At 45.2% G+C, this 71,856-nt stretch overlaps 4 protein-coding genes across 4 annotated transcripts in view; 2 read left to right on the top strand and 2 right to left on the bottom strand.

Moving 5' to 3' along the window:
* Positions 1–11,853: 11,853 nt before the first annotated feature.
* On the bottom strand, positions 11,854–22,202 carry rab18a (RAB18A, member RAS oncogene family). The gene is made up of 7 exons (XM_079754520.1): positions 22,025–22,202; positions 20,051–20,106; positions 17,472–17,533; positions 16,970–17,042; positions 15,872–15,990; positions 14,986–15,052; positions 11,854–13,999 (listed from the first exon to the last, which is right to left on the bottom strand). Exons 1-7 carry the CDS (start codon positions 22,090–22,092, stop codon positions 13,833–13,835), a joined length of 612 nt encoding a protein of 203 aa, XP_079610646.1. The 5' UTR covers positions 22,093–22,202; the 3' UTR covers positions 11,854–13,832.
* Positions 22,203–22,778: 576 nt separating this feature from the next.
* Positions 22,779–46,664, bottom strand: LOC307089096 (integrin beta-1-like). Its single transcript, XM_079755204.1, has 16 exons — positions 46,359–46,664; positions 34,936–35,008; positions 34,213–34,298; positions 33,259–33,478; positions 32,656–32,826; positions 31,840–32,078; positions 30,810–30,968; positions 30,508–30,603; positions 29,808–29,897; positions 29,426–29,566; positions 28,151–28,353; positions 27,661–27,899; positions 27,028–27,250; positions 26,576–26,808; positions 26,097–26,263; positions 22,779–24,129 (listed from the first exon to the last, which is right to left on the bottom strand). Exons 2-16 carry the CDS (start codon positions 35,006–35,008, stop codon positions 24,064–24,066), a joined length of 2,406 nt encoding a protein of 801 aa, XP_079611330.1. The 5' UTR covers positions 46,359–46,664; the 3' UTR covers positions 22,779–24,063.
* A 2,528-nt stretch (positions 46,665–49,192) lies between these two features.
* anks6 (ankyrin repeat and sterile alpha motif domain containing 6) lies at positions 49,193–59,330 on the top strand. The gene is made up of 18 exons (XM_079755029.1): positions 49,193–49,659; positions 49,999–50,238; positions 50,608–50,848; positions 51,204–51,354; positions 52,470–52,514; positions 52,837–53,041; positions 53,315–53,421; positions 53,711–53,862; positions 54,873–55,113; positions 55,197–55,246; positions 55,814–55,999; positions 56,453–56,615; positions 56,842–57,074; positions 57,188–57,380; positions 57,525–57,592; positions 57,764–57,880; positions 58,287–58,386; positions 58,625–59,330. Exons 1-18 carry the CDS (start codon positions 49,325–49,327, stop codon positions 58,672–58,674), a joined length of 2,877 nt encoding a protein of 958 aa, XP_079611155.1. The 5' UTR covers positions 49,193–49,324; the 3' UTR covers positions 58,675–59,330.
* Positions 59,331–66,649: 7,319 nt separating this feature from the next.
* The window catches only part of LOC307088418 (aryl hydrocarbon receptor repressor-like), a 46,302-nt gene continuing 41,095 nt past the window's right edge, over positions 66,650–71,856 (top strand). The window contains exons 1-3 of the mRNA XM_079754310.1: positions 66,650–66,905; positions 67,201–67,293; positions 69,020–69,201. Of these exons, the coding sequence (XP_079610436.1) occupies positions 67,232–67,293; positions 69,020–69,201 (244 nt within the window). The 5' untranslated portion in view covers positions 66,650–66,905; positions 67,201–67,231. The remainder of the gene's footprint in view (positions 66,906–67,200; positions 67,294–69,019; positions 69,202–71,856) is intronic.

Genomic DNA, 71,856 nt, shown 5'->3' on the forward strand with positions numbered 1-71,856 from the left:
AGAACGCAGATGCACTGAAAATCATTTCCCATTTGATGAGGAAATATGACTCCCGGGGCATGCTGAAGTAATTAGTTACCTTGCTGTGAAGGATGCTCAGAAGAGCCCGGTTCATTAGAAACAGGACTTTGTTCGGCTCTTTCTTTTTCTCCGCTCTTTCCTGCCATTGGAATAATAAAAAAATAAAAGGGAAAAAAGAAAACGACCAACCAGAAACCTAATTGTTAAATTCCTGGAACAATTGACTGATTAGTACTCAGTGCAGCTTTCGCGACGCTCTCGCTGTATACCTGGGGGGATGTTTTCAATCAGACCGAACCCTCAGGAGTGTTCTCCGTGGCCGGGAGAGTGACCCTCTTACGTCGCCCACACTGCCACGGAGCACGGCTAATCACATGGGGGTCAAGGAACGAGAGCCCAGGACAAATTATCCCTCCGTGCAAAATGAACGTATTGGTCCAACAATCACGTTCGCAGAGACAGCGCTGTATACAGTAAAAAGGATCACTAAACCTTGGCTCATACCGGGAGAAGGGGAAAATCAGGCCACACAAAACCAGAGTCCTCGTTTCGTCTTCCACGAGTGATTCTTACCAAATCGTTATGTCATGTGTAACAGGAGTTTCTCTCCGACTTATTATTTAACAGCCGAACGCGCTTTTGAGTTATCTGACCTGGGAGTGTTTAAAGAGAAGAGTGAACTTGACGAACACAAGTTTCCGTCCAAATGAGGTTTTAATTTAGCCTTATCATCCTGGACAATGTATCGCTGCTGGGAGTCCGTCGCAGCACATTTTATGTCTCATTTCTTTCCGAAAGGGATTCTAACCTCACCATGAGAGAGTCATTCTGGAATCGTTAGCCTTGTTGAATGATGATGAACGGCTAATTAACTGTCTTTTTGCATGTGTCTGAGGACATGTTGCGGGACTATCCAGAGACGGGTGAAAATTAGGTCATCCGCTTCATTTTTCCTGATAAAGACCGTAAAAAAACAGACTGCTGCTGGTGCGAGGTTCCCTGCTCGCAGGAAAATGTTTCCCCTGAAGCACGAATAGGATGAAGATGACGTTAATGAAGATTATGTTGGTATTAGTGCGGAATGACACGTTCTCCATTACATTTTAGGGTTAGGTTCTGTCTGAACACAGCTGGGATGTCTGACCTGTGCTAACATCTAACACAAAAGGTCAGTTCACATTGTCCTTGCTCGATAGAAGTGGGAAACGGAGACATCCGGATGATTCAGGGACAGCCGACACGCCGCCCGGACAGGTTGCCAGAGTAAACTCTCAATTTCCATGTTACAAAACGAGAGAGGACGTGCGTGGGGAGGGGGGGAGAATATGCAGAAAATTGAAATCTGTGCTTAGATACTTGGTTTATAAAAATCCATTGTGTAGAGTGGATGTGGATGACGGCTGGTTTAAGCGGCCTCACCTGGCCTGAGTCACACTGGTTGGACTCTGGGGCTGGCTGAGGCTGCACACCTGTTGCACATTGAGCAATCACCGCACACACTCAGGAAGAGTTCTCCTACATGGAGCACCAGGCCATGTATCAGTATCAGCAAACCTCCCAATTAACCGGATTTCCAACACCACCACCCTGCGTCCCTGTCTGGAGGAGGCCAGTTCAAGGTGGAGTGTGGCAGTCACCTCATGAGCATTGCAACATCCATCAACCACTTTCACTAGTCGACACACAGGAGAGAACTCGCATATCAAGATGTCTGTTGTTATTTGGGTTACAGTCATTTTCTCTGTTTTCATCTAAATGTACCGTTTCTGGTGGCTCTTCTCCCACACCTCGCATCCCGACACCCACCATCAGTCCGATCCACACTGTCTCTTGCACGTCACACAAATAAAAAATAGTTGAAAAAAAGTATGCTTTCCCCTGGGGCCTAGTCTATGTTCAGCCTGTTTGGCTCACCACCAGCACAGACGGGACAGAAGGGATTGTACAAACTACAAGACTAAACTCCAGCAGGCGTGTGTCCCCGGGCCACCTCAGGTCAATCCACAGGGGAACGGAGACCGTCGTAGTCACCAGAACCAAGGGAAAGTTTGAGACAAGCCTCTCATTTGAAACGGCCTTCAGTTCTATCTATACTAGAATGAATCAACGTAGCAGGGGGTGGCAAGCGGCTTAAATGGCGAAATTCAAAAATAACAGTCATGAGAGATCCACAAGCCTTGATTCCATAATTGTTGTTTTTCAGATTCTGCGGCATCCCCAGCACAACCACGATGCTCTCTTCCCAAACTGATAGAACACTTCATTCTATGTTGGGTCCATGGTGCCCTTAATCAAGCACTTAACATTGGCTTCAGCCGGGGAGGCGTGGCTTTGCAAAGTGCCATGTGACGCTCTAAGGTTTGCAATTCCCACGTCTTACACGGCACAACACATTTTCCCATCTTCGACAGCGAGACGTTACCTTAAGGGTACCCTTGTCTGTGCTTTTAAACAACACAGTTTCCACAACAGAGTTGTGACAACTGTGTTGCTGGAGTCATCCAAACCACTAGTATGATAATCAGGCCTTTTATTAACCCAGTCCGCGGGGCAATCCTGCCTCATTTTCCTTTGCAACGATTTAAGTTGTCGTGACAAGTTCTCAAAGATAATTTTATTCAACATACTATGGTATGAATCCTGCCGATCATGTGTTCAGACCTTCGAGACCTTTGAGATCTCCTTGAGTTTTTCTGGACAAAAGATATTGTTTGATGGACCAGTGTCAGGGAGGACAAAAAATAGACAAGCGATACACAGTTTTTTTAGATTTACGTTGGGGAATATCAAGGTAACGTGTCCTTTGCTTTCTAATGTTGTTAAGGAATCTAAACAATGTCGCGTGACTCAAAAATAACCTCCGACCACATCAAATAGGGCGTCTCTGTGGCGCAGCGGAGAGAGCTGCTGGCTGTCAACCCCAGAGTTTGAGTTCCTCAGCGAGCAGTCCCCAGGATAAACCTAATGTAATTTTGGAAACTTAACGATGTCGTGTCCATTATAACGTCAAACATAACCTCCGACCAGACCACGGTGAGTGTCTCGGTGGCGCTGCGGAGAGACATCAACAACATGTCTCGTCAAACAATTTACTTCAGTGACGTTAGCCATTGCAATCGGAGGCTGATGTAAAGTTAGTTGATGTCAACTCCCAATGTTAACTAGCTTAAGTTGCTGGCGCACAAAGATTTTTTGGCAAGAATGTGAAATCAAATGATATGTAGTGCATCACAAGCAAGAAATACAATTGTATCTTTGAATGGAGCAAAGCACATGGAGCGTGAATCTTGGATGATCTTTTTTTGCTCACTTCAAATATGATTGAAAACTATTGAATCAACATTTTGCTTCTGTCCCGAGAAACCATGTGCGTGGGCCCTACACACATGTGTAAAATACTAACTTAAATATGAGTGTAATCAAAAAAATTCCTTTGGCTTTTGCATCTGGTTATGCCGCCCCTGCACTATAATAAAGAGCCTCACACTGATGAGGCGTCCCTCTTTCCCTCATCCACTCTTGCGCCCACTACAACCTGTAGTCTGTTTCCTACATCGGACACTGTACAAAAACATCTAAGAAATTATACGGCACTCGGACGGGCCGGAATGACCACCTCTGGTCACACGTGACTTTACATTGCATTTAGAAACAATGCCTTTGAGTGTGTTTCCGCTCGGAGAGTTGCGGTGGTGGAGGGCTGGAGGCGTACGGCGGTGGCCGGACATCGCGGTGCGTGCGGCAAGAGCTGAACAGAAGCAACATCCGCCCGTAACGCGATCAGGGTCGAGGGAGTGGGGGTGTTCAATGGCCAAATATGACGCATCGAGGAGAGAGCGAAGGGCTCAGCGGGCCTCTGTGTGATATTTAATCATTGAAAAACTAAATAAATTCCACACTACAGACAAGGGAAACCGCGTCAACGCAACAGATGTCAGAAATGGCAGCTGCTAGAGGAATGTGGTTTGGCAGAGGATTTGGGTGGGGGGGGGGGGGGCGGGCTGGAGTGTATGGTGAGGGCCCCTTTCACGTTAACACTTTGAGTTTGGCACACACCGAACGATACATTGTTGACCGACAGGGGCGGTGCTTCAATCCCAAGGTCCGTCCTTATGTTTGGGCAGGGGGCCGGGGGGGCTATATCTGGGGGGGGGGGGAGAAGTCTCCTGGACGGCCGCGTGGAAGAATCCTGCCCAAAGCGTTGCTCTCGTGTGTCAACATGTACCCAAACACACCAGCGAGCCCATACTGTAAACAGCTTGTGTTGAAGAGCTGTAGCAGTGGTGTTAAAATATACCTCTTCACAGATGTGTGTCAACACACACACACACACACACACACTTCCCCCTCCATTAAAAAGATGGATGCTATAAACAAAGGGTAGTGATGTCTGCAGAGTTGGGAGAGAGAGCGAGTGAAGGAGAAATAGAGCGAAGGAGACAGACAGAGAGATGAGACAGAAAAACAGAGAGTGAAAGTGACAGAGACGGACGGTGAAAGAGAAAGCGGGAGACAAACACACACAGAGAGCTAGAGAAACAGAGCGATAGAGAAACAGCCTGAGCGATACAGCAACAGAGTGAATAAGCGAGACAGACAGAGAGAGAGAAACACAAAGATATGGAGAAATAGCTAAAGAGTGAGCAACAGAGAAACAGAGAGAGATAGAGAGAAGTAGAGAAAGCGAGACAGGCCATTTAGTCCTGGCAGGCGGCATGGCACCACTATGGCAGCCAGTTTTTCGTGGCCGGCAGATAAATACACCACACATTCGCCGTAGGGCAGTAGGCTTGGCCAACGCTGTAACGTTACCATAAATCTGGAATCAGGCGGGCACCGGCCAGCACCAGCAAGAAACAGAGCCCATTTCTCCAGATGTTACTTATGGAACTTTTATTGATTATATTTTCCCCCTCTCATCTCTCTGATAAATACATACACATGCTCAATGTCAAGAATAAAAGCCAATATCCTAGCGGAGACGTCTTGCGTCATGAGCTCCCCGCAGGAGATTCACATGTTGATGAAGTGGGTTTAGGACGGCGATAAGCAGTCACAGGTGTGTTGTTGGTTTGATTATGAACATGCCGCTACAACACACGGTGATCACTGCATTTGATCCAAATATTTACAGACGGATGAACAAAGTATTGCTCCGCACACAAGCATGGAGTGGGCAGACTCCATGCTTCCAGTGCGTTTGGATCTGCACTGATTTGTTGCGGATGCCTCATCGTTAGGCGTTTTTAAATTGGTTATTAGAATACTCCAAACATATTTCAACCTCTGGGTCTGGTTCAGTCATTCCCTGAGAGCATGGTGTCTGTCCATATCACATTGAAAGACTGTGACATATGAATACACGCCAATGTGCCATTATTCTCCTTGTTCAGATGCAAGAGTGGTTGGTGCTGGTGTTTAATGGAGACAAAGTAGTCACTTAAACATGAGCTGTATCGAGTTGGTAAGACCTCAGACCGATAACATTAGGAGCACTATACATTCATAATAACATTATCTATGTGGCCTCTAAAGACAATATTGGTATGTGACATAGTGTAACCGCAGAGCTTCATGGTTTACATGTTATGCATGTGGTATACAATTCCGACAACACAAGATGAAAGCGAGTGTGTGAAAATAAAATGCGTACATTTTGTCCATGATTTTTGTTAATATAATTTGTGTTGAATTGTAAATAATTATACTTGAAGAAAATATTGTTATTTTGAGAATTATTTTCCTATTTTATTTTTCTTGGATGATGGCTGGTCTAAGCAGCCTCACCTGGCCCGAGTCAGACTGATTAGGCTCTGGGGCTGGGTGAGGCTGCACACCTGTGGTGCATTGGCCAATCAACTCACACAGGGTAAACAAGCATCGCCGTATGCTTACACACAAGGATATCTCTGCCAGGGTAGCATGGATCACCTGCTCTGCATCTAACAAACTCTGAGATATACTTGTTTTTAACAACTGGTCAGAGGGGTCCAGTGAAGCAACCTAGGGGGTGGGTGGCAAGGGAAAACTGCTAGTCACATATTGAAAATATAAATGTATTGGTTGCATAGGTGTGGTGTTTTGTTTGTCGGACACATGTAAGTCAAAGTGACAAGAGTTACCATGAAAACATTTTCTGGAGAGTATGGGGGCGAATAGATGGCTGTTTAATGTGAGCGAGGTCCCTGTTCCTCCTACTGTTTTCACCTCTGTTTGGGAAAAAACAGATTTCCCATGGTAAAGGGACAACGGTACGATTGTCTCGTGACATGGCAGAGTGAAACGCTGTATGGGCGGCCAGCATGCAACGTTTTGTTGTAAAACAGCCATCTATTCGCCCCATACTCTCCAGAAAATGTTTTCAAAACTTGGTCCAGAAGTCAGGACAAAAAATTACATTTGCCAACATCTCTGGTGCCTGGTGTTGTGTCATAATGTAGCTTAAATGAGGACGTTTTACTCAAACGTTAAACCATGTGACAATTTGTCTGGTGGACTATAAGCTTCAGGTTAGAAGTCAACCTGTCAGAAATAGACAGCAAGCTACTACAACTGCAGAGGGAACTTCCCAGAAATAAAAACAATTACGCAAATTAAATGAATACATATACAAAAATGAACCTTGTACGATAGCACACAGCCGTTTCTGTTATTCCGTCCCGCCAGAGACAAACACTGAATCAGTCACTTCTCCTGGGCAGAGCATGATGTCATCCCGCTCCATAAGAGCTGCTGCCTACCGCTGGAATCTGGAAGAACGTAAATGTTTGACAGCAGCGAGGTTGCCCGCTGCTCAGACGAGCCAGGCTATATCCACTGCCATAAATTCATTTTTTGGTAGCTGCCCCGGGGGCCCTCAAGAGGTGAGGAGCCAAGATCAGGGGCCCCTCAGAGTAAGCTGACCCCCGCACTACACCCCCGCACCGCAGTCACCGTATCTCCCGACCTCCCCCCCAGGAGGACGGCCCTAGGGGGGGCTCTGGCGTTCAGTGTGAAGCCTCTCGAGGTTGCTGTGTTTGTAGAGGCTGATGTGAAGTCGGCGAGAGCACGAGGAGCTCTCCAGCGCCGGTGCCACTTTGCATTAAGCAGCGGCGGGGAGCCAGCAGGGCAGTAACGTGTGCCCCCCCCCCCCACCCCTCAGCCCAGTCCGCGTCAAGGTGGCGAAGTTTAGACAAAACAGGGGCGCCTCAAAGCCGTTGCGCCCCATCGCCTTAAGCAGTGTGACCCTATCATTATATTACACACGCGCTGCAGAACCGATAGGAGCGCTCCCACGCAGAACCCGGCAACAATACTCTCGTCACACGTACATCTGGTTCTGTGAGTCAAGCCCGCTGGGTACAGGGTTTAACATCGGGAGAGAACTCTCTAGCAACAACATTGTAACGTAGGAGAGGCACTGACTTCTACCGCAGAGCACTGTCGGAGCATTTTGGAGTGCGGAACATTATAGGTTGTATCAGTGAGATTTTCCTTCTTTCAGACCACAAGCCAATTATAATGTTTGGAAGGGAAGTTGAAGTAGCTGTTGAGAGATACCAGACCCGTCACTATTACCCTAAATAGATGCGGGTCTCTCGATTTTTAAACCAAGGCTGTTCCGTGTCCTTGTTTTGCAAACAAAGTGTATGGAAAGACCTATGCATGAGTCAAATGTGCTGGTAGCCTATAGTGTATGAGCTGGTAAATATATTTAACACGATAAGTAATATGAATATTACAACAATCAAAATACTTACACTATGTGCTAAACAGATTACAATTAATATTTGTACACTTCACATTCATATGTTAAGAAAAATAAGTAATGTTATAATAAATAACATGGTTGAACTGAACATTTAGGTAGATCTATTATAAAGTCATGTTTCTTTTGTTTTTGCATCCTATATACAAATGTAACATTCTCAAAAACTACTCTAGAAAATTGAATAAATAAACCTTGAAGACCCTGCACGGTTTGGCAAAGTCTGTCAAATGACCATCTAGTTGATTCCCAGGGGTCATTGGACCACCGTCACAGGCCCTACAATCTTGGCTCCCTAACCCCCTTACTTGCCACTAAAACGTTGTGCAGGTCGGGGGAACCAGAGATCAAAAGGCGCCTTCTCTCAAACAATTTGCCTGACGGTAGCAGTAACAATTTCCGACGCCCACCCAAAAGACTCTGGCGGGGTTGAACTCACAACAACACCCGTCACACCTTTGTTATTCCCCCTAATCTGACTGAAAAACAATCCCGTGGACAGAGGGGATAGTGGACACAGACGGTCTGGATTAACCAGAGTCCACATATGTTTTAAGTGCTCTTTGTTTGTGTGACGCGGCAACAGTTTCCATGGCGAGAGCTTCGTTTGGGACCGGGCTTGTCCTGGTGGGAGAGGCATAGCCTTGGCTTTGTGTTTTTCAGATTCAATTGTCTCCACGTGGGACCACTGCTCATGGTCAAGCTGGAAAAGTGATAGTGTGGCCTGGAGTAATCTGTAATAAGGTGAGCCCCCAAGCAGTAAGACTTTGAGCAAACACCTAAAAGTGGTAAAAACATTATACTGGAAAACGTATCCTAGACCCTTTTCCTAAGAGTGCAAATATAATTTTTGTCTTAAGCGGAGGCCTCCAGCAGTAAGACAATGTGCAAACACCTAACAGTGGTAAAAGCATTATACTGGAAAACGTATCTCAGCCCCTTTAGTAGGAGTGCAAATGTAACTTTTAACATGTAACGGGGGACATTGTTAGGCCTAGCTGCCTAGCCTATCTCCGGGCACCCTTCAAAGTGTGTGAAATTGTGGAGCTGTTAGGTTTACAATACATTCCCTGGTCCGACCCCAAAAGCCAGATCAGCCTGGCAAAGAGAAATAAGCAGCGCAATTAAAACACTGAGGGACAGATTATTTATACAAAATAATGAATTTGTTTCTATACATGCCAATCATTTCACCCAAAGGGGGGTTTAATAATATAGATTTTTCTTCAAAGCGCAGCGGTGCAAAATGTGCGTCTTTTCCATGAAAGTGTTTGAGGCATGTGGAAAGCGAACACCCAGGCCATGTTGACACAGAGTGATTAGTTTATTATAGAAGGCGATGGCCTCCATGTTGCAGCAGCACCATGAGCGAGCGATCCGGAAGGCGTTCTCCTGAAAACCAGTGAATGTCACGCCGTCCATCGGATCCGAGAAGTGTTGAGGTGGGGGCGGCGGCCTGTGGCCAGCAATCTGCCACACGGGAGCACCGCGACGGTGGTGGTGGTGGTGGTGGCGGGATGATGAATGGAGCCACTCATCCTTGCATTCTGTTTCCATAGGGGTGGTGGTGCTGGCGGTGGGGGGGATACCCCTGCTGTCCCATATTGGGCCCAATGTGCTTATTGCCACAGTAACATGAGGCCAGGATGAAAAGCAACCCCCATGGCTCGCAGAGGTTCTCTTTCAGGGCGTGGGGACCCTGGCCCACTGCTTTCCTTGGGGCCTTTACACAGGGCTCCGTGTTTTCCAGAATAACAAGTGTGACTTACTACACAATCATTTAGGTATAAATTAGATTGACAGAGTTTCAAATATGAGGAAACTCAATTACAGCCAGATTACATGTTGAGCTGAATTACATGGATCAGTGGGCCAGAGGTTCACACTAAACAAGGGTGGAGGTTTCCTTCCTTTGCCAAGTCTGACAGTTATTAAATTAGGGGAGGGGGTTGGGGTCTTTCCTTGATTGATAGACAGGGATGTAGGTCGTCTGCCTCTGAAATTGTAAGCCGATGTCTCTGGTGACACCTGTGTCCGTGTCTGTTTATGATATGACATTCCCAAGATGTTCCTGGCGTCAGGTGACATTCTGTTGGCCTTATAACATAAACACTCAGCCCACACAAGGTGCGAGAGACCAGGAAAGAGCAGGTGTGTTGAGGTCAACGTCGGGCCCTGGAAGGTCAACCCAAAGTTCAACGAGGACAAGCGCAGGTCACAGATCTGCGCTACGAGATCAGAACCGAAATGGGGTGCTGTGCCTTTTCCTTTGCAAAAGGCCAACTTGTTAAGTGCAAGCGGGTGCGACAGTGTAAACACAAGGTTCTGCATAATCAAAGGGCTTCAACCTGTGCTGACAGAGCCATCAGTTCTGGGCAGACAGACCCTTACCTCATAGTCCTCTGGTGCTACAAGGGTAACCTAAGAGAGTTGCTCAGCGCTGGCTGGAAGGGAAGGAAGGAGCAAGCATCAAAGGCATTTCTTTCTACCTCACTTCTGGAAGTGAATGGAGAGCAGTCAGAAGACCCACAGGTGCCCCCCGCCCTCATCAGGTTTTGAGTCCACCTCAAGGAGCCCTGGATTTCCTTTTTATATAAATAAGACCACAAGGCCCAGAGACCTTGAACCCAAGTCCAAACCCTGTGATCTCAGAGGCAGCCAGCTGTACTTCTCTTCATAACTCGAGCATGTTAACACCCCGTAGACTAGGCTAACTACACCATCCACAACCAAACATTAAGTGGCTGCAACAGAACCATATCTTTCCATTGTTTTGCTCCAGGTACTCAGCCTGGCAAAACAATCAGCCGATAGTGAATGGAAGAGGGAACGTCAAATTGAGTGACGCCCAGGGAACCCAACACCTCATGCATCGATGCGCGACGGCTCGTAACGTTTTAACACACGACAGCACGGGCCGATCCCCTGAAGGGCCGGTCAGAGCGCCAGGCATCCAGGATCCATACGCCCTGTGCCTGAAGCTAAAGAGGAGACCAACAGACACCGGTGTTAATTTGAACCAGAGCCGCGGCCTGCAGCTAGCCCGACTGGCTGGGATACACAGGAATGGCTGTGCAGACAAGACAGCAGTCAATCGGGCGGATTCTTTTTTTTAGAGGGAACCTTCATGGCTTCGGAGAGCAGGCAGGTGGGGGTAGTGCTGAGAGATAGGCATATTGTAAATCACTCTGTTTCCCACCAGCTCCCAACACGTCACTGTAGTTTACTAGGAATCACACAAGAGTCATGGGTGATTGAAGACTGGGGGAAAGCACATGGGACTAATACATTCCAACCTGTTTGAAATTAACAAATTGTCTTTAAAGAAAAAAAAGTGTGGCGGGGAGGGGTGCAGTGTGACCCGTCACATTTGGACAACTCATCACTTTTTTTTTTCCATCTGACGAAATTCTCAATCCTTCTTCAAATATGTTCAAAAGAACATGAGATATTTCAGACGAAGCGGCTGATGTTTTTCAGTGTAGACTTGAGGAAACGGCAGTAGCACATTGTTGGAACACATTGAAGGCATTAGTGCTCTATGCCTCCGTTGTTGTTTGACCGAGACATATTTCCAGATGACTGCCTGGACTGTGGCAGGAGAGGAGGAATACGCAATGAGGGCCAGAGTCTTCGCTCTGGCCTGCCAGCGCAGAACCCTTTCATAATCACACAGGCATTATGTGCATCCCGGCTGAGGGAGAATCAGAGAGAGAAGAGAGAGCTAGAGTTATGACTGTGCTGGCGTTTCCCCGACAGACTGCCAAAGGGCGATGATTTAGACCAGTCACAGGTCTGGGGGTCTGAGGATTCCTCGGACACTGTTTAAACACGCGTCTCTTCTGAAGGAGCGAGAAATGCGAGGGGAGCCGGGGTGATGAAGCCCTCACCTAGCAGCAACATTTCCAACACGGTAACCATGGCTGCACAGTTGTGGGCCATCTTCGGTAACCGCTCGGACAAGAGGTTTTAGAAACAACCACTTGAAGTGTTGGCTTGCAGGGATCGAACCGGCCTTTGTGGGCGCCACAAATACAGCGGGGAATATGAATGAACAGAAGAGGAATCGTTTTGAAAAAGCACTTTATTGAGTTTAATACATTGGCCGATTTTAATGGTGTAATATTTAAAAGCGCAGCTTTACAAATTATACAGGACAGATTTCAGAAAGATTCCTCAAATCACATGGTTTTATAAAGTCTGCATTTTGTTTTACCTATGGATTATAAACAAGATAAAGAGAAGTCTATACTGACGAAAGTTAAATGTAGTTCTACTTTGAACAAGAGTCAACATAAGAATCTAAACAGGTTTGTTTTTAATGTTAACGTATAACTCACCCTATTCTTAAAAATTGATGAGCCACCGTAATGACATATACAGCAAACATATACAGCAAAACAAAAAGGAAAAGTATTTTCCATGCAGTTTTAAAAGCCGATAAAACGTCTACATTTTCACTTGACACAAAGGCATCTGTGCCCTCGTCCACATCCCTGTCCTGAGGAGACGGCCTCGCAGTCCTACATTTCGTGGAATCCGCAGACGTGCGACAATCACTCAAACACTACAAACACAGTCATGGGTCAGGGCCATGGTACATTTGTATCTGCCTCCCCAGGACCAGCACGACGACAGCCGCACTGGTAAACCCATTAGCGGGTTTCGTTTGATTTTTTTTTTCCCTATTCCAATGGAAACACCCCTATGACTCACTATCCTGTTTAATATTGGACACTTTTTCCTTTTGTCTAAGTCCAGTCGCGAATAAAAGGCCCCAATATGAAAAAGACCATTGGTCGGAGTAACCAATATTTTACCAACGCTATCTGCTAGAGCTGGGGGGGGGGGGGGGGGGGGGGGGGGGGAGACACAAGGGAAGACCAGCATGAGATCCCCCACATTAAAGCAACATCTTTCTTAGAAAAAAAGTGTGCCATTTATTGAGCTCCTTTTATTCCCCTGACATGACCGGGAGAGCTAATCCGTGCCAGTCCCTCCATTCACGAGCAGCCTTTCCAAGAGCGGGTTATGAAGCTTTGGAATCGTTTTTTTATTATAAACCGTCCCTCCAAAAAAATTAAAGGACCCGACTTTGCTGTAAAGTAAAAGGATGGGGGGGGGGGGGGTTGCATTATCATCAGGCATGCGATTGGGCGAAGACCAGGGAACAGTCCGCTGGCATGCAGAGCTGGGGTCGGGTGTGTATAGGACAATAAAAGGCATGCTGGAGACACTATGGAAGGCTTTGGTCAAAAATAACAAACCAATGTTAAAATGACAAGTGAGATTGGCAAGAATAAACATTAAATGGATTCCCTTTTTGTGACCGTAGCATTTAAAAAAAAATAAAAAATGAACACACAAAATAAACACGGACGTCTGTCCTTCGACAGATAAATTCTAAACAAATGACAAAGCAAAAGCTTCCTGATTAATCGGGGCACATGCCAGGAAGGGGTGCGAGGGATCCTCAGAGGAGTTTGTAGCACGGCCTGACATCAGGCAGTGTGCGGGGAAAGAACAAAACACCCCGGCCCCCCCAAAACAAACGAGAATACTGTATATGAGCACGGCTGGTGAATGTTAAGAGGCAGGACCCATCTTGGGAGTCTGAGGGAAAAGTGCCACAGTCTGAGTATTTAATGTTTATGGATGGCCTTCTGCTTAGGACAACACGCACACACTCACTCACGCACGCACACAGACACACTGGGGCTGCAGGGATTTCCTTTCCTTTTTCTGTTTTCATCAAGTGTTTGTCAGCGTCCGTGTCTGTGCACCCGTCTAGCGCCAGAATCTTTGTACATGTGCGGTCCATGTGTGTGAGTGCGCATGAGTGTTTGTGTGGGTGTGTCTGAGTGTATTCATGTGTGTGTATTTGTGTGTGTGCACGAGTGTGTGTGTATGTGTGTGTGCACGTATGTATTAATGTGCGTGTGTCTGAGAGTGTATTCATGTGCGTATGCGCGTGTGTGTGTGCGCACACAAGTGTATTTCTGTTTGTGTGTATGAGGGCATTCACGTGTGTGGGTGTTTCTCCGTGGGTGTGTGTGTGTGGCGTCTAGACCAGGGAGCAGTAACCTCCACAGCTGCCTCCACCGGCGTCCTCGTCGGTCAGGTGGACGCGGCCGTGGCCCTCGCTCTGCCACAGCCCGGGGCTCTGGATGATCTTCTCCACCAGCTCCTCGAAGGCACACTGCACTCCGTCCCGGGTCTTGGCGCTGGCCTCTGGGCCGCGACAAGGCGAGGGGAGGACAAGACGCATGAGCAGAAGGTCAACGCCAACACACAGAAGATGCATCAAGAGGAAAAACAAAAACACACGACCTGTTGTGTGTGAGATTGAGAAGCTTTCAAGATGACGGGGAAGGGGTACAGGAAAGAAGAGAAAAATAATGGGAAGAGGAGGATAGAGAACAAAAACTGACAGGCAGGATGAGGGAAACGCACGGCGCGCATGAAAGTCAGAGAAGCCAAAAGAGACAATAACACGAAATGGAAAGCAGAAGAGAGGGGGGGAGAGAGAGAGAAAGGGAACGATAGAGTGAGAGAGGAGAGAGACACAACAAGAGTGAGCGTCTGCACTACGGTGTGGTCATGCTCCCCCAGCCGGGGAAGCCAGCAGTGGAAAACGTCTCAACAATAACTGTCAAGCTCTGACACCAATCACGGGCCTTAGGAGGAGCGGGGTCGGAGGACATTGGCAACTCCCCTTCCTCTACATGGTGTGGTCCAGGAACAATATGACTCAACACTACAACCTGTGCGTGACCGTATCAATCATGCTGAAAAAAGTCATCATCATAAAATGTGTTTCACTTTGTTAAACCGCCCCAGATATATTAAGAGAGATCAGTGCATGATTTCCAATAAACTTCTCCCTTTTAATAAAGGAGGAAGATGGAACACTTGGGGCTGATAAAGAACACGCTGCTATTGCAACACAATCCTTGAAAGGCTTCCTTTGAAATCTTTTTTTCCTGGCAAATCTTCCAAATTCAAACACACATTGATCAGACGCAGAAGAGCCTTCACAGAAGATCTGCGAAGGCTCTTCAACGTTTCAGATTATTCTAAAGAGAACCCCAAACTTCCGTGCCGTCCTGCGTCAAGGTATGATTCATTTCAGAGAAAGATCCCCACCCCCATCCCATCTCGATTCAGAAAAGCCCGCCGTAAGTCCTGGTCTTCTGAGCGAGGGAAATCCGACTTACCTATAAAAAGCATGGAATGTTTTCTCGCAAACTTCAGCCCCTCGTTCCTGTCTAGCTCGTGGTTTTCCTAAAACAGAAGGGAGAAAGGTAGTGGTGTGTTAGGAGCGCTGTCTGGGAGGTGGGCTGCTCACAAAGCACGCAGCTAGAAGACAAGAACAACAGACAAAGGAACACTGCATCTCTAGACAGACATGACGGGTATTTTGTCTTGACAGTGCGCTCACGTCATTGACGCTATGAAATAGGATCTTGGATTAAGGCACTTCCAATGAATGTGTGACGTGATTAGGTTGACATCTGAAGTTTAAGGAGGAAAAGATCACTACTAATTATCGCACCAACCAAAGACAAAGTAATAACATCTTTACGTGACACCATGGCTAATCTTGTATAAAAACTCATATTCAGGCATCCAGTGTTCCTGCAGAGACAAATTGACTCGTGCATTGAACACCAATTTATAAATAAGGAATAGAGCAAGTAGGTTCGCACTCCCTAAAACAGGTAACACAAGATTCTTCCTGAACTGAAACCCAAATGTTGCTGTGGATATACAGTGTAGACATCCCCAATGTGTGTCACATTTTATCTTCATAATTAATCTACATGGCCGTCGCTGTGTTATTCAGCAGCTCTTTCCAGCTAAACCTTAAGCGTTCCTTATCAATTCTTTCCATGTCAGAAACAGCTGGTAGTGCAAGACGCGGTCCAAATAGGCCATGGCCAGGAACATTTCTTTGCGTAGTGTTGTTTCGGCCGCGGTAAAAACAAGACAGTCCACAATCGTCGACCCGCTCATCCCCCCCCTCCCTCCACTAATCCGCTCATCTCTGCTTGACAAGGCAGGGAGAGAAGCCAACTCAAACACGCAGGAAGAACCACACACCTTATCTATCTTGTTGCCGACCAGCATCTTCACGAGGTCGTTCCTCGTACAGTACGTCTCCAGCTCGTTCAGCCAGTTGTCCAGCTTGGTGAAGGTGTCGCGCTGTGTAACGTCATACACTGGGGGAAAACACACACACACACACACTTTATCTCCCAGTAATGAGGGCAAGGCTGCCTGGTTTCCGAGGGACACAAACATGGCCACTGTAAGCGAGGGAATCCTGCCGTTTTGGCATTGGATGCACGGGGTCACCGGAGAATGTAAAAGGAGCGTATTGACGTGCACGGCTGGCCCAGTGCGTGTGTGAATGCCGTCATGCCGTTCTGAGGTTTTGGTATTTTCAAGGCTATCAGAAACAAATGTAAAAAAGATATCATTAGTCGGGTTCCAAATCGTTTAAGTCACATAACGGACGTTATTTTTTATGAGGAAACGTCGGCCGTGCCCGTTTCCATAGCGCAACGCCGTCAATGACTTCAGTCTGTTACCAATTGAAAACAAACAAAAGAAAAAGGGCTCGCTAAAAACGTCTAAAACACGACATCCTAAAGCGGGATCAAATAACAGAAACCGCAAAGAGCGGGATATAATAAAAAAAAAAACAACAGCAACCGAAGACTGAAATCTTTCTGCTTTTATTATTTAAACACTACCGGGAGCTCCCTAGTCCCTATCTGCAGGGCCTGGTCGCAGCACGTACTACCACGACGCTGGCTGCTAATGACAGGTCAGCCGAGGAGGTCTGCCGAGGCCACATCCGCTGCCACTTGGCTCTCTGCGTGTACATACATATGCAAGGCCGTTCAACGGGGACCGGAGCACCAAATGGGTACAAAGTGATGAGACGTATATGTATAAAACAAGAGAGAGAATGAGAGGGAGAGAGAGGCCACAGGATGAAAAGTCATCATCCTCTTTACAATTGAGCAAGGGTGGGGGGGCGGAACGTGTTAAATTGTGATTGCAGTGATTGTATAAAACCACACACACACACACACACACACACACACACACACACACACACACACACACACACACACACACACACACACGTCCCTGACTGATTAAATGGTTAGCGGTTAGCTGTGCGATTACCCAGGATGACTCCCTGGGCTCCCCTGTAGTAGCTGGGCGTCAGGGTTCGGAAGCGCTCCTGGCCCGCCGTGTCCTGTAAAACACAAGCAGCTCAGTCCGGCTGGACACACACTCAGCATGGGAGGAGAGGGAGAGGAGGGAGAGGCAGATTAAGAAGCAGAAGGAATAGAAGAAGCTAATTAAAGAGCAGAAGAAGCAGGAGAAAAACCCTGAAGAGAAGAAGGTGCAGAAGACAATAAAGTAAGCAGAGCAAAATCGGAGTGTAGAAAAGAAAGAAATGAGACATTTCTCTATTTGTCCCAATAGTGTCTTACAGAGAGTAGAATGATGTAACTTGAGCGCCATCTAGTGGGTGCTTGAGTGAACTACGAAAGTAAAGGGTGAGAGTTTTTGAGAGAACATGGGGCAGATTCAGAGGGTCCCAACCTTTGCTTTGACACACACACACACACACACACACACACACACACACACACACACACACACTCCATTCAAAACTCACCCATATTGCCAACTTGGCTTTGTTGCCTTCGACACTGATGGTCTTCACCTTGAAGTCGACACCTAGACACAAAAAAGACACACACACTCGCAGGTCAATCCATCAGATGCGTCACGGTTACCTCATCGTACGACTCTCCCAGGTTGTGCCTTGACGAAGCAGCCAAGAATACCCCGCAGACAACGACGGACCGTAATCATCGGTGATGGATGGTCCAAACACACGTGCCACCCCCACAAACGTCCCTGAACTCCCGCTGAGCCCTTCCCCCCCCGACCCCTTTCCACGGTGCTCAGACGGGGCTCTGAGCCCAGCCCGCGTCTTGTATTCAGATTAGCGTTAATTCAACCCAGAGAGAGGACCGGACGGACGGGTCCGGCTATAAAATGCTAATCGGCCCGCTGGCTCTGAATGAATATCGGAAATTCATAAATAACCCAAACCTCATCGTGTCGGAAGGAGGCCTCGTTCACCCCCAGACGTATAGATGTTTTACCCAAGAATAACAAGGCCCCCCCTCCCCCCAGCGGTTCACCCCCAGTGACCCCTGCTTGATGTGCAAAGCATTATTGAGTTTGGATGACACATCGCGGCGGCGGCCCCCCGGGCTCTGACCACCGCTGACAGACTGAGCTGAGGGACCAACGCCGGCAGACCGGGCTGCTTCTTACATCTGGTTAGAAAATAAATATAGAGAACGGAGGAGGCGGCGGGGGTCGCCTTCAGTCCAAGACCCAGAACCAGAGGGGGGCTGGGAGCGGTGAACACACACACAAATATACTCGTGCACACAAATACACTTGTGCGCACACACACACACGCGCGCGCACACATACACGCGAAAAGAAAAAAAAAACAATTACAGCAGCAAACACTGTTGTCGTATTTACAGCAGCACACAGCCCTTCTCTGGCCCTGGAGCCCTCTCAGGCCCGGCTCCGCCAGCTGTGTTTACTAGCCGACAACAAGCCGGAGCGCGACCAGCCCAAACACGCAGCAGCAGCATCTGTTGGAAATGTCACACAACAAGATACTGCGGCCATGCAATGCAGTCCGGGGGGGGGGGGGGGGGGCGCGGCTCCGTCGGAACAGGACGTTTCCAGAACGAAACTCGGAACAGCCGCGGTACAGAGAGGACGACACGGGCTCACACAGAGCAACAACACTGCGTATCCGTCTAGCGTAGAAACATGCACGGCGGTTACAATGAAGAAACAATGCTTTTTATGCTTCTGCTGTTTGTGGCGTTCCGTACATTCGAAGCTACCTCCCTGATCTCTCTTTGAGGTGACGTCATCCCAACATGTGATGGAGTGTTGCTAATTCACTAAAAGGGCTTTGGAGAGTTATAAATGAAAACTGGTGCTAAGGGATACTTATCCTCCCTATCCAGAAAGGATGTGGGTGTAAAAGGAGAACAAATTAAAATAAAAAACCAATACAGTACCTTACAGTAATCAGCTGGAAGGCTAATCAGTGGCTCTCGGAGCCATAGGTTTGTATTCGGAAATTACAAAATGCACCCTCACCGGATCTCTGATTGTGGGTTGTGATTGGGATTGGGCTCTGATTGTGTTCCCTGTTCCCAAGTGTTATGCTTTCTACTACACGCCTTTTGAGGGGACTTCATCTCAAGTCAATGAGGGGTCGGACTTGTCAGAAGTTCTGTAGACATTCGTTTTGTATAGAGTCCCGGATGGACAAATGACAACAGCAGTGAGCATCAATCACTGTCAAGGGGAATTTTGATCTAAATGGGCCTTTTGGCAAACTGTGTGTCTTGAGTGCAGCTTCTCAAACCGCCAGTGAGAACAAAAGCTCGTCTCTGGCTGCACAAACAAAATCAATGAAAAAAATCAATGAATAAGAATCCACAGAAGGACTATTTCTGACTAAAAACATAAATAGACACATTTAGGGCACGTTAACCATCCCAGCTTGCAAGGAGCGCCAAGAACCAATGCTCCCTGGAAAAAAAACAATGACACACAAACAATGGATGACACAACCTTGGAGTTAGGATCACTATTTCATCAGGTTGATGGCTGGTTATATTCCATGTATCCCTACCCCATGAGGGATAATAAAATGTGCAGCTGGATTGTAGAAAAGTGTGTTGTGCAGGTGACAGCTGTAGTTCAAGAGGCGCTCTCTCCACACAGACGGCCTGCATCACAGAATCCTTTCTGTTTTGGAGACCAACTTTAGGTCACTAAAAAAAAACTTGTGTGATCCAAAGTTCGTCTGCAATACAAAAAAAATATGGACGTACACAATGACTTACAAGAGGCCTGGCCTTTCCAATATTTATGGCAAACACTACAGAGTAGTGTGACATGGGTCTAGCGTGCAGGCTGGTTGTGATTGACCGGTGCGATAAAAGAGTCTTATTAACTCGGTACAAAGGTGGACAGTTGGCATGACGTCACTGGGAGACTCTGTGAACCCTATGGAGGCTGAAGCAAAAGACAGCCTGTGGTCGCTATTATCTTTAGGCAAAAACGTTTGCCATCAAGTTTAGATTCTCAATCGATGCTGCACCTAAAGCACTGGTATTGGCACATGTACCATATACTTACCGATTGTTGCAGTTTGATCTGGATCAAATGTGTCATCTGTGAATCTTAATAGGAGACTGCAAAGAAAAGAGATAGGAGAAAAAATGAGTCATCTTTGAGAGGCAGTTCTTAACGGTTCTTATCTTTCTTGCGTATTACTTTTATTAGGGAGCTAGTCTGTGGCTCTGATACCTCGTGTCCACTGCCTCAACCCTGGCCAACCAGGAGATTGTGGAGCTAGAATGTCCTGTATGTCCCAGACTCCCTCATTTAGATTAACTCTTTCTGGTTCCCATTTACACACACACACACACACACACACACACACACACACACACACACACACACACACACACACACACACACACACACACACACACACACACACACACACACACACATCATTGGTTGCTCTACGTCAGGTGGCCCTGGGTTCACGTGCAGACTGTGAATAATTGAGTGCAAAGGCCTTAATCACTGCACTGTCGATGACGTGGAAGGCTTTCTCATTTCCCCTGGACACGACTGAGCGGCGTGACGCTCCTAGCTTTCATCGTGCCCATCAGGAGAGATGTTTAGTGAGAGCAATGTGTCACTGTTTGCAGTCTGCATCGTAGTACCTTTTTGTAGGTCAATTAAAATCTGTGCATCCATTGCCAGGTACACATCATCAAGCCTACGATGAGAAGGCTTCAGTAGATTGGAATAGTGTATAAAAAAGTATAAAATCAAATAAAGGCTAGCCCAGCTGCAGGATGATCAAACATCATGTGTGTCTGAAATAACATGGGAATCCGAATCAAACTATCATTAAAGAAATTAGCTAACACATAAAGCATGTTAGTCATTTCAGCTGTAAAGCTAGATGGAAGAATGGTGCGTTAAACATTAAGTTTGCAGTAACAGGGAATTTGTTTATTGTCTCTACTGGCACGTTAAACTCTCAATGATCTTTGTAATGAAGATTGAATTTTTGTTTAGAATCAAAAGTAATTTTAATAAATACTATTATGGCCTTTTCAGAATGTATATTGTTGCATCATCAGATTTGTTATTGTTCTAAGCAAGTATTTATTTTCTCCAGGCAGTTGAAATATTTAAATGATGCCTGTGCGTGCATATGGTTGCACGCAGCATTGAGATGAGTGCATCATCAGATCAAATGCCTAGGGCGCTCATTACCATAGTCTGAAATGTGATGGTTCAAGGCTAAGGCTGGCTATAAGCACTCTTTCATGCCGTGTAAACCACAGCCCCGGATATTACGGTGACCAACCCACAGGTTTAGATTATGAATTGGCAATGGCACACACAAAAGGCTGACTTGGACATAGAATAGACCTGCACATCGTATCACATTAGACGGGTTAGTGGTTGTTACATAGAGCTCCTTTCTCAGAAGCTGGCAAAAACCAGCAGGAAAGCACACTACTAAACATGCATACACAGATCTAGAAAAAACTGGTATAACCAACTGCTTTCGTAGTCGTGGTGGCTTGTGTATCCAAACAGACTTATAGGATTATATTAGCTGAAAACGATATTGCAACGTGGGTTATTGAGGTGGATTTGACTTGATTGCAAGAGAAGTATTTTGGGTCAGATGTTGTAGCCATGGACTCACATCGACCTACTATGACAGTACTCATTTCATATGAATATGAAAACATGGGGCAACAGATCAATCCTCCCTCCAAGGTCTGGTCAAGTCACACCGTCGCAACCTTCTCCAATAACTTCTCTCTCTGGATGCCAAGGATGAAGTAAGACTTGCTACCAAGCTATGTAATGCTAGCTTATTGGCCAAACCCTTCCTAAATGGGCTAAAATCATTAAAACAACCTGACTGTTAACCAATGCGTCCTTCCTATTGTTTATGTCCGCTTTTATTTGGTTCATATCAGTTCAAGTTGAACCAGATTGTTGGGTAGTCATAGCTTTTGCTGACATTAAGAGCCACGACGTCAACTTCTTGGAGGTAGCTAACCTTCTTACCTTGACTTTCCAACACCACTTTCTCCGATTATCAATATCTTCAGCGTTGTTAAAATGCCTTCTTCCATTCTATCTTATTATATTAGGTTTGATGCAAACCTAACTGGGGAGCGATATATATAACAACGTAAGAGGCTGGTGTGGCTGTGAGGAGCCCCAGACCAGAGATATTTTGACAGCTTTTTTTTCTGAGATTCCAGTCCACTGAGTACACATCCGGTGGCTGCTGACGTCACTTCCGGGAAAATATGCATCATGCGAAAACTAAAAGTAGTATTATACATAGTGTAGATATCATTTACAGAAAAATATACTTTTTTATCTCCTTTTTCTATAGATGAAGAAAAAAGTAAAACATGACTTCCGTTGTCAAGTGATATTGCGTCATGTTGCATTTTATTTCAAATTGATTATGTTATTTTGAAAGACAGGCGGCCTAATTTCCATTGTAGACCAGGCTTGTAGATTATCACGCAAATTCACGGTTGTCCCTTTAGAGTGGTCACCCATTGCAGCTTATCAAATAATATCTCTCAATTTATTTACCTCCACCGTTCAAATGCTTTACAATGCCTGTACAGTGCTGAAAATATGATTCACTATTTCTGCAATAACTTTAATCATCTGGGAGCTATCAGAATGAATCTATTATCCTTCGCTATAGGCTTGTTCCCTTCCCTGTCATTATCTCTTAATGAATGTAACAACGTGATCTATTCATTGTTCATTTTTCAATGCAAAAAGACACCCACATTTTTATGTTGTTTATTTAATAAATAAATTCATACTGTATCTGCAATGAAATAAAACATATTCTTAAAATCATGGCACTTCAAAGTCAATAATATGTGTGTTTGCATGGGTGTTACGTTTGTGTGTGTGTGCGTGCTCACATGTGATTGTGTACTTGTGGGGTTTTGCGTTGACAAACCCATTTAGTTAACCTACAGGTGTTTACAATTTGCAATAAGCTGACAAAGCAATATATTTGAAGGCAATATATTTGGCTTTTTTATATAAAAAAACAAAACAGAAAAGGACCTGAGAGGGAACAATAAAATGACCTAGTAAAAACAATTATTCAGTAATGATGGATATTTAACATCGCTACACATTCACCTTCGAAACAAGTGGTATATAACCCGATTGTAATACAATTTTACTAATTATAATACCTTTTTTTTTGCATATCTAAAAATAACTAATGTGTATATTACCTTAGCTTTCTTCTGACACGTCTAATATATGTGTTTAACCTCTACATATTGACAGTTCTCCTAAAGAATCATGGCCTTGCAAGGTTTCGGTGTCACCTTCATTACAAATGCTAACATCGTCTAATACCGTCTACAGTACATTGACACGCACCAGACAATATGTGCTATCGCTGACAAGATTTTATTAACTCAGGTCCTCTCTGAAAAAGACAAAACGCAAACGACATCAGTGCACAGAGAGACTAAAGAGAGTGAGAAACGCTGACGACATAAATGTAAGCTACAGACAAAGACAGCAAGAAAGTGTGTGCGGGTGTTGTGGTGTGTGTGTGTGTGTGTGTGTGTGCGCGTGTTAGAGCAAGACATGGAGAACATGAAACAGAGTGCTAAAATCGGAGCTGCTAAGAGGTTCAACTCCATATATTTACCAAACCATTCATGTGTAGTCTAGACATGGTGTTAAGAAGCAAACAAACATAAATCCTTTGCAAATACAAAGGCCTGTCATGGGACAGACACATACCTTAATTTCCATTTTGTTCTCTTTTTTTGCAAATAAGCAAATTTGAAGTATATACATATATACTGTACATCAAAAATACAATGAATGCATAGAAATGAAAAGTGTTAAAAGTTAAATTGCACTTGCGGTGGCAACATTTTACTTTGTCTTAACGAAGCAAAACAGAAAAAAATAAAAAAATAAAAAACTAATAAAATACAAACAAACAAACAGTCAACCACATATGGCACAAAATCTATACACTGTAGCTCTCAGATGTTTGCTGTCGAATTGTTCGTTGAAAACTCAGAAGTTGGCCTTCACTTTCCTTCATATTTGGGATTGACCACGGTGGTGACTGCACTCTTGTAGATTGGATTCTCACCCTGAAAGGAAAGAATATACAAATACAAAAATGAGTGTCACGTAAAGACCTACATCACAGAAACATATCAGAGATGTCGATTAGAAAAAACAACACAGCAACGTCTGAATTAGGTAAGTAAATACACTCTGTGTCAGTGGAGGGATCATGGTGCAACACAGGACGTCAAAGTGTCATTCACTAGTACAATAGTAGACTCAATACACTGTCAAACATGCCATTTACTTGATTTTTACTTTACTTGGGTACTTTTACTTGTTTTTTCACAATATATAAAAACTATTTTATTTTTCACAGCACATTCATGCAGCGATTTTTTTAACCACGAATTCACGTCTTCCTTACAAAAAAGTTCAAGACACTGAGTTTATGTTCCTCGTCATCAAATAAAATGACAATGGAAGGTTGAGTCGCACAGAAAAAAGAAAGCACAAGCAAAATGCCCATGCAGGGAAAAGGGAGAAACAGAAAGTGAAGGTGGAAATACAAACTTAAAGGACAGGAGCTTTACGGCCATAGTTTGGATTCTGGAACTTATTGATAGGACTCTTGTAAATGGGGTTCTCTTGCTTCAGTTGCAGAATGAGGACAAAAGCAGGGAAAGGTTTAAGCGTTGAAAAAAACAACATAGATTGACAGCACAAAGAACAAAATGAACAGAAATGGAAAATGATGGGGGGAAAAAGGCACATGACAGAGATGGAAAAATATCTGGATTTGGAAATTCAGTTTAAGACCAAAGGTTTATATAATATATATATTACACACCTTATAGTTAATAGTTTTTATTGAATGGCTTATTAACCACATTACAAACACACCATACAAATTGTATGTTGTTGTGCATTTGCTATATCTAATTTGTTTAAATAATTGCCAATTGCCATTGAAATCTTCTGTATGATGACTCCTAAAGTATTTGAGACACTTCTTTTCAGTGTTAGGCTGCCGAATACATAACGATATTGAAAATATTGAATACAGTGAGAGCCAATAACCTCATGAAGATCCTGGAAGAGAGAATTTGATTACATTGTTTGATCTGTTTCTGGTTTTAGTCTAGCGTTTGATGGTGAAATTATCCTCTGAATGTGACCATGTCTTCTGAGGATAGAACTAAAAAAGTATTGTTCAACTTAACTTAATTTGGCAAAACAATAACCCATGGCTTAGGATACAAAGAGTGAAACCTTGTAACACAATTTTATTAATGTCTGTGTTTGGTGACCAAGGGACAATTTCTTTATTTATCTTTAGATTTAATTTAAATGACCGAATGTAAGCTTCATCGCTCTAGTTGTCCCAATATTGCGGTAATGTATAAACCTACCACTAGGTGGAACCAAAATATCACATACTATTATGGTTCCGAACAAAGGCTGATTTTTGAGAGGCAGCAGGAAAGGGCGGAGCTGAGGCCACTCCTCGGAAATTGGTGCTTTACGCTAAGAGCTGCCTAAAAAGTCGAGTTTTTTTTTCTTCCAGTACTCGGAAAATATGACTTCTAAATATGCCATATATTTGTGTAGCTGTAATGGCAATTCAGAGGGAGAAAGTGAAATAATAATGATATTGACATGTCTGGTAATCTCATCAGCAAAGACAAGAATTGGTTCCCATGGCTTTGCTGTTTGCTTTGAATATTCTCCTCATTCTCTCTCAAAGATGTTGAGGCTTGGGAAGACCATCTTATGATGGAAAAATGTTTTTTCAAAACTCTTACTGCTCAGGTCTAAGAAAAGCTCCATTATTGGACAGGGGCTTTGTTCCTGCTTATATTTAGGGACAATGTGTGGTTGCGGTCTTGATACAAAGAGCAGTCCAAAACAACCTCACATATTTTTCCACCTGAAAAGAATGCATCCTTTCCTCCAAAGTTGTCTGAAACAATAATCCCCACTCCCCTCACCAAAAGAGTTTCTTGGAACCTGAATTATTTAAAGGTTTGTTGAATCCCCAGACACTCACCGTGTCCCACTTTGCATTCAACTTCTCCTTCTCAAACTTGGCGAACTCCCTCCGGTCGTGGATGACCATCAGCAACTTCCAGATCAACAACAGGGCTAAGCCTATCAGTACGATGCCAACGACCACGCCCAGCACGATGGGAATGATGTCGGGACCGGTCGGGCACTCTGTCAAACAACAACAATGTCAAGGTGTTTTCAAAGGGCATCAAACAAAATACACATTTTTTCTCTCCAAGCCAAACACTGCCTTCCGCTCTCCGCTTCATCCAAGACAAAGGGTGTATTTTCGGGCACCTCTGCGCCGCCGCACGAAAAACAAAGAACCCACTCTACTCTGTAATTTCCAGCCCGTCCTCCCCTAGCTTTGCCTCAAGCCTCAACCCTCCCTTACTGCATTACCCCTGAACATCATCACCCCCCACACACACTCACACAACACCACTGACTCCAAACCCCCCAAACCCGGACTCCACCCACCGAGCTTGTCAACCACGTGCACCTCCTTGGTGTTGTTGTTGACGGCGTAGGTGTAGTAGAACCAGCAGTCGTTGGCGTCGCGCTCCTTGCAGTGCATGACGGGGTAGGCCGCATCGTTGGGCTGGGGCAGCCGGTCGCGGTCCTTCACCTTGACCAGCGTGAACTCGCTGCATTCCTCCTGGCAGCGCTCCGCCTTCTCCCCGGTGCCGAACGTCCGGCACTGCACGCAGTCCCTGGAGCGGTGGAGGGAGGGAGGGAGGGAGGGGCTCAAGGGGTTAGAGGTGTCTCACTGCATGAGAGAGTACGGAACAGTGCAGGGCAGTGTAGTACAGGATGCAATCCATTCTAATCTTGACAGACAAACAGACAGATGGATAAATATGATATAGATAGATAGATGTAGGACAGATAGACAAACACACAGATACGGGATAGACAGACGGACTCCCTACTTGTGTTCGATGCACACCCCAGGGCAGGTAGGGCAGGTCTCACAGGTGGGTCCCTGGAACTTTGGGTCTGTGCACTTGCAGGTACCACACTCACAGATTCCCCGCCCGTTGCAGATCTGCTTGTTGCTGGCCATGCATCCGCTGGGGTCCAGAGAGCAGTCGCAGGCACTGCCCTTCCAGTTGGGTTCGCAGATGCACTCTCTGCAGTTGCATTGGCCGTTGCCTGGACCGATCGGGGTAAATCAAAATCAATGGTAGGGTTAGTAATGACCTATTGGAGGAGGGGAAGGGTTGTTTCCCTCCGTGAGACGGTTGGATTTCAAACACACCAAATCAGTGTTTGAACTGATTACAATCCCTGCACAAGGTCCAACCTGGTGACCCGTACATCAAGTAAAGGACAATAAGTACTGCTGCGCTGGCTTCTATAATGGCATGGGATTTGTAATTCGTCTTTTTCCTCCAATGCCCTTGTCAAAGACAATCTTAACAATGCATCTTCAACTCATGTCAACACACAAAGACTTCACAAACACACGCACAAGCGCACACACACACACACACACACAGACACAGACAGACACACACACACACACACACACACACACACACACACACACACACACAACCCACCTCCACACAGCAGGCTGTTGGAGCGGTCGCAGTTGAAGTTGTCGCACTCGCAGAAGGGCCCGCTGTAGCGCTCGTCCGCGTTGTCCCGCTTCTTGCACTCGCACGTCCCACACACGCACTCCCCGTTGTTGCTGCACAGGTCGGTGCTGTTGTCTCTGCGGCAGGTCCGGTCCATGTCCTCCGTGGCCACCTCGTTGCTGCTGCACTCGCAGTTCCGGCCCACGCGGCCTGGGTTGCACCTGGGAACCACGGAACAGGGCTTAGGGCTGGAGGTCCCCGGGTCGGGCCCCGGGTCGGGCCCCGTGACACGGGCACTCGTCACCACAACAACATCGTTCCGCCCCGGACATTCATAGATATCGTTTGAAATGTGCATCCATCTGTTTGCGCCATGTGTCTGGCGGGGATTGTGTACTAGTGTGGGGCATTTCCTGAGGCCAACGACAGCAATGGTGTTGTTCATGCATCTCGACACACGCGCGGGACTCACTTGCAGGCTCCGCACTCGAGGGTGCCGTTGCCTAAGGTGCAGTTGTCGCTGTTGGCGATGCCGCCCTTGCTGCAGTCGCACTCGCAGATGAAGTTCAACGTGATCTCCACCTCCTCGTTGAAGCCCAGCGGCTTGATCTTAATGGTCTCCGGCTTGCCCATCTTGGGACAGCCCGTGGCCGTCACGTCGATGGTGAACGTCACCTGCAGGGGAGCAAGGAGTAGATGGGGACATCAGGAGCCGGTTAGAGTCAGCTTTCTATTGTTTGAGGGTATTATTAGCCCCGATAGGTCTATTTACCATAGAACGGCGGGTAAATGATACATGATACATGAGAAACGCGTTTGAAATACGATATGCCTCTTCCCGGAATGGCTTGTTTCATTTGGAGGAAAAAGTCAACAGGGACATAAGACGTTTTTGAGGTTGTTTTGTTCCTGAAGATAAATAGACTACTGTTCTCTAGACTACTATAGACTATCGACTACAGACTTTGTATAGTTTGTACATCGTGGCAATGTGGTGTCAAAAAATCTAGACAAAAGATTAAATCTTGTAATCGCAAATATATCACATAAAATATAAACAATAATATTCTGGAAACTATAATATCATTTTCATCACCATCATGAAAGATTAAATTTCTCCTATACTATATAGGAGAATTTTCATACTCCTATATTATTATAGGAGCATAGGAAGCTATGCAGTTTTAGACAATGATCATTCTTTGAAACTGACACATGCGAGACATGGCAAAATGAAGTTTTCTTTATGTTAAAGCATATTTATTTACAGTACTACATCTCTCTATATTGTGAACTACAGCCACAAAAAATCCCCTTATAATTCTCATGAACAAGGTTCTGGAATGAACGCGAATAAAATGAAGTGCTAAGTTAGCAAATGGCCAAGCAAGACGGTTCCCCTTAAAAAATAACATAATATGTCAAAGTGAAACAAATGTAGCTAATCACATGAACTACGATGAAGTAGATGCATTACCTGGTTTTATATCGAACAAATGTCGAACAATCGTAATACCTCGTAACAAGAAATAGGTCTCTGAACACTCAACTTTTGGGTGAAAACTTGTGAGGTTGAAAAGGGTGCAAATACCATCAAATTAAATGTGTTTTGGGGGGTTATATCTTCAGTGTTCACTGTTCAGTAGTCAAAAGAATGCATGAGAACCATGAGACTCAATCCAAACACAAATTAATCACAGCCACGCGGGGGTGAAAACAAAGCTTTGGTTGCTCTCAGGTTTCTCACCTCATCGCCGATGGAGATGTTGGAGCACTTGCGTCCATTCTCCCCCTCGCTGACGATGCCATTCTTGCAGCGAGACGTGTAGGCTATGCTCAGTCCTTCTGGCAGTTTGCTGTTCTCCAGAATGACCTCGGAGGAGAGCGACTGCCAAGAGAACGTTGAGAGATAAGGAGACCCAATACCACACTGCATTCCTCAGCGGAGGAAGCCGCTGTCCTGTACAGTGGCTTAGTTTAGCGTCCTTACTAGCTTCCTCTTGCTAGCTTCTTTCCACTACATTTAGAGGCAATGTCTGTTTAAAATAAATTAATACACACACGTTCATCAATTAAATATTAGAGGTAGAAAATATGAGAAATATACCAGTTAATAAAATGAAACTTACATTGTAGGCATCGATAATCAGGTTTATCACATTGCTGGAGTTGGCAGACAAAGTTCCGACTGCAGACTTGGGTATCAGGTTTTTCAGCTCCTGGAGAAAGAAGTAGAGAATACAAATAGTATTTTGGTATAAACTTCGGACAGTAAAGTACACATTCTGTGGTTACTGGCAGCCACAGTGGGGACTTTAAAAAAGTTTATTTTATCTATTCTACATTGCGTGGTTTCCCAAGCGCCGGAAGAACGTTTTTAACCTCTGTTATCTCAATATGTTGTGATTGGATGTGTGTGACTTTGTGTAAATACACATTTGAAATCAAATAACTAGGGTTGGGAGAAACAAAGATAGACTCATTACCCTAAAATGCAAGATATCAAGATTGTCAAGCGACAAAATGGTTGTGGCTACTGTGTGTGTGTGTGTGCATGTGCGTGCGTTTGTGATTGTTTCTTTTAAAATCTTCTGGGCCATGAGAGGGGCCGCGGCCGCCCAGACGGTTAGGCTTTGAGTTCATAAAACATGCTTCCATTAACTAGCAGCAGATGTGTGGCGTCAAATTACTGGGCTTCTGATGCATGCGTCCGCCTATGCTGCCCACATCGGCGATTGAGGGAGGACTGTGTTTAAACAGGATTAGGGATTCAAAAAAGTGAAAATGAGAACAACAAAAAGATAAAAATGAGAAGGTGAGACAACGTACTTTATACACCGGCTGAAATTCCTCCGTGACGGCGAAGATGGTCTGGATATTGTTGTCGCTCAGCTTCTGAACGAGATGAGCTATGGATGGATAGTCCTAAAATAATCGGGGGGACGGGGGGGACGGGACGGAAAGTTTCAGATTCACTCCACATTGAACTGCAAACTGTCAACGTGACCGACATCAATCGAAACCCGAGGCATCACAGCGTCAACCAGCGATCTCCTTTCCACATACGGAACCGCTTTAGAGTTAAGTATTCAGAGTAAAGTATTCCTGATGCTTGTTTTCACAGAACTCACGTAGTAGTGGCTCATTGTGTACATGTTGTTCTCCAGGTGACACTTCCCGTCGTTGGGCAGCACGATGCCTCCCAGCTTGCCGTCGCCGGCGAAATGGAAGCCGGCGTCGGTGGAGAACACCAGCAGGCGGGTCACGTCGGTCCTCCAGCCGATCTGGTCCTATAGGCAAGGCAGTGTCCGGAATAATCGCTATTCATAAGGCCCGAGTGTAAGAATCGATCCACCTGAGGGTCTGGATTCTTATCTTCATTGATTCTGAACCGATTCACAACTTCCGAAAATCTCCCAACTTTTTTTTTTGTTATTTTTTACAGCTTTTGTCTTAGATTTGCCTTTGTGTGTTTACAGTATTCAGTTTATCTCACTTTTTTCAAATGTGAAAACAACATAATCTTATGCGCACTGTCTTCGTAAGGGTTTGTCGACAGATTTGTAACGACTGGAGCAGATTTGGAAATTAGAATCCTGTACTGAGAATGTACTGAATCGAGAATTTTCAATCAAATCATTTCCCCAGTAATCAAACTCATATTGAAATCGGTAGATACCGAAAGATTCACCGCCCTACTTTTCCTCAAGGGCTGATTCCATTCCACTTAGTTCAAACTTAGGAGCCTTTTTTGAGGGCAAAGCATTGTTTTTAAGGTATTACACAGACTACTTACCATTTGACATTCTGGGTGCTAGAATAATAGCAGGGACAATTCTTGCCCTGAGATGTTTAAAACAGTAGGATATTAAAAATGGATTATACTAGTATCCTAGTACTTATCCTATTAATCCAGACCCTCAGTTCAATACGTAACCCAACTACAGATGGTTGTTGTTAAAAACCTGATCCGGAATTCAGAAAACACCCACCTCGTAACAAGATGTGCAACAACAAGTTTTGCCATATTAACCGGGTTGTCTATCGCTGCCAACCACGGCCGCGAGCTAACACCAAAACACACCTGAATCGTACTACTTTTTTTCCCTCTTCCTCCAATCTCTTCCCACCCCGTCCTGGGCGCTTGCTCCCATTACGTACCCCGCACACCGCCACCTGCATGATGGCGTCGAAGCCCCCCTCGGGGGAGTCCAGGTTCCCAGAGATCTGCTGCTTGCCGACCAGCGTGTTGAACTTCTTGCCGTCGCTGGTGAGCTTCAGCACGTTCTTGTAGCTGAAGGGGCTGGTGCAGTTGAGGCCGCCCGTGCACGGGTTGAGGAGTTTGGCCGGTGTGGTGCTGATGTAAGGCATGACCGTCTTCTCCACGAACGAGCCAAAGCCTTGGGTGGGGGAAGGAAAAAGACGATAATGCATCGGAAAATGCTCAGTGTTGCGTTTGCAACGAGTATTTGACTTGATAGATCTGTCGGCGTTGTGCGTTCTGTGATATTCACACTGACTAAAAAGGCAGATTCAAAGTCAAGCCGTACCAGACATAAATGGCGAAAAGCAAGTCAACTCAAAGCTTGTTTTTGGTGACTGCGAGAACCTAGCGTTCAACACTGGTGTCCCGCAAAGCACGGCTCGGGTGAAAAAGTCCCCATTGTATTTCAGTGTGTAACTTCCGACAGAGAAAGGGAAATCACACACAAACATTGTGGGAAATGTATTCCCTGAATGCGGTTTGGTACGGCTGGATGACGAAAGGTCTGCAGACTGTTCCTGTTCCGTTTACTTGTGTGCTCTGTCAGAGCATAATGGTGTAATGAGAATGAGTGCTTCGTTTCATTTACTTTTCTGCATTCTGCATTTTGCATGAATTTCACCAAAGCTGGTCTTTCAATGTTCATATGGCTGGCTTGTCTATCACTATGCAGACATCCATTTAGAAATGTAGATATGCACAACGGTCGTCACCTATCCTGAAGTCGGAGGTGATCTTGGTCATCTCCAGCATCAGGCTGGTGCCCAGGTTCTTGACGTTCTCCAGGTCGTCCTTCATGGAGTAGGACAGGTCCATGAGGTAGTACATGTCGATGGGGTAGTCCTCTGCCCGCTTGAACTTCAGGTCGAACGACTGGGGCTCCCCTGCACACACATACATAAACACACACACACACACACACACACACACACACACACACAATAGAGTTACACCCACTGTCCTTTCCAGTCGACGTACAGACGAAATCCAAGTGATCCCCGTACCTTAAACCTCAAAGACAAATCACTAGCACGAATCACAAGACTAGGACGGAAAAAAAGTTCCCCTCTCAATGTTTACACGCCAAAATCGGTGCGCACAAATGGTGTCACACAAACTCTCAACAACAACAGACGCTCATACGCTGAAACACAGGGTTGTGGTCCGAATGGATTGGGCTCGGGGGATCGGGGGAAGGTAATAACCCTGCCGTGTGCTGTAGTTATGGATCGCAATGCTGTCAGTATTTAACAACGTGCACTCTCGTCGTTTTGAACATTGATTCTCCGTTGGTCGGCGCGGCGTGCGTCTCTCACCGGCCCTGAGGGTGATGGTGAGCTTCTGGGGCTGGATCTGGGTGATGTTCTCCAGCTTCAGCTTGTCCGCCCCCTTGAGGCGGTTGGTCACTGGCGTGTCCAGGAGGACGCGCTGACCGCCGCGGGGGTTCTCGATGTCGGCGAGGCTGCAGCCGCGGATCAGAAGGGACTGCAGCTCGTCGCAGCGGCTGGACACCGCCTCGCCTTGTTTCAGGAAGTCCTGGCGGGTAAAGGAAAACGTTAAAGCGTCCATCAGACCCTTAGCGCTAGGGCTGGGAGATTACCGAATTTTGATCGCAACTTCGATTTTAGCGACGAACGATCACAAAGCTAACATAATCGAGTTTTCGATATCTATATATATTTTTTATTAAATGTTTTATAGAAAGTGCACAACAGCTGGATACATAAATGTACATTATTTTAGATTTGTGTATTTTTTTAAGGCGAAATTTCAAAGTTCCCTCTTACATAATGTGTTTTTGGAGAGACATGCTGAATAAATACATTATGTTTTCAAACTCAAAATAATCGTTTGAATAATCGTGATTTCAATATTGACCAAAATAATCGTGACTATGATTTTTTCCATAATCGAGCAGCCCTACTTAGAGCCGATCGCTAAAATGGGTTCAAGCTAAAGAGTGATTGCGTCCAACCTTGGTGACATCACCGCCTCACGGAACTTACTTTTAATTGGGTGAAATCTGGGTCAGCTGACGTACATTTTTCCCATACAAAATTAAAGGAAGTCACTTCCTCTTGTTTTGTATGGGAAAAATGTACGAAGGCCGAATGCCAACAAAAAGAAAGAGGAATCCACAGAAACCGTTGCACAAGCAGTTTTTCAACGCTCCCTGCTGTTTGATGGTGCTGCACAATGTGCTTGGATTGAGGCCTATTCTATTCTACCATTGAGCTGGATATACAGCTGATTATTGGGAATCCACTTACTGGGTGTCGGCACCATCCACATTTGGCCCCAGCCTGGATGCATTCCCCGCAGTACTTAGCATTGGCATTGATGCACTCATTCCCCTCTGAACAGGAGACAAGGAGGGGGAGAGAGAGAGTCAGACACAGAGACAGCGACAGACAGAAAGAGGGGAGGGAGAGAGAGACAGAGAGAGAGAGAGAGAGAGAGAGAGAGAGAGAGAGAAAGAGAGAGAGAGAGAGAGAGAGAAAGAAAGAGAGAGAGGGGAAAGTCACACCAGAGCGTTGCCACAGCGCTGTCTGTCCATGCAGACTAAGAGGCATTGGGCACCCCGGCCACACACACTCCCTGTGTGGCTGTGGAATGCTAGCATAGATCTTAATTTAGCCTCGGTATCTTTACCTTTAACTAGCTTAGCTTAGCCTATACCCGTTTTCCACATGATAATTAGCTTCCCCAATGTTATGCTCTACCTAGAGCAGTATTTCTAGCTCATAACATGATGACATCACTATGCTTCAGGAATATGTTTGCTCTCTGGAGAAGGGCAGTAATAGCTATCAGTCAAAATTTTGCGTTTACCATGCAAGGCCAGCTCTGCTCTAATTACATTGTGTGTGTGTGTGTGTGTGTGGGGGGGGGGGGGGGGGGGGGGGGGGGGGGGGTCTGGTCACAGAGAACAGCATCCCAATATCTCTTCCATATGTGAACTGAGCCTGAAACAAGGTTAGGGATCTCCTTACCTTTCTGAGCACGACTAATACTGCAACAAAACACACCCAGCAAGGTGGCTATCAAAAGCAGCTTGAGCTCCATCTGAAACACAAAGCAAAAGCAAGGGTTGGTGGGTCTAAATATATATAATTTCATTAATTTTAAAAAGCATGAGGTCGGTCATTTGTTCGCAGATGTGTGCGATGTCCTATGAGACTTTCATTTCCTGGAAGTGGTTAACATATAAGCGATTGCATCTGGAATAGAGCCTTGGAGATGTAATTGGGGGTCATAAAGCAGCCAGTGGGGCAGGCGCCTGGCTATTCAAGGGTTTGTCATCATTTGGGTCGCTCATAGTGACAGGAGAGAGGGAGGAGCGGCAGAGCTGATTCAACCAAATAGCGTGCACCTGAATTCACTTTTTCAAACACAAACAAATACACCCACCAGACCATGGCTTTTATGAATCTGATGTTGCTGTAGTGTTTTATTAGGGAAACATCCTTCCTAAATAATGTGTATTATTTGAGAAGGGTGTAGGCTACATACACAGTAGGCTACATGCATAATGTAGCTTACTGTGTTATTATATTTAATTACTTGTATTTTGCTAACGTATATACCAACGTATATACCAAGATAATAAGGCAGATAATGGGTATGAATCCTCATTAGGCCACTGCTCTTTCACCCAGCCCCACCCAGCCAGGCCTCACTGTAAGGGTTAGTGTTAAAAAAAATTGAGAGACAACTTCTCAATCCGATCATCAAGCAGGACTGACTGATAGCGCCAAACTGTTCGGAGGTGGGTCTGGCGTGCTTTGGCCTGGGGGATGGTCCATATCTGGCGGGAAACCGGCACATCTCTGCGAGATATAAGTGGTTATGGAAACGCAATTCAACGCGCCATGGTTTAGCACGGCCAAAAGGGCTAATTGAGAATGGCCATGTCGGACTCCCTAGAGTCACCCCTCTCTCAAGTCTCTTCTATCGATCCCTATCTGTGTGTGTGTGTGTCTGTGTGTGTGTCCCCTTGGTTACCCCTCAACCCCCCTATTTTAAAGCTCATGACTTACTAATGACCCGGCACTTAGATGGCTGGTCCCCAGGGCCAAAATAGCAATTAGGGGGGAGACAGGAAGAGCCACTCGGTACAAAGAAGACGGCCGGGAAAAGGCCATCCCTGATTTCTGGACCTAAACAGCTTTCTGGTCAATACTTTTTATAACCTATAGGGGATATATTTAGCGGTGAGCGGTATTCAAGGGCTGGTGCTTCTCATTACCGTTATGATGATGATAAACGCCAAACTACTCTCTCTCTCTCAAAGGACAGAGACGAGCATGTGGTTTGAGCATTAATCACATACAGATGGTTGCTAACGCCGTGCTTCTAAATCATCATTTGCGAGCCTTGCTTGCAAATTAATAACAGTGGGTGAAGCAGAATGATGTGAGCTGTTATGTTTAATTTGATTATTATGGAGATGATACAAACAATTAGTTTTAGCCTCACTGCAATTCCGCTTAATAAGATGAGCAACAGTCATATTATCATACTTTTTCAGTTGCTAATCCCTCTTTCATAATTTGGTTTGCATTAGAAACGTCAGAGGGCAGCACTTTGGCTATTTAAGGGCGAACCCATGGATCTAAAGACCTTAACAGTACCAGCATTAACTTAGGAAAACATCAAGAACTTCCTCACATCATTAGCTGTCCCCGGATCTATTTAGAAGACATTCCCCTGCAATGGGATGGAAGGAAGCACGGATGGTCCACAGGCGTGGTGTTAAATGAAGCATTCCTGAGAGTGCAAGTGTGTGAGGGTGGGTGCCTGCATCTCCGTTTGTACGGATGCATCAGGCCAGACAGACTGTCTGCAACCCCCAGATTAGATAAGCAGCTTTGAGCCTCATGTTACAGCTCTGTGTGTGTGTGGGTTTTTTGTGTGTGTGTGTGTGTGTGTGTGGGTTTGTGTTTGGGTGAGGGTTTGATTGAGAGAGAGAAGATTGAAAAAGTGAGAGACAGGAAAATAGATTTTCCATATCACTAATAATACAAAATTCCAAAAACAAAATGACACACACAAAAAGACACTTAACTCACGCCAGCCTCCACATGCTGTTACCATGGGTGTATCATAGCTAAGCTGTTGCTGATGTTACCTTAAAACACTTCCCTGCTATTTATAAACACACACCCATAGTTAACGTGATAAGGGTATCACATAACGTGGGGAGCCTGGGACTAAACATAGAGCACTATTGTTAGCTAACGCTAAAGGGGCATCGTGGCTGCAACCGATTGTGAGGACCTAAGGCTGCGCTTACTAAAGTTTCAACCGATTTTAACGACATAAACAGACGCTTTCGCTGGACACTTCGAACACCACCACCATATTCTTTTGGGGAAGAAAATCACCTAGAGTTCGGCTCAATGTGTTCACAGAGCCAGGCACTTATTCAAATGCAGAGCACGCCTATGGAAGTGCCAGAACTGTGTCAAAATGGGGCGGCTAGGGGTTGGTAACAACCACAGCTTCTTCTTTGCGAATTAGATTTAGTGGCTGAAGTGGAGAATAGGCTACAACAACACTGCAAGGGACGGCTGTCAAACAAAGAGAAGGCTGTCCTTGTTTAGCGTTTCCCCCAAAAACAGGAGCTAGCAGGACAGTATCCGGGAATGAAAGGAATGGCATCTATCTGAAGTTTGGCTGCTAAGAGTCCATAATGGGAGTCCAAATATGTCAACACACTCCATAATTGGGCAAAAGGAACCACGCCAAGAAAGATTGGATAGGATAACACATTTCATAGTCAGATTTGTTGTGTTTGAAAAGTGCCGGCCGAGAAGAGAAGCAGTTGCAAACAATGTTAACGTTTTGGCTATAAAGCTGGAGAACGCAGATCCATACCCAAAAAGAACTGCGTCACGTTGACACTGTAAGGGAAAGAGAGAGGCGGGAATTTCTCTCTTTTCCCAAGTAACAAATGAGAGAGCATGAAATAACAAAGCGACATTTGAGATGTTTGATTCTGAACTGAGGCAACACATATCTGTTCTGATATGTCTGTTCTTGATTCTGAACTTTTTGAGTCTTGAGTCATATTTTTTAGCTAATTTTTTATATTTTTTACATGAATCTCATTCAGATGTTAACTAAAAACCAACTCCTGTGTGTATTTATGAAGAACCACACAGTGTTAGGTTAATAATAACCCAGTGGATGGACACTGTAATCCAACTTGTTTTACTATCCCCGTGGCATCCATTTCTTGGCATGGGTGGGACCCATGGGTGGGAATCGAACCATTAACCCAGCAAAAAGCTACACAGGGACCTGGCACTCTCACTCTCCAGACCCCTGGATCACCTTCTCCCTCTGAAACACAGTCCATCTACAGTATATAGCGCCTGTCGATCACACCCTGAGGTGCCGCTGTAAGTGAAGTCCCAGTGGCCTCCTGGCTCCTGTACTGGCCCACCCTGTGGCTGCTGGGATGGTGACGCATGGCTGACACCTTGGTGACTAAAACGGGAACTGGCTTACATTCTAAAGGGGAGTCACTGCTCCTGGACAAGGGTGGTCTAATAGGGACCTGCTAGCTACATGCCTAAACCATGACTACATTACGGCACTCTAGAGAACAAATGTTATCCGGTGCAGCCGTGACGCAGCGGGGAGCGATCGTTCCAGTGCTTGCAGCACGCTGACTGCCTGGTCATGTGAACCAATTTGTTTTTTGGGACAATATTGTCGCAGGTGTTTCCTGGTGCCTTACTTTATAACATCTGTTATGTTTAGAAGGGAACAACCAGATTTTAATATGAAACATAGAGACAGCCATTTTAAAGGTCTGTGTCCTTCTGAGTTATTAACCCAAAGCAAATGTTTCTTCAATAAATAAGACAGTGATTGTGTGTGTGTGTGTGTGTGTGTGTGTGTGTGTGTGTGTGTGGGGGGGGGGGGGGGGGGCATTAATTATCTGATATAACTATTTGTCCCACTGCATCCCAGATCTCTTATTATCCACGAGGGGAACAAACTTTCCATTGGCAGCTACTCCAGCTAGTGTTAAAATAAGTAATATGAGAGAGAGAGAGAGAGAGAGAGAGAGAGAATGAAAAAGTGATGACTGAGTCCGACCTAGCTACTAGCCAAGGCATCACTCTAGCTTTTCCTTTCCGACTCAGGATTAGTGTTCTTCTTACTAAGCTTGTGAAAAGAAGGAATGGAAAGAAGCAAAAACAGGAAAGGGCGGTCCATATAGTTCCCTCACTCGGGGAGGCAAAATTGTTTTCTTGAATTTGAGGGAAGTCACTGATTCCACTTTCCTACACTTGGCTGAAATAGCCTTTAATTTTCTCTCTCTGTCTGTCGACCAACCTCTCATACTATTGCCTGAGAGCCGTCAGTGGTGTATTTCTGTGGCATTCCCACCCCCAACTCTTTTCCCAGGAGCACCAACAACACAATCGCTTTTTGTTGCTTGACTCCCTTTTCCCGCCGAGAGGAGTTGTACCATCAACCCCCCCTGCCTTTGACATCACATGACCTTTAAATACTGCTGACAGAACATGGCCAGTACCCAACCTACCAGACTAAAGAGGAGTACTGAAACAGTGATCAGTCTGTCCCTGTTTCATTTCTATATCACCCCCTCCCCCCAGACCAAAGCTATGAATCAAGAAACCCTTTGAGAGCCGAAGAGAGGGGAGGACTTAACTCTGCATCGATAAGTCCTGCGATAAGTCTGCTCATGACACTAGTGTCTGTATCTGACCGCATCGAGGCGGCTGACTATGATGTCGACTCATTCTTCATATGATTCATCGGGAGCTTCTCCCCTGGAAAGGACCAGCCGGTGGCTAGAGCCATCAGTGGTATTCTCATCGTAAGAGTGGTATTCAGAACGACTAGTACACCCATGGTGACAGATCCCATTGGGTACATCTTAATACGACTTCCGCTAAGTTGTATTAAGATCTGCACCCTTGAGTGTACCAGTGAATGAGTTTTGGATGGCTATGTTTGTGAACTCATATGACCCACTTTATATTAACGTGTTGAGTAAATGCATGACACATGACTATGTTTGAAAATTTAAGTAAGTAGAAAACTGAACTTAATATCCCCTTGCAAAGACAAGCACTTCTGGTCATCTGCCCTGGTAAACATGAAAACCTTTAAAAATAACTTTCTTTTTACACTAAAATCAGCCCAATACTGGTTTTAAGAAAGTCCCAAACCACATTGAAGCCAGTTGGCCCTTCCAGTACGCGAGAGTGTCTTACGAGACTCATTTCTTTGGGTGGAAGTGAAATCTGAAAAGGAACTTTCAAGAGAGGAAATCAAAAACAATTAAGCTCTGCAGTTCCTTCCTTAAGAAATGCATTTGCGTTAAAGGGCTTTTGCCTCTCGTCTGGTTAGGCGTCTTGCGCTTCCAACCGAATCTTTGAACAAACGATGGAGTAGTGGAGGAACACATCGCTGTTCATTGGCTGAACATCTTTGGTGAAAATAGCCACAAGGCGGCGAACAGGCTATTAGTAACTCATCCTCTACACCTGGCCTTCTGCAACCACTGTTTAGGCTAACTCAATTAGGGTTACCTCTGCTTTTTCTATCTGTGCCTAAGCAAGCAATATATATCTCTCAGCAGGACCAATTTCAGCAATGGGCAGGAAGATTGCTGCATGCCTGGATATGGGCATCCAATCATGAGCCCAGGAGTCCGGCTTCAGATCTGGGGCTGGGGGCGCACTGTAGGCTTAGGCCCCCATTGTCTCCCTGTGTGCATGCTGTGTCAGGCCTTTCCTTTGTTGGAACACAGGAAGCTCTACCTCATCACACAGGAAGTCCATAGTGTGATTCGTGGCAACAGACCAAATCCGCCCCCCCCCCCCCCCCCCCCCCTTAAAGCCTGAGGGTTCAAGAGGAGATTTCCTGGGCTGAATGGAGAAAACAGGAGGCCGAGAGGGGGAGAGAGAGAGAGGAGAGAGAGAGAGGTAGAGAGAGGCAGAGAGAGGTAGAGAGAGGGAGCGAGAGGTAGAAAGAGGTAGAGAGAGAGGTAGAGAGAGAGAGCAATATACAGCCAGACAGGCAGAAATAAAGACCAGACAGTGATGAAAATGCAGCCAAAACAGCAGCATATTTTTGTCTTAAGAAAAAAACCCTTCTGGAAACCACTTGCTTGAAGTTATCTTTACAGTTCCAGAAGTTGAAAAATTGGCAGATGTTAAGGCAGGATCAATGATTTAGACACGCAGAGCAGTGTTTTGTCATGACCCATAATTAAATATTTAGAATGGGAAAGATGCCAAAAGCAGAAGACCTAAACAACAGCTCAGTGTATTGTCTCTGCGTCTCGTCTGCTCCACAAAGACTCAAACCGGCCTGGCAGTGTCTCAACTTTGGATCCTACTAAAGACGATAAGAAACGCATTAAAAAATAAGTTGACATAAGCAAGGCCCTTTGGACTTTGCTGATGATAACATATTAGACAGGAACATGTAAACAAGTGTAACATTAATATATCCTTGTGAAAGTTAATCTCACTGCAAAGTATTGAGAACAGACACACTAAACACTTCTCCTCAAAAGGTTAGGAAGACTCCTCATTTTTATCTTGTTCTTTCTATCTTAGACTGTTCTGACCAAGTCTGGCTTCCAAATCTGATCCGACGTCAACTCTGCAGCCGGGAGTCACCTGAGGCCCAATGTTTGCACACCTTCGCTGTTATTGCTTCCTGGCTGCTTAATGCGGGAGAAAGGCTGTTTTAATGGTAGTCAGATGTCTTTCGTTAACTTACAGGCCAATTGAACCAGAGGGGTCTCTAGTTTTCCAGCTACCGCGAGTGAGTGAGAAATGATGTGGACTCTTTCTCTCTAGCTACATTTTAGCCCCTCTCTCGGGACCCAAACACAAATGTCATGTTCCGTTCACCAGGCGCTTTTGTTTTTGTTTCCATTTTTTCCCCCATGATGTTTCCATAGCTATGCAGGAGATGCTGTCTCACGAGACTGGGTTGCAAAACTAAATGTATAAATGCACAGAAAGTAGAGGATGGAAAACCTAACATTTGAATGGTGGAAATCTTTTTTTACAGATTTATTTTCTGCATTGCACAATCTTTTAACTTTTCTCTTACTACTTAGGCTGACACAAATAAATCCAAAGATCACTGAAGTTACTCTTTTAAACTTGAACCTAATATTTTACAAATATACATTGAATATGTACTTTGTTTGTGGCCACCATAACAGAACATGCGTAAATATTTATGAATGGGTCTTTTGTGCGTGAACTCTGTGCTCAGTGACAGAACACAGAGGCACTGTTTCACTGTGAGTTTATTTTCTATTCTACAACATATCTGTCCAAGATTACAATAAACAATACCCTTAATCATTCGTTTTGGAACGAACAGGAAACAAAAATGAATAATGTTTGGTCTCCATCTTTTAGCTACACTGAACTTTATTGATGGTTAACTTTGGTTTGGATAAAATAAATAAATATAAATGGTTACAGAATAAGATGCCAATGCCTTGGAACATAAACATCAACTCCTCTGATTAAAGCAAAATGCCAAGAAATTGATACATAACAGAAGTTTGTCCTATTGTTAAATGACCGGGAACAGATGAAGGGGCAAGACTGAGACTTTTCCGAATATAACTATTGGGTAACGCGTTAGATTACAGCCCACATCATACAGTGTAACTAATCCACAACTGCATTCGACCAGCATTATAGTTCCTCGAGATGCAAGCTTACCTTTTTTCATCTCTGTGCACGGCCTCCTTTCATACCAGGAGATAAAGTTAATTGAGACAAACTGTTCTCCTATAGGTCTCTGTAATTACAACCAGGTTCCTGGTGAGGTGGTCAGCAGTTGAGACAGTTTTAACACGCCGTATCCATGACAATAGACTGGACCCGTGACCTTTTGTTTCCGAAATAAACTGCGATCCATTCCCATTCCCACCAAACATCCGGATAATTGCTCCGTAGGTCGTAGATACACTGTAATAGATAATATACTCACATCTTGTTTCCCAGTACCTACCCTGGAGTAATTAAACTGTATGTTGTGGGCTGTAATCTAAACCAACTATAGGGGCATAGCATAAAATGAATCGGGGCGTTAACGAAAAAGTACAGCTATCATAATAGATAATAAAGAAAACTCCCAAGTATTAAAAGAAGACACAGCCATGTCGCTGCCAAAGCACTTAAAAAAAAAAAGTGTTCTGTTTCATCAAGAACACTTCATGACAGAATAAACATTTCTATCCCCAAACCCTTATATATTGAGGCTATCTGAGTGGTCTCATTATTTTTAATCTCTTCCCCTGCTCTCCGAGTCCTTTAAAACCCACCAACGTTAACCATAATAAACATCTCGAGCTGCATCAAATTAATAGTAAATCTGGCAACCTGCAGAAAACAAGTCCACCCCCTATTTACAAACACAATAAATATATCAAGTGTTCAGGCGCACATTCCCATGGCTGTTCCATGGTGAACCCACCCCCTGTCCCGCACTCCTAACCACCTCATTCCTGACAGGGCTGCTTCTGTGGCTTTTTATAGAAGCCAGAGCTCCCCTTACTCCCACCACTTACAGTCCCCCACCCTTCCGCCAGCCACCAGATTCTACCCCACCCAAAACCTCCACAAAAAAGCCCACAATACTGCCTTTTGGGGTTGTGGGTGGAAGGACTAGCAGGGTTGGGACATTTCCATACAGCGATAAAAAATTATGGAGGTCGAGAAAATCTCAGGCAGCTGCCGCAGCTCAGCGTGTGACAATTGCAGCCGTCTGCCATCAAAATACTTTAGGGAAGAAAACAATCACTCAATTCCCGACAACTACAAGTAGAATAAAGGCTACGGCCTTAGTCAGTAAAATAAAAGTACACAAACGCTTCTGTTTGGTGATAGTATGCCTCCGGTAATGCTGTATATATTAAGGAGTACTGCGATGAACTTGTTGGTCACAGCAGCCTTAGCGGGTACAAATACAATCACAAAGATTTGAAGACATGAAGAAACCCATTGGATTGTTTTGCATTGTAACAACTTCCATCAAATGTACAGGTTTACTAAAGCCAAATGACAAAAGTTAATAAAACAAGCTTTCAGCAACAACAATAGTTCCCCGGGTTTTGAAAATGGAATGCACCCAAAGCCGGCCTTAATACCAGGTTATTGTTATGAAAACAGATTAGTTAATTAGTTTGCTTTAGCAAACGGCCAGTGTGATCAAGTTAACCTAGCCAGCTTAAAGGATCATAATATATAAACTCCACTTTCCCAAGTGGGTGTGAATGTGCACAGGTGGGTGTGACATTGCCCATACACTTAACAAACACACACGCCCACACATGCACACGCACACAAAGGCACACACACACACACAGCGATCGAAAATTCATCACTTCCTTCTGAAGGGAACCTGTTGTCACATAAGGTTAATGTCAAATCTCTAATTGACCAAACCCCACACATACACACGCAGACGCACACACACCATCCCACCCACCGACGGCACACACACAGCCTCACCCTTGTGTGTGTGTGTGTGTGTGTGTGTGTGTGTGTGTGTGTGTGTGTGTGTGTGTGTGTGGCTGGGGCAGTCATAAATCTGGTGGGTGTAGGGCTGTTCTAGCAGCTGTTAGCCAGGGCTAGAGGTCACTGGCATCCATCAGCTGGTGGTGCCCCTCCCTTCCCTGCTACTGTCTCTATCCTAGACTGTCTCCCATCCACACACACACACACACACACACACACACACACACACACACACACACACACACACACACACACACACACATTATCCTCAGTCATATCCTTATTGTCCTTCAGACCACCCCCAGCCCACCTTACTCGTTTGTCCTTCTTACGCCCCCCCTCCTCCTCAATTACCCCCCACCACCACCACCCAACCTGCTTCGACACACACACACACAAACACACACACACACACACACACACACACACACACACACACACACACACACACACACACACACACACACACACACACACACACACACACAGCTCTCCGCCTGATGCCACAAGGAGACTCCATTAACTAAATTAAAGTGAGTCCTGCAGACAGAGGCCTCCGCCAAGGAGTAAACATGGTCAGCTGTATTTACAAGGACCTCCCTACTGCTCTCTCTGTTTCTCTGAGGGGGGGGGGGGTCACTCTTTCTCTCTCTCTGTATATCTCCCTTTCTCTCTCTTTCACACTCTCTTTCTCTGCGACTCATTTTGTTATCTCTATATCTGTCACTCAATAACCCTGAATTTCTTCCTCTTTCTAAGTGACTTCGTCTCTCTCTCTCTCTCCCCCATGACAAAATGTATAATTTATGTTCGATCCAATAAGCGACAGGAGAGAGGAAGGGATGAAGGAGGGAGGGAAGGAAGGAAGGAAGGAAGGAAGGAAGGAAGGAAGGAAGGAAGGAAGGAAGGAAGGAAGGAAGGGAAGGCGCAGCCAGACCAACCATTTATCCTCTTGACCGTTTCAAGGGAGACCTTTAGGACGGCGACAGTACTGGGGTTGAGATACTGTACTTAGTATGTATCATATCCCATGGAGACCTATTACGGTAGCTTGCATTGAAAAGGGGAGCTTGTATCAATCCTTAAAGAGAAAGGGATTCAGATACTGTAAATTACACTGTCATGTATTGTCAAAGAATAAGGAATAGGGATAAAACTTCAGAAAATATAAAATTGCTGTAAACAATATTGCAATTGTATTGCAGATGTTAGGACCATCAACAAATCTCCGAACAAAAATGCTGCTCTGTTTACATTTCATTGATTTTTAAAGACACACTTATGCATGCGGGTGGTGTTTCTATTTATAACGTAATTGTTGACACATTCAACCTTGATGCCATCACGTACATGAAATCGCTCTCTCACACACACACACACACACACACACACACACACACACACACACACACACACACACACCTCTCTTCGGTGGAACTTTTAAAAGAGCAGCATCCCCAGAAAACCCGTCCTATCACACGGGACTATACACACCAAAATCACAAACGTTTACTGGGTTCCTAATAAACATAAACATATCTCTTCAGAACAAATGTCTTCATGGCTTTAACGCTTATCAAATGACCATCACCTTAATTAAGACAAAAGTGTGTGTAAAATGCTAATTTCACCTGATCGTGAGTGATCATCCCCCCCCGAAAAAGTGTTCCTGCCACACATTTGACCTGCACATAGGCCTATGGTTTTAAGAATAAAACGATTTACAGCAGTAGCCTACATACAGAGCTTACACCATTTAAAAGTGTCTATTTGTTTACTTAGATGAACATGAAATCGCCTAACACTCTCTTTTTACTACAATAACGACGCGTTTGAATTGATTCGTTAAATAAATTAAAACATATTACCTTGGCGTTATATAATTACTTCCCCCGCCACATAGAGGGTAGTATCCCGTTTTAGAATCCCCGGGATGGTCCTCTATTCAGCACAGGCAGCAACAATTGCCCCGCTGGCACCGAGCGCTTATAGTCCTATCTTCTCCTCAGAAAAACTCGCGGTGGATTCACTCAGCCGATCATTCCGGTCTATTATTGTTGCTCCACAATAAATTAGTTAAACTGGATAAAATGCCAATAACCGAAGGAATTATGGCGGGGCAATTAAATCCCCGTTTTCCCAAGCTTATTCAGGGAAGAGCGGGGCCGGAGACAAGTCCGTCGGAATGAGCCTCTCCTATCTAGCCACGCCCCTTTGAAGAATGCCATGTCGCGTCACGAGCATATGGGTACGCCCATTGACATAATGCTAATAATGGTGTATGCATCTATATGGTCCCAATTACTGTCTTCTTCTCGGAAATGATGATCTACTTATTGGAATAGTGCTATTTGATATGAGAGATTAAACGACAGGACATTTGTGCTATGAGTATACTACAATTATTACTTTGCGCTGTAATTGTTTATGTTTAAACTTTTAAAAGTGTTTAAATGTAAGCGGGATTCAAGGTGATCTGTGGCTAAGGTAAAGATCCAGCTTGGGTTTCTTCAAAAGACTCGATATCTTTCCCTCTCTGACATCACGGTGCACCCACTTCCTTTATAAACACTGGTTTCCACAGCAGTCCTTGGTTCTATCAACCAGCCAAACAATGATGTGAGCAATAATATACGTATATGAATGATTTTTTTTATTTATTTAGAATCGAGCTCTTCAATTGTTTTAAACCATGACATTTGCATTTATGTCAACTAGTTCCCTTCTCGTATTTCTTATTTTTTTTATCATGTTTAAAAATCGGAAAACAGCCGATGTTTAGCCTATCTTCATTGATCCTAATTTGAGGACAATTATTTATTCCACAGTCTTCAAATTAAACATGGAAAATTTGTCTGGATTAACAAATACTGCGTTAAGGAATGGGTAAGCTTCCTGTTTTTGTTTTGTCTCCTGGGATTCATATCGCTGTTGCTCTCTGAGAAAGGTTTGAGTGGTCTGCCTAAAGTCTGTCGAATCTGCTTAGTCCAAGAATGGGGGTGGCATTAAACTGAACTTACTGCACTTTTCTGAGTCACTACCAAGCCTTAAATGGTGGACAATAATGAGGATCAAACAACAGGACAATATAATGGGTCCAGGAAAATCTCGACAAATCGAGGAGGTCAGAGTATGAAAGAGGACTAGAAGAAGAGGCAGAGAGACCATCCAAAAGAGGTAGAGAGACCATCCAAAAGAGGTAGAGAGACCATCCAATAGAGGCAGAGAGACCATCCAAAAGCCTACAGAACTGTTGTGAATGTGAAAGTATTGAATACTGATGGGATTTTGAAAACACATCCTCCCATTGTCTTATTTTTTTTATTGGGGCCTAGGGATTACTTAGGGTTGTATAATTGATTGAATAGATTGATGGGCGTGAAATTGTACAATTTGCGCACTTGTAGGCCAACGTATTTCAAAAGTGAGACATTGGCTGACATCTGAAGCCTCATTATGGACAATAATTGTTACTGCATGGTAGGTCAAATTGATAGAATTGAATCGGCTTTAAAGAATCCCTGGACATTCAGTTATATTGTCTGGAGATGAATTACAGCCGATCCAATCCAAATTTATTTTTTATATTCAACTTTAAATGATTGAAGGACTGCTTAAATAAAAGTTATACATGAAATGTTCAAAATAAGGAATACCTTACGCAGTATAGCATGACAGCATGAAAATTGACTGGATGATAAAAATAGAGTGAACTCACAGCTCAGACATCCGACAGTCAAGGGACACTCATGTAGCCAACTCCAGGGTGGGGGGCTCGGGTACGGGGGGGGGGGGGGGGTCTTCCCCAGCTGTTCTTCAAACAATAAAGTTGTATTATTTATGTTGTGTATTTGTTAATATATGACTAGCCTGTCCCTATTTATTTAATTCGTTAGACGTAAAATAACATCGACCTAGTAAATCAATCACATCGACCTAGTTTGTTCTCATTCTGAGAACAAACGAAAAAGCCTTATTCGGATTTTCTAATAGCAGTATTTAAAGGGCCACCCAACCTTTGTAATACCATTTTTGTTCACTAGATGGCAGCGTATAACCTAAACATCATCCCCTTTCCCACTTTTCTTACAAATTGATTAACCCCAAACCTCAAAGCCTGAGACAGGCACACACAAACACGCACGTGCACAACACACACACACACACACACACACACACACACACACACACACACACACACACACACACACACACACACACACACACACACACACACACACACACACATACACACAAACCAAATGTGGGAACCTTTAGTTGTATTCCCTTGTATTGCGTTTACATTAACGTTTTGTTTCCCCAAAAATTGCCACTAATTCCTTGGAAGGAATAAACACCATCAAATCAATCCTATATGCATTTTTTATTTTGATACCATAGCGGTGAAAGAGGTGTGACTAAGTGACTGTGACTGTTTCTCTACATTTTATACCTTGGTCCTCATCATAACATTATAAGAGCGCAATATGAACTCTTCATATGCTGTTGATTCTGTAGTCTCTTGGTAATCTACTGGATTTGGGAAAAGACGTCCCCTGTCTTCCCAATATTTTCTGTTCTGCACTTTTAGTTTGCGCATGCCCAGAACCAGCGACGCAGAACCCACACAACTTGTAACGGGACAACACCGGTTGCGGCTACATTTAACCCCAAGGCGCACGAAGATGTTTTTGTAACAAGATTTTTTATCACCACCAAGGACAGAAGCAAACGACAACTTTTAACGCACAGTTTACCAGTTCTGGCGCCATGATTTCTAAACACAGTCCGCCGATAATGAAGTTTGGAAACCGGGTGAGACTTTCTTGAGAAGATGAGCTTCGGAGTGCCTGCTAACTCTCTGTTACTTTTCCGTGCTTGCGATGAGGGAGATTACGAAACGGCCCGGGGGATACTGGAGCCAGGAGCGAAGGAATCCGGGAGGCAGAGCAGGCTGCGGTCCGAGGCGGGATCGGAATGCAACGTCGTGGACATCACCCGGGGACCGTCCCTCGTACCCGTGGACGGCACGGACGAGGAGGGGAACACCGCCCTGCAGTTCGCCTCAGCCAGTGGCCATGAAAACTTGGTTCGGTTCCTTCTACGCAAAGGGGCCTCGGTGGACAGCCGGAACAACTACGGCTGGACACCGCTGATGCAAGCGGCGAGGTGGGGATTGTTGTTGAGCAGCTGTTAAAACAAACTGCAGAGATGACATAGGAACACTGCAATAGTTAAATCAATGTCGCCTATACACGTTATCCTCTACAGTCATCCATTCATTACTTTAATACATGTTAATAAATATGATAGATACCTATTGTGTGTCCATTAGGCCCTCCATCCCTATTTTATTTCTACACGTAGGCTATAAACTACTACTCTCATACGACATCTCTATCCTTTACTGATATAACTCTATTCTGGCCATTTTGACGTCAATGTTTCGTTCCACCTCCCTCATCCCGTTCTCTCTCCCATGCTTCCACTTTGAAACGCTCTACCAAGGTTTGGGCACCTGAACGTCACCCACATCCTACTGGAGAACGGGGCGGAGATAAACGGCCGTAACCGCCTGGGTGCCAGCGTCCTGTCCATGGCGGCTAGAGGAGGCCACGCCCACGTGGTCAAACTCCTCCTGGAGGGCGGAGCCTATGTCGATGATTACGACCACCTGGACATCGCCGCCGAGGGCGTTTCTATAGGCAGCGGCAGCAGCGGTGGCAACAACAACAACAACAGCAGCAGGTAGGCTTATGTGTGTAAACCTGTTGTTGTTGTTGTTGTTTGTCTATTGTCTGTTCACATGATAGATCCCAAAATGTTTTCTTTCATCCAGATGTGAGACAGATCAGCTTTTGTTTTTCTTGAGCAGTGTGAACAGCACAAATTGAATGGGATTTTTTTAAATCAGGTTCAGCCCACTATTATGATCTAGATCTGATCCTAGATCCGATCCTAGCCATGGTACATATCAGTATAGTCAACAGTATACTATACTATAGTCAGGAAAAGAGATGAGATTCACCAGCAAAAGAAAACAAAATGGACCACAAAAGGTAAAGTGGATGTTAATATACTCATACAAATGATATGCTTGTGTCACCCCTGTCCCAGCGTGTCGGGTTTAGCTGGCGGTGGCGGCAGCGAGGGCTGCATGGGCAGTGGTCTCGGGGGCTGTGGGGTCGGAGGAGCGGGGGGCAGGGAGTTCATGGACATCACAGCCCTGCTGGTGGCCTCGCTGCACGGCCACGAGGCGGCGGTGCGCCTGCTGCTGGAGTGGGGCGCCGACGTCAACTTCTCCCAGAAGACCACCGGCTGGGGGGCGCTGATGCTGAGCACCCTCAGCGGGAAGTCGGTGGGTGGGTGGTTCGTTTTCAGGTTGACGGGGGTGCGGGCGGAGGAATGGGTGGATGGGTAATGGAGTGGATGGATGGTAGGACCTATCCAAAAGGACTTCAGCTGAAATAAAGTTATTTTATTTGGCACTATTCTGAGATATTCAAGACGTGGATTTCAAAATCTCTAAAGCAGAATGTGAAATGATACATCTGCTGTTTTGTGTTGCTGAAAGGTTAAGGTCATTTAATCATTTATCAGTTTATCATTAAGAATATCAGTATCATTTACTTTTACGCAGTGAAAGTGGTTCCCTTGTATATATCACAACACACGGACCAGATCAACAGCGTGATTGGTTAAATATTCCACAGGTGGGCGTGGCTCAGCAGCTCGTGGAGAGGGGGGCGGACCCGGACCGGCTCAACGTGTGTTCAAAGACGGCCTTTGAGCTAGCCATGGACCTCAGGCAGAGAGACATCAAGACCTACCTGGACCCCATCACCACCGTACGCCCTCAAACTGGTGAGGGACCCCGTGTGTGTGTGTGTGTGTGTAGGGGTTGGTGGATATGTGTAAGGTTTGGTGGGTGTGTCTGTGTGCGCGCACGTGTGTGTTTGTGTGTGCGTGTGCATGCATGTGTGTGTGTTTGTCTTTGTGTGTGCATCAAGGATTTTCACAGCCATTAACAATGTGCTGTTGGAGTAGAGAAGAGAGTAGTGTCTCTGATGGCCACAAGGGGATTGGGATTGCACACATGAAAGCTATGAATAAACATTTTCTCTTTTCTTGATTTAGGTATGTATTTGTGTTCCATGCTTTATTATTTATTAGTGTAACAAATAGGGAATGTAGCACTGGTGTCTATCCTGAGGAAGCAAGGAAATTGACCTTGTCACCTCCACGTGCGAGGCCTCTCTAATGTTGGGTGGCTGGAAGATGTGATGGAATGAATGGACCTCTACAAGTTCTGCCATGCATGCATGGCTGGGGTATCTCAATGTTATTAACAAATACTACATTGTAACTGAACTTTTGAGCCAATTCATTCATCACAACCCATTGGAATTGCATCCTTCTTCAATTAAAAAGATTACTTTTGTGAACTGTGCAATTTAGAGGTCTGAATTTAACATAACACAGCATTGAACTCCACACATTAGTTTTATGAGATACTTGAACCTGACATTAATTTGAACCGGATTGGGAGCTTCCCATTTTCTTTGAACTTTCCCCGCATAGCCTATTAAATTGTGTTACTTTTTTATACACAAAGAAAAGTAAAGGGCTGTTCTGTGTATGAAGTCTGACATTAAGCTTTATGTTTGTTTTAATTGGACAATTTAGCATTTTGTGCATTGTTGAGTTTATTTGATTCTTCCTTTCTTTCATGCATTATTTCTTATTTATTTCTCTCCCTGGTTCTTCCTGTTTGTACACAGACCTCTGCTGGGTGCGGACTGTAGGGTCCACCCAGGGTTTCTAGAGTGGGTTAAGAGTAACATTAATCCCCCCATCTGGCCCACTTTGGTGATGAACAATGTGGACGTTTTCCAACTAGGACTCCACCGCTATCCTTGACTCCTTATAAGGTCTACTACAGTGAATCAGTGTATCATCTCTCCCCCCCTCCCTCACAGATGACGAGAAGAGAAGGCCCGATGTGTTCAGTGCCCTCAAGTTAGGTGAGTGGAAAATAAAAGTAAATAACTAAATAAACTAATAACTTACGAATACTTTGATTTTATTAAGCCAAAAAAGCTAACCATAACACTTTTATCTGCGAGGATCTTTAAATACGAAAACTTGGCTAAAGCCTTCACTAACTGGCATACCATCAACTATGAATGCCATTTAAAATGTCATGATCAACAGTAGCGATATTGTTTCTGAGCTGTACAAGGAGACTTTAAACTGACGTTTCTCTTTAAAGAATCTGGGTATATGCCCATTGTGGGGATCACATGGTTTCATCCGGGTGACCCCTCACCCCTTTCCGACGCCCAGGGAATTCTCAGCTGGTGAAGGAGATCTTGGAGGAGGACCCCGCTCAGGTGAACTCGTCCAATCAGGAGGGAGCGTCGCCCCTGATGATGGCGGCCGTCAGTGGGCAGCTAGAGGTGGTGCAGCTGATGGTGGACAAGAACGCTGATATAGACAAACAAGATGGCGTCCACGGGTGGACCGCTCTGATGCAGGCCACGTACCACGGGTGAGCTGAAGCTGTCCAATGTGGAGCTAGCCACTGAGTAGCTAAAAATAAAACCACCATCTGTTCAAATGGCATTGCATACATTTTATGGCATTAAAAACAAACAAAACAAAAAGTTAATAGACACCTTGACAGTAGCTTCATATTGTGATGAGTAACAAGCACAAGATTTTGATGAGTAGATTTTGCTGGTTTACAAATATCTATATGCGTGTAAGACTAGCTGACTACAGCACCTCTCAGTTTATTTCTCTGTCTCTCTCTCTCTGACAGTAACAAGGACGTGGTGAAGTACCTGCTGAGCCAGGGGGCCGATGTCCACCTGCGGGCTAAGAACGGCTACACTGCGTTTGATTTGGTCATGCTTCTGAACGACCCAGGTACCGCCTCCTCGGCCTGCAACCCAGCTATCGTCATTCAATGACTTATTTCCATGACGTCTGCCATGTCTACTTCCCTCCTCCTTCCATTCAAATTGTTTTTACATCTTTGTTTTATTGTCAGTTATTTGCCTTTGTTTTATACCCTTTTGTATGTGTTTTGTATTGTATGAGTGTATGTGTCTTTGTGTGTGTGTGTGCGTGCTTGTGTGTGTGTTTGTGTGTGTGTGTGTGTGTGTGTGTGTGTGTGTGTGTGTGTGTGTGTGTGTGTATGTGTGTCCCTCCTCAGACACAGAGCTGGTGCGTCTGCTGGCGGGCGTGTGCATGCAGGTGGACAAGGGCAAGGGGAAGCCACGCAGTCGGGCCTCCATGTTGCTTTCCAAGAACCGCCGGTTGCTAGGCAACATCCCCGTCCCTCCCGACGACAAGGGGGGTCTCAAGGTATGGCCGGCGATGGTTTCGGACATTTTATCCTCATAATTTTTAACACAAATCCAGTTCTGTCCTGGGAGTTCTGTATCCATCACATGTTTTGCGTTCTGGGCTTGAACGGTACCTCGAGAGTAGTGATCGACCGATATATCGGCCGGCCGATATTATCGGCCGATATTTGCGTTTTTTACGTGTAACGTTTTTTTTTCTTTTTTCTTCGGCATGGCAGTTCAATAAACAGTTCATTTCTTTTAAATTGAGATATTGTAACATTTGCTATCATCATTGTGTTGTTTTTATGATGTTAATTGAGGGAGGCTTAGCCTGGAAATCCAGACCCACATCTAGAAAACTGTAGGGTCTGGCAACGAGTAATAAAAATGGCCCAACTCGAGGTGCCGCACCAAGCATGCATTTGAAAATATCAGAAGAATACAAGGGGTGACTTATCCAGGCCAGTGGAGCTAACCAATAGATAAGACTCTTGCCGTATCCGGTCGGTAAAACAGCAACGCAGCAACCGCATATATTGATACATCACGAGTATACACGAGTATATTGCTCGTTCACAGAGTGACTCGCTGAGCAATTTCAAATTGTGCTCTCGCGAGAACTCTGGATTTCCAGGGTATTATCGGCTCCAAATATCGGCTCAAGAAAATCGGTATCGGCGTATCGGTTATCGGCTAAGGCTGATGAAAAATATCGGTATCGGCCCTAAAAAATCCATATCGGTCGATCCCTACTCGAGAGTTGACCTTACAGAGCCAAAGTCTGTTTGAATATTAACTGCCTGGTCTCCTGGCCCCGCACGCACGCACGCACGCACGCACGCACACAAACACACAAGGATTGGTTATTAAATGTAATGAATAAAGTCAAATGAAGTATAGTTTTAGGTATAGGTATTTCGCTGTTATGAACCAGTGCTGCTGAGCTTGATCCAGAGGACCAGACAGGTCAGTCTGCTCTCCCTGCTCCTGAAATGAAAACCAACAAATTCACCTCCTGCCTTCCAGTCGTGGTGGAACAGAATGTCCAATCGGTTTCGCCGGCTCAAGCTGACCCACACCCTGAGGCACGGCCTTTCCTCCAATCGCCTTGCTCCGTTCCCCGACGATGCCGAGGCCTCATTGGACGCGACCCTGAGAGTGGACAGGAAGCCAGCGGTTGGAGCAAATGGGGCGCTGGCATCCCCTTCCTCCACGGTGGCCATGAGCGACATCAGCACCATGTGGGCAGTCAAAACCATGGATTCGGGTGAGCCACGTTGATTTACAGATACCCCATATATATTCTATATATTGACTGTGGTACTGATTGCAGTTGCTCTGTTTTCATAGGTCTCGGAAGCGCAGGCTCGGAGAACGAGGACGCTCTGATCTCAACAATGGTACAGTGGATGAGTGGCTTGTGTGAAAAAGTGCAACCTCTGTGTCAGAATAAGGCCGTGCTGCATGTATGGTCATTTACCTTCAGTTGAATTGTTTAAACCTTTCTTATGTTGTGTCTGACATAATAAGAGAAAAAAAACTCTCACATAAATGATATAATATGCACACTCTGTGCTCAGTTAGTAAGCCTTTATGTTCAACCCTCTATATGGATATGAATTTAACTCAACACAAGGTGGCATCACAACCCAACTCTAGAAGCTAGTAACATAGAAGGAAGCTATGCTGACATTCTTTTTATTATTTATTTATTAAATTAAATTACATACAATATATTTAGCAGAAACTTTGTCCAAAGCGACTTGCTGTAAGTGCATTCAACAGTGAAGATGTAAGCCAAAGTGCAGGAATAATTTGAGTACATAAAACTCACAAATAAAATACACAAAGCACTGCTTTTAAGTGCTAAAATATATCATTTTTCTTTTCTGATAACATCCCCCTTGATTGATTAAAGTCACATGTTTAAATCGTTGCTCTGTTTGTCCGCCGGCGGGCTTCCGTAGCTGAGAGACGGCGCCCCGCTGACCCGGCTGCCCAACGACAAGCTGAAGGCCGTCATCCCGCCCTTCCTGCCCCCCTCCAACTTTGAGGCGTGGAACTCTGACCGCTCGCGCCTCCTCAAGGAGCCGCCGCCACGCCTCCCCATGCCTCCCCAGAGGAAGCTGAACAGCAGCGGGAACTCCGACATAGTGAGTGTGTGTGTGTGTGCTGGTGGGTGTGTGTGTTTGTGTGTGTGTGTGTGTGTGTGTTTGTGTGTGTGTGTGTGTGTGTGTGTGTGTTTGTTTTGTGTGTGTGTTTGTGTGTTCTAACCATCTCTGGTTAGAAAAACCTATCAAGGGATGTCTATTGCAAATTAGCATAAGCTACAAATACTAGGGTTAGTAAGTGAAAAATTATATGATGTGTATGTGTATCAGTATTTGTTCCTTAAGTTGGCTTTGGCAGTTGTATTTTGTATCAACAGCCTACGAGATACCTCTGACTATCTCGTAGGCTGTGGTTTCTCAAATACTAACACAAGCCTCGAAGAGTGTTTTCTACGATCGAAAATCTTTTGTAAATTCACGAAAATCTCCCCCATAAAAGAAAGGCCGCCTCAGTCATCCTTGCGCCTCTCTCTCTCTGGCCCCTTTCCCGGCCAGACCTCAGTCAGCCGCGTGGTGAACAGGTCCATCAAGTTCCCCAGCATCTCCAAGGGCCCCTCATCCTCGTCCCCCTCCAACTCAGGACACTACCACTCCCCCCACTCCTCGGGGGGGTCCAACGGAGTGGCAGGAATCAACCGAGACTCACACAACCGCTCTGGTACACATTCACACACATACATGCGCGCGCGCACACACACACACCCACACACTCATACAGCTACACGCACGCACACACACACACACACACACACACACACACACACACACACACACACAACTGCTCTGGTACACACACATACACACATGCGCGGGCACACACACACACACAAGCCCACTTTGAGGGACACCCCAGCATCATGAGGCCTCTCCCTCTCCACCACCAGGGGGCAGTGCAGACAGCGTCCTGTCTCAGATCGCGGCCCAGAGGAAGAAGGCAGCGGGCCTGGTGGACCCGAAGGTCCCGGCCCCTGACAAACAGAGCAGCCAGACCCAGGTTCAGATCCAGAACCAGCCCCAGCTGCCCGCCTCAGTACCCGGTCCAACGGTGGCCGACACCAGCCTCCCAGACATCCACGCTACCCCCAGTCTGGTCGGATGCGACGTCCATTCTAGACGGGTATACAAACGCATACGCACAGCACATATACTATACAAAAAATACAAACATGGCTCGGTTCCTTTTCAAAGAGGACATTTAAATTGAGATGTTTAGTTTTCACCTCCATGTAGAAGGTGGATCTGAAGAGGAGACCCCAGTCCGGTAACTCGTCCAACTCCAAGAGCACGTCACCCACCCTGACGCCGTCGCCCTCCCCATCGCCCAAACCCCCCGCGGGGCCGGGAGACTCCCTGTCCTCCGCCTCGTCCCACCCCCGCTCCAAGAGCAGCGGGGGCTCCAGCAGCGGGACCATCACTGACGAGGGTGAGGGGCGGGCGAGCTACACTGCCATGAGAGAGAGAGGGAGAGAGACTGAGAGAGAGAGAGAGAGAGAGAGAGAGAGAGAGAGACCACAGGCACAAAGCTGACAGAGATTGACCACCTGTCCTTTTCTTATTTTCTCCTTAGATGAGCTGTCCAGCATCCTGAAGAAGCTTTCTCTGGAGAAATACCAGCCTATATTTGAGGAACAAGAGGTAACTGCTATGTATCCAAACAGAAGATATGAAACACATGCTGTCACTGTAATGCATACCGTTATCCATGAAAACAAGGCAATGAAGCGTTCCTCTTCACTGTAGATGTATTGTTTTGGTTTAATCATTTTCTGTTACTTCTACTTCCTTCTACTCTTTCTATCCCTCCAGGTGGACATGGAGGCCTTCCTGACTCTGACCGACGGGGACCTGAAGGAGCTGGGCATCAAAACCGACGGACCCAGACACCAGATCCTAGCGGCCATCTCTGAGCTGAATGCTGGGAAGGTGCGCTTGATTTGATGTAGTGTTCGGGTTATTCTTGGTATCTCTGGTATTCATTTAACTGAAACGGTTTGGCTTGTGAACACAAAGCTAATGAGCATGATGTAGCCCGAGAGAATATTGAGCAATGAAATCCTACTCTACGGCTATGTATTTGAACGACCAATTGAATTTATTTCATTTTAAATTGTATATTATTTTAAGAACTTTTTTTTATTGCTTATTACGTTTTCAACCCAAAAAATACAACTATTGAACAAAAATATATGACATCATATACAATATAATACAGTGTCCCAGTTATGTTAATAATTGTAAAAGTCACCCATGGTACGAGCCAAGGTTTGCACGTGGGCAGCAGTGCTCCAGTACATCACCCAGTAGTTGATGATGTGGTGGTTGTCCCCAGGGCCGCGAGAGGCAGATCCTGCAGCAGACCATCCACAACTTCCAGTCCTCCTTCGGCAGCAGCGCCAGTAACTCCAGACAGCCAGCAGCCCCCCCTCGCTGTGAGTCCACACACCGTACGTTGGCTTTCCCCCCCCCAGCTGGCTCCATGGAGCAGTGCAGTGAATAAATAAAGTAGGATTGGAACGGTGATGTATTGATGTATTACTACATGTCTTTGTTTGGTGTTCCCATCTCTCCATACCTTCTATCTAACATTTTTCCCTTCTCTCTCGCTCTCTCTCTCTCTCTCTCTCTCTCTCTCTCTCTCTCTCTCTCTCTCTCTCTCTCTCCTCACAGCTCCAACTGGCTGGACGAGACACCAGGTTCGCTCGTCCAGTAAGAGGTAGCAGCACCCTTCATTCCCCCACGACCACTGCCACCACCGCCACGTCTTCCACCATGTAGCCCTCATCAACCCACCAAACACAGGCACTAGTGCGATGCATTGCTGCTTTGAAAGCCTGTCTCCATCCAGACCCCTTTACAGGTAACATCATACAAAAATACTTGCTCCAAAGAAGACTGCCTCGCTATACAGCAAGGCGGCAGGCAGCTACCTTCCGTTGGGGACACAGACATGGATTATCTTTTTCTCTTACGGTGGAACAGTTTGTTGTGTATTAAAGGGAAGACACCAGCCACTAGCGATACCATTTGAGAGCCACGCCCCCTCCTTATTCTCCCCCACTGACAGCCCCGCCCCCCATACATGCAATACAGTGATGCTCATCGCCTGCTGTCCTCCCGTCCTCCAAGGAGTCTCTCTTTCTCGAGAGTGAAGAATGAACTGGAAACTGCACAGAGAAGGCATGGGTGAATGTTTATCAAATTAGTTTTTTTGTTTTTTTTTCTGAAAGGGCCACATTATATCCAGTTATGAAAGGCAATTGGTAGAGAAAAAGAGAATGTGAATGTAGCATTTGAACAAATATACTTAATAGAGAATGAGGTCATGCTTGATGACATGAATTCATCGTGAGTGGAGAAATGTGCACTGAAAATGGGTGTGGTATGTTGATCAAATTGCTTAAATATCAGAGTTCAAAAAGCAGAAAAATATTAAATAAATATGACAAATCATGACGCGACCTTGATGTTGTATATCCTATGACTCATCTGGGAAAATCCAATCCAATAGAGGAGATGATCCTGTTATTAGTTCATGTTTGACTTGTTTCAGCACATACACACTGGACAAATACTTTCCACTGTGCTTGTTTGCTCCATAATAGCTGGCGCACCCTTTTTTATCAACAGTCCTGATTACATGCAGACCACGCAGTTAGGGTCTGTATCATCTTCAAATATCAGTTACACATAATCCAATACTGTAATCCAGAGCTTTGGTCTTGGATCTGTTCAAGATGGCTTTATTAAAAGTAGGATATTTGGGGGGGCGGAGGGATATAAGGATCAGAGGCCATACTTATGTTGTGCCATCTGTGATGAATATATGTGTTGTTCTCTGAAAAACTGCTTAGTGTATCTGAACTCTGAGTCCAGTTGGAGCGAAACCAAAAAAATTATCTGAAATAGTTTATTTGAATATAAATCGTCTAATGACTAGTCGGTGAGATAAAAAGAACAAAGAAGAGAGGCTTTCCAGGAGAAACAAGACACAAATTATGTTTTTCTTTAATATTGGCTCAAAAGAAAACAAACCATAAACTATGTTCCGTGTCATCGTCCCAAAAACATTTTGGTATGTTGACAAGAATGTAAAACTCAAGAGGGAAAGGGTATTTTATCTTTGGGCCAGAAAAAAGCTCAGGGAAATCAAAACCCTGAAAGAAAAAAGACATTGCACGACCACGTCTTGTCCACAAGATGGCGACGTTCAATGAACGCTCCGTGGTACATGAACATTCAAAACAACCTGATCCCGTGGCAACGCAATACTCTAAAGACCCGTTATCTTTGAAAGGCTGAGCTGACGTTTGACGAAGTCATTTCAGGTCGCCAGATTGTCTTAGAATTGTATTGCGTGCAGTGAGATGGATTCCAGTGGCATGAGTAGTTGTTTTCCCTTACCCTAATCCTAAATTTATCTTCATCTAGCCTAATGTCTTCCAATTTAAAGTTAATTTAATTTGAATTTGTTGTAATAGTTGTTATTCAATGTTCTGCAACACAGGAAACATGAGGGCCCAAATTACAAGTGACAATTTATAATATTCTATATTATGAATTCCGCGCTATGTATTTGTTGCTTTCTTTATTTTTCTTCATAGTTCCTTTCTCAAAGAAGAAGGTGAGGAGCTCTCCCCATCCCCCAAGAAACTAAAACATTGACCTCATAGCAAAAGGCTGTTGAAATGATTATTGATGCGCAGGATTTAGACAGGCCCGACAGGCCGGCGACAGGATTCCTGTATGCTTTAATGAAAAGCATCATTCAAGAGCCTAAGTCGGCTGGCGTTCCCTTTCCCTCTCCTGTACTCAGAGGTGCTCGTTGAAGCCCAAAAGCCATCGGTGAGTACAGAGCGAACTCTACTTGGAACAGATTGAAGATTGTTGTGGTGTGGCTGTGAGTGAACCCAAGTGAGTCACTCTCAATTTTGTTCATTTCGACGGTACAGACCTGTGCACTGCTGCCATCGTGTGAAGGAGGGAATAACATTTTCAAGCTGTGGTCAAGTTGGGAACAACACTGCATCGTTCATCCGGTGGTGTACACGGAGCAACGCCAAAGAAGAAAAAGAAATGGCTTTATATGAACACTCCGGCTCCTCGAGCCAAGATGTCTGCCGCCCGGCCCCAAAGTGGTCTCCTGTCTAGGGATATGATGGGCTGAATGCAATAAACTAGGGGTGGCAGGAGGGGGAACCAAATGGTTAAACTATCTGGTTGAGCTTATTCATGATCCAGACAGGGTTATTGGCATAGTCCCTTCCCCTGCTGCATCACTATAGACCCCATTGAGCCCCTAATAAATTTGTTTTATTTCTTAATTGTTGAACTCATTTTCATTTCATTATCATCCATCTATTTCAAAGTTTAAATTCAAAGGTGTGTTTGAAGAGAAAACAATCCTCTGACCTATTGGAATGGGATCAATAATACGATCTTATGTCTGTACAACTCAGTTGGTGGTTGTCTGGCTCTACAAGCTGTTGGTTTAGTGATGTGCATCACCTAGGAGGCCATTAGCTTTACTGTGTGTGTATTTGCGCACGTGTGTGCGTGTGCGTCGACATCCAAGGCCAAGTCTGCTAGCTCTGATTTAGCGGCGCGCACAGATTGTAGCATTTGTGCTTAGACACTAAGCCAGATGAAACACCCCCCCTGCCCCCGTAAGTCCTGATGCCTGCAGACCGGCATGAACACGTTCCAAAGAATACACACACCTATTCCCTGTTATTTTACTTGGGTCTATAATTAGCAAGCAACATCAGTGAAGTACTCCAAACGCCCTTCCCACTGCATATTGTTTGTGCAACAAACAGACATTTCCTGAGTCAAACTGCCACTCTGACTCACTTGCTCATGGGGTCCCCAGGCATGACCGATGTTACACAACAATGTGGCCCTCGCATTGCTATAGCCCTCTAACATACATACCAACACCAACACCAACACTCACTCTCTCTCTCTCTCTCTCTCTCTCTCTCTCTCTCTCTCTCTCTCTCTCTCTCTCTGTGTCACCCTGTCTCTCACTCACTCACTCACTAACTCACTCACTCACTCACTCGCTCACAGTGGGAGAAAACATGGATGACGGGCTCTTGGTGAATCTGTGCGACTTCTTGACAGATGCCGGCCGGGCAGAGAGGGAATGTGACCCTTGTGCGACCCGGATCTGACCGCCACGTCAACCCAGAATAAAGCCCCTAACCCGTAATCCAAATGTCAACAAAAGATTATCACTGCCACTGAATCCCCAAACACAGTTTACGTTCCCAGGGGCTGACGGCGCACCGGCAGCACAGGCTCCCCGAGATGGGAGAGCCATGGTTTGTCGATGGTCAGTTTATTTTAGAATTGATAGCTCTGCTGCATAATGTGACGAAGGCTCTTGAGATAATGAAAGGTCCTTGTTTTCTTTCTCTGAGGAACATATGTTTAAGCACCGGATAGGGTAGGAGAGAGTAGGAGTGGCGGGACTGTTTGGGTTTGTCGCCCAAAGGTCCCGAGTTCAATCCCCGATGTCTGCGGGAAGCAATAGGCAATTCATTGAGTGCATCTTAACCCTGTCTGATATCTAAAGCTATGTCCGTAGTCAACTGCTTGGATTTTAGATTGGGGATGCATGATTTTCATACTTTTTGTAATGCAAAATCCAATGGTTGTCCTTAAGCCATTAAGTGTACAATAAAGACATGCATTTCCCTGTGTGTGTGTGTGTGTGTGTGTGTGTGTGTGTGTGTGTGTGTGTGTGTGTGTGTACCAGAGTGGTTGTTTGTGGCAGTGCCCTGCCCATGAACTCCTGCAGGGTCTGATCAGTACAGTAGGGCTTATGCGACCTCAGGTGACCCATCCAGATGGACCAACAGATGATCTTCTCCCCATCACCAAATCATGGATCACAATCTCAGCATCTAGCTGGTATATCATACAGATGCCCACACACCTAGCCATAGGGTTCAAGTTTCAAAAGCTGAAGTAGATGACGTGTTGATTCAGCAGTTAAAACGATTGGAGTGTAAGGTATTCAGATCATATTGTTTCAGTGCATGTTTTGACAGGACCCCGCCGTCTTTGCGTTGATAGTATTGCTTTCTCTAACGAGCAATTACCGCTTCGTGTCATAATATGTACTGAGCCAAATTGCAAACGACAGAGATGCACTGCGTGGATGGCAATTTGCAATATAGACCCTTCCATTAATTATACATGCCCATTACAATCAAAGCTGTCATGACACAAACCTAAGCATGTCTACTAGAAATTCATGGCGGGTCAAACAGCCGCCCTCATCAATAGAAGCCACCTCCTTCCTCCTGACAGATGGCTTTTGGTATGTGCCTCTCAGGCAAATGGTAGCTGATAATTTCAGCAATGTCTGCTAAACCAAAGCCACAGACAGGCCCTCACACCAGACAGGGAAAGGCCCTTTGCCAGTGCACATGCAGACAAGTGTACAGGTGGAATGCATTGTAGTGTTGCGTGCAAGGGTTAACTTCTAACAGGGCTAATCTGGAAGGCAGCTTGAATTGGGTTGGCTGTGGATTTATACTAATACTCCCAGCTTAAACCTCAATCATTTGTAAACGTAAAGATTTTGAATGTTGGGGATGTTATCAATAAGGTTTTGATAATGGAGGCTCGTTGGTTATGGCTCCAGTTGCAATATTATGAAGTCCTACGTCGTGCTTAAACAAAGGGTGCAGAGAACAGGAAGGGCGAGGTGTTGGGCCTGTGGGTAAAACCATGGCTCCAACGAGCTGTCAGTGCTATGAACCTGCTAGGGGAGCACTTTCTGGCCCGGTTGAGTCAATAAAGATACAGGACTATTTTCACAGAGGTGTCCAAGCAGAGTTAACACAAGTGAAGCTTTTGAGCTATGCTTGAGTGCGGAGCTAAAATTAGCATTCATGGAAAATACAATTGTTGATGTATCATGTAGTGCTTATTTTAGTCATCTCTATCCATATTTGTATTTTTTGTTTCATTTTGGGCTCTGGTAGCTGTGTTGAGTTGTGTGGGTAATTTGAGAGGCATACGCCTGTATGAAGCTCGACAAATAGTATGAGCTATACTAGTTCTTACCAAACTGTCATGATCCGCCCCTGGTTTTCCCATTCACCTGCCTGCCACCCTGCTCACTCCCAATTAACCCAACCACCTTCACCTGTGTTTCCCCTATATCAGTCCTTTCCTCCCAAATATTCCCTGCCAGATTGTCTCTTGTGTTTCACAGTGCTTTCCCGCGATTCGAATCCTGACCTACCACCTATCCTGCCTGCTCTCTGATTCTCGCCTGTCTGACTATCCTGCCTGCTCCTGATCCCCGCCTGTCTGACTATTCTGCCGGTTCCTGATCCCCGCCTGTCTGACTATCCTGCCTGCTCCTGACTCCCGCCTGTCTGACTATTCTGCCGGTTCCTGATCCCCGCCTGTCCGACTATCCTGCCTGTTCCTGATCCCCGCCTGTCTGACTATCCTGCCTGCTCCTGATCCCCGCCTGTCTGACTATTCTGCCTGCCGATCCTGAATCCGAATAAACGATTGACACTGTTCCACGCTCTTCGCCAGTCTGTGCACTTGGGTTCAGCCAAACGCTCACGTTACACCAAACTATTATATTATGTTAAAGGGATCCATTCGTCAGGTCTTCATCTTCATTAGGAAGGGCCACTGGCCATGGTCGTCTTCTCCAGGATAGTTAAATAGTAAATTTATTTGTAACACTTATGACACAAAAAGAATTGTGCTACTGCCAACCCTTTTTCTTTAACTGTTTTTATTATTGTTTTATCAATATTCCATTGAATCTCTGTCCATTCATTTCAGAACACAATTCTTATTGAGGAATTATAAATGGCTACTTTACATGCACAAGCATGGATGGAAAGAGGACCGCAATTAAAATAATAAGCACTTAACACTAACGAATACAAGCCCACCTCGTGGACAGCAGCTCACCAAACGGAAATAGCGCCAGGCGCGCTGATTATATCTGATGTTCGTGCTGGGCAGGTGACTTTTTTCAGCCAATCAGAAAGCGCAATTATAGTAACCAGGTAGAGTTCTTCATAATGAGGAGCGAGCCTGAGTGGGGAGCATAACTTCAGTGCCTCGAGCTAGAAGTGACGGGCCTTTCCAGCACCCTAGGTGAGGTTGATTTGTTGGCTTATGTTTCTCCTGTAAACATGAAAGTGTTTCGTATCCCATGGCTTAGGTCGTTCTATTTTAAAGACTTTGAACTTTTAATGTTATTGTCTGTCTTTGTTTCTTTCTTTTAAACCTGGTTATGTAGGCCTAACTTTATTTTTTATTTGGCCTTGTACCAGTTCTCCGGAGTGACGCGCGCACCTGTGTGTTCCCAGCGCATGCGCAATAACCCGATAACATCTAGAGGCGCGCTACTGTGTTCTATAATAAGCGATACACCAAGGGGCCTGGCTTTTGTGTTGCCACATTTTATATTTAAGGAAGTCGTTCTGTGCATTTCTGTCAAAAGGCTGCGTGCTATTTACTATCTGTCTGTTGTCGGTAAAAAATGTACCAGATCTACCGATAGGATTATCGGTAGATCTGTGGATTGCAAAAAAGAGCAAAGACAGAGCAGCAGCGTAGCCGAACGTGACTGATTCCTATTTCCTCGTTGTTCAACAAGACAAGCAACGTTGGAAAGCATACCATAAAGAAATGCATGATTTATTTGTCTAATAACAAAAAAGGAAATTACATGCAATATTTTAAAAAAATAATATATAGGCCTACATTAAACAAGTCACGTTAGTTTTCCTTCGTTTGTAATTGTACAACTACTTATCTTGAAGATTAGGCTATGCCTGTATATTAAGATACACGCCCCACAAACAACATTTCATAAAGCAGCACACAGGACTAGGCCGAAAATGTAGTAAATAAACAAAAAAGATAAAACGTTACATTTCCTTAGCATTTGACTCGGATGAATATGAAAGGAGACATAAGCAGGAACTGTGTTAGGGATTTATTATACACCAATAAATTGCATATAATTGTACTTATCTATAATTCTCAAAATAACACATAAAATACACAAAACAATAGCCATAAAGGCCTACACGTCCTACGTCCGCAATACTCCCCCACCCCACACTCTGTGGAGCGCAGAAATCAACGCCCGAAATGTTCCAAGTATACATACACCAACTTCATATGCAGGCAGTATCCAACGAATAAACAACCAGAACAAGAATCCCCCTCTTCAGTCCGCAGAGAGAGAGAGAGGGAGAGCAGTATCCAAACAGAGCCGGGCCATTCTCCTTAAACGAGCCGTTCCTTGGGACATATCCTCTCCTCTCCGCCGGGGGTTAGCGTCAGCCCCGCGGAGCGCGGGACTCCTCTGTGACTCACTACCACGGAGGAGATCCGTCCTGCTCTCTGCCCCTCGCGTGTGATCCCTCCCCTCGCTCGGCTCGAAATGTCCATGCGCGACGACCGTGCGCGCCGCGACGCGCGTACACACGGGCTCCCTCACTGGCTGCGCTGCGGTGACGAGCGCTCTGAGCCGCAGATGTGTGCTTGCGTGCGCGCGCGAATATTTGTGTGCGTGCGCGCGCGCGTGAATGTGTGTGTGCGTTCCCCGGGTCTGTTTGCGAGGCGGAGAGTTGCGTGCGAAGAGCTCGACATGTCATTCAGAGGAATCCGCCACCTGAAACGCGAGGAAGTGGAAGGCGACTCAATTGCTTATAAAGCATCACACCACATCTGCCCCGAGCATTGCAAGCCGATGAAAACATCAGCTAGGAGCTCGGCGCTGGACGTTGGCGTTATTCTATTTTTCCTGGGAGTTATCATAATTGTCATTTGTTCATATACTGAGTCAGTGCATTTGGGAAGCCCCCTGCCGTGGTTTGACCGTTTAGCTGAATGACCCAAGAACAAACACTATACTGGAATTAACTGATAATCACACCGTGTCTTGGTAAGCGATTATATGTGTTTTGTTGTTGTGTTTTTGTTTACTTTCTTGCACATCCAACGTCGGATGTGTAAACTTACAAAATGTATTGCGTGTCCTCTACAATTATTAATGCAATAGTGTGCTGTCAATAGATCCATAACAATTTACGCACGCATAAACAAATTCAAGAATTACACTATTAAACGTAATATTTTTCATTTACTCAGTTGTTTCTACCCCGTTTGATCAGCCTGCGTTTTCAGACTCTGGGGTTTAGTTTGTGCATTGGAGTAAAGTTGTTGTCTCCCATCGACAGCGCACCTGTTACCTGCACGGAGCGCCAAAGCATGATTCCTCCGGGAGATTGCATGTACGCGGGACGCAAGAGGAGGAAACCCGTCCAAAAACAGTTAAGAACCACTTCTATAGATCCTTTCTATGTTGTATTATTATTATCAGTTAACTCAAGGGCATGGTCTGACCGATTATTATTACTGTTTCTGTTTTGGAACTTTATGGAGTTACTTTCTGTGATGGATCCGTAAAAGTTCAAACCATTAAGTTGAGGCAATGTTTTTGTCTGTTTTCATTTGAGTTGTTTTGTAAATTAACTTCAATAGCTTTATTGGTGGTAATAAAAATAATAATAAAAAGTGAAAACGTTTTGTTACTACCGTAAGTGATGCATAGATATAGAGACCTGCTTTAAATATTGTTAAATATATCTTTAAATATTGTTTTATGTGACAGAATTTGAAGATACTTTGAAGATACTTTGAAGATATAAGTTATTAAGTTATTTAAGAAGTGCTTCGTGATTTTTTTCCAAACAACGTAACCCAATTATTTGACAAACAACTCACTTTAATCTGTTACTCCTCGTATTTTTGACTAGGCTGCAAAAGTAAATAAAACAAAAGCATGGTTATTGATCAGGATGCAAGACTATTTAAACTCAAACGATAATGTGCTTAAACGTTAGCACTCTTCAGAAACTTATAAATTTACAAGCAAACACACACACGGTCACACAAACACACACAGTGATAGCAAGCTGTCTCCCTATGAGGACAGCGTATGGTGTGTGCTGCAAACACTTGCCTTTCTGGCTAAACTGGCCTTGTAAAGGCCCAGAATGTTCTCTTCAACAAATTATACTTGCACAGTATAAGTAGAAGGTTTTCGACCCATAATGGGCGCCTGTTGCACACCACAGCCAGTTGTCTGCGAGTGGCGAAGCTGTGAGCGAGCTCTCGGAAGTCAAGTGAAGTCTACAGCGAGATATGTGGAGCGCAGTCCACCATATTAGCTTGAATAACTTGATTTAACCTTGGCAATAGCCGCCGTGGACTATATAGGTGATATAGCTGGTCTGTATCACTTGGGATATCCACAGCTTATGACAGTCTCTCTTACACGGCACAGCTTCACACTTTGCTTTATTAGAAACTAGTTACTACCCCATTTGTTTGTAATGGCTTTCGTTCCGAGGACCAAAACACTCTCTGGTGGCTGTGTTTCTACCAAGCGTTTATTTGCTATTCATCTTCCTAATTGGGATTCACTGCATAATGCATATATAATGTAGCTGTGGATGGTCCATTTAGAAGCAAATTCCCCTGAGATTTAAATTACAGTCCTGTCTTGGTAGGCAGCCAACTCATAAGGGTTAGTTATTTTTTCTTCCTTATCAAGAAGAGGGTATTGATATCAGCAGCTACTGCCTGTTTTGCAAGAAAATGTTGTCTGTATGGTTGATATTTGTGTCTAGTGTGCGATACTTGATCCTCGTGTGGTAATGACTACAAACCTAATGATGTTCCCAGTGAATGATGTGTCATCTCCCCCTCCCACTCATACATACACACAATATTTAAGCGCTTTGGGTGCCCTGAAAAGCATAGTATGAATGTAATGAATTATTATTATTATTATGAATTGAACGACCTCTACCCTTGTGTATTTAACAAAGTGCATGCATTTGCACACATACTATTTGTATTAAGTGTGTCTGTGTCCTTCTTCGGTGTAAGCACCCTAAACCGCCAACGCCCTCCCCCCTCCCCCGTGTTTTACACCCAAACCCCTGTCTGTCCGTCGTCTGACCGTCTGTCCGTCTGTCCCCCAACCAACAGGAAGCCTTCGTTGTCCAACGAGAAGACAAACCCGTCGAAGCGGCACCGCGACCGTCTGAATGCCGAGCTGGACCGGCTGGCCAGCCTGCTGCCCTTCCCCCCCGACGTCATCACAAAGCTGGACAAGCTCTCGGTGCTGCGCCTGGCCGTCTCCTACCTCCGCGTCAAGAGCTTCTTCCAAGGTGAGCCCCCGCCCCCCGACCCCTCTTTCCCCCCCCCCCCCCCCAGCCCCCGACAGCTCACCCGCCTGGCATACCGTACGTAGCATGTGACATGGGCCGAGGCGTGAGACTCTGACGGCAGTTGGTTCCAGTTTGAGCGCTGTGTTTTCCCAGGCCCGAAGACATGATCATATGAAAGGGAGATGAGTGTCTATAGAGTTGCCCGACCTGCTTGGCCATTAAAGCCACTATGTAAATGTTTGATCCTTCCATTTGCTTTTTGAGGGCACTCATCATCGGATTATCTGGACTGAGTTTGTGTGTTGAAACGCAATTATATTCAATTATGTTCCCGTCCATATTTTTGAAAGTGTTGTTGACAATTTGCCCGCTGAGAGGGATGTGTGCCTGGGTGTTTTTGATGGTTGAAGACACACAAAGCAGGTGTGTGTGTGTGTATGTGTGTGTTTGTGTGTGTGTATGACAGTGATGTTTTTTTCTTCATCCCTGTGTGTCTATATACTATTGTCCCTAGTCTGCCGGTCTAGCCTGTGTGTCTGTCCCTCAGTTTGCGAGACAGGCTGTAGTATGGACTTACGGTCTGTGTCAGGAAGGCCTGATGGCTTTCACTCTTCCTTCATGCCTCATGCACACACAAACACACACACACACGCACACACACACACACACACACACACACACACACACACACACACACACACACACACACACACACACATACACACACACACACACACACACACACACACACAGAGAGACAGAGACACAGAGACAGGAAGACTGACTTGCATATGATGCTATAGCGGCCTGAAAAATAGGCAGCACTGCACACACTGAATGAGCTGAGCAATGTCCAAATGTGTTTGCTTCAGTCTGCTGTTCTTTCATCCTCCATTTGTTTCACTGCATGTGTCTGGTGAAGGAGGTTCATACCCTGTTAGTGCAGAGAGCACACCCCTGGATGGCTTCTGGATTACTGTAGGATCTCTGAGGCGCTTCGACAGTCATGGGGCGTTTCAGAGCGCTTGCTGCTAGTTGCAAGGCTGCACTGTCAAAATATTGGGCTGCAGGCGAGGGTTGATGTCTCAGAGAGGAGACCAGCATCCGTCCGCCCCTGTTGGCAGGGAGATACCCCGGGCGGCACAAAATGCCTTTTCAAATTTGGTTCTAAAAGATGGTTGTTCCACAATGTTGCAATGCTTTATCTTTATCTCCCTTCATCATACTCAGGCAGCAGCCAACACACACACACACACACACATCGACATGCTCGCACGCACATAACATGCATGAACACAAGCATGTACACACCCACTGCTGGTCGGTTCACAAGCTCAAACAAACTATGCTGAGTGTGTATGTGCCGTTAGCATAACGCAATATAGCAGACAAGGTAATAATCCCCTTCGTGCAGAGTTTCCTGTATGCATTAGCATTGTTAAGGGCCATCGTTCTGTGGTTAGCTTTTGGGGAAGTGAGTCATGTTGTTGGGGTATTTTTCTTGTGCTTATCTTTCTGTTTATTAAAATTGTCGTTTGCTTACTTACTTAGTACTTTTTACCAGTGAAAGAAAAAAATAATAATAATTTGTTGGGCAAATTCATGTCGGATACTATTTTCTGGATTCCCCAGCCCCCGGGCGAGTCCTGTTGTCATTGGTAGCAGTAGTGCGCAGCTCGGCTGTCCTCTGATGCTAAACCAATCAGATTGAGGCAAGTGGAACGTGAGGGATTTGTGAGTAGCATGCGCTGTGGCCCTCTTAGGGCTCCTGCTCTGCTCTCCGTTTACAGCCGCAGGTTCTGTGCCACACGACCACACCGTGAGCAGGAGCAGGGCATTGTAGAGTTGGGTGTGATAAGGATAGGTCCCTCCCAGTTGAGTTGAGTCCCGATTTGTCGCTCCTTCTTTTTATTATTATTATATTATTACCATACATGTTTATATGGCATCAATATGAGGACATCAGGCATCATTTTGAAATGAGTGCCTTTCTTGATCTTTGTGGTTTGAAATGTCCTACGTGCCGTAGAATAGTGGGCAGGAACATATAGCAACGTGTTAGTGAGTTACGTGGTTGTATTTACCTGCAGTAACATCGTTGAACCTCAGAGTACTTAATGTTCAGATGCTTGAGGGGAGGGAGGAAATGTGACAGGCAGGTGGAGGGGTAATAAAGATAAGTGGATGTAGAAACGCATTGAGGGACGTCCCGTACCCCTGCTACCCTGAGACAAGATGTGACGTCCAAGGGTGGAGCACAGGAAGCCATTCACACATAACCTCAATTGTGTTCTGGATGCAAATATTGCATGGGTGTGTGTGTGTGTGTGTGTGTGTGTGTGTGTGTGTGTGTGTGTGTGTGTGTGTGTGTGTGTGTGTTTGGGTGGGGAGTTTTACAACGTATAATTTAGATCAAATTTATCTTTATTCTGGATCACTTTACCTAAGGTACAACAACACCCATTGTTATGTGTATGTGTGTGTGTGTGTGTGTGTGTGTGTGTGTGTGTGTGTGTGAGAGAGTGTGTGTGTATGTGTATATATATATATATATATATATATATATATATATATATATATATATATATATATATATATATATATATATATATATATATATACTAATACTAACCCTATATATATATATATAATTGT

This window comes from Pollachius pollachius, assembly GCF_949987615.1.
Source record: "Pollachius pollachius genome assembly, chromosome: 17".
Classification (NCBI taxonomy): Eukaryota; Metazoa; Chordata; class Actinopteri; order Gadiformes; family Gadidae; genus Pollachius; species Pollachius pollachius.

What these genes read in the sequence shown, in the direction of transcription:
- anks6 (XM_079755029.1), top strand. Translation starts at nt 49,325, where the DNA reads ATGAGCTTCGGAGTGCCTGCTAACTCTCTGTTACTTTTCCGTGCTTGC. An exon ending in ACGACAAGGGGGGTCTCAAG is followed by an intron (nt 53,863 to 54,872) that starts GTATGGCCGGCG and finishes CCTGCCTTCCAG; the next exon opens with TCGTGGTGGAACAGAATGTC. An exon ending in CTATATTTGAGGAACAAGAG is followed by an intron (nt 57,593 to 57,763) that starts GTAACTGCTATG and finishes CTATCCCTCCAG; the next exon opens with GTGGACATGGAGGCCTTCCT.
- rab18a (XM_079754520.1), bottom strand. Translation starts at nt 22,092, where the DNA reads ATGGAAGAAGGCATTTTAACAACGCTGAAGATATTGATAATCGGAGAA. An exon ending in TCGGCAACAAGATAGATAAG is followed by an intron (nt 15,053 to 15,871) that starts GTGTGTGGTTCT and finishes CTTCTGTTTTAG; the next exon opens with GAAAACCACGAGCTAGACAG. An exon ending in ACATTCCATGCTTTTTATAG is followed by an intron (nt 14,000 to 14,985) that starts GTAAGTCGGATT and finishes GTCGCGGCCCAG; the next exon opens with AGGCCAGCGCCAAGACCCGG.
- LOC307089096 (XM_079755204.1), bottom strand. Translation starts at nt 35,008, where the DNA reads ATGGAGCTCAAGCTGCTTTTGATAGCCACCTTGCTGGGTGTGTTTTGT. An exon ending in CAACAGCCTGCTGTGTGGAG is followed by an intron (nt 27,251 to 27,660) that starts GTGGGTTGTGTG and finishes CGATCGGTCCAG; the next exon opens with GCAACGGCCAATGCAACTGC. An exon ending in GGGGTGTGCATCGAACACAA is followed by an intron (nt 26,809 to 27,027) that starts GTAGGGAGTCCG and finishes CCACCGCTCCAG; the next exon opens with GGACTGCGTGCAGTGCCGGA.